The following is a 72089-nucleotide window of genomic DNA, read 5'->3' on the forward strand; positions in this document are numbered from 1 at the left end:
CTTGATTCCAAATTGCATTTCTAGGCTATTAGAAATGTTGGCTAGCACTGTTATTTTTCCACAGCAAGTATTTCATTGTCATCAACAAAGTTCATATTCCAAACTTTATTTAGCGCCACATATTTGTTCTATAGCATTTTTGTTCAATAAAAATTAATTTTAAACCCTAATTGGTACATATGAGTTATGGCATAGCTTATCATTTAACATTTTTATTGATCATCTAAAGTTATAAAAATGTTATCTAAACATTCCATCACATACATTATCACATAAACATAGTGCTCATGACATGATTTAGTAGTTTGTTTAGAGCGTAACACCGAGGGTGTTATAGCTCTGCCCCTTAAACCAAATCTCATCCTATGCCTAGTGTGGGAAAAAGATAAGAAATAAATTTTAGTTTACATAATTACCTTGGTGAACTAGAAAGGAGATGGGAATAATGCTCCAGAATATAACTCTCCTGTTTCCAAGTTGCTTCGTCCTCCGAATGATTTTGCCATTAGACTTTATAGAATTTTACCACTTTGTTCCTTGTGACTCTCTTTTTCATCCAAGATTTTGACTGGGTGCTCAATATAAGAAAGGTCAGGCTGGAGAGGGAGTCCTTGAATTTCCACCACTTCGTCTAGAACCCTCAAACACTTCTTTAACTGGGAAACATGGAATATATTATGGGCTGCTGACAAAATATCCGGGAGTTGGAGACGATAAGCAACAGAACCACACCGCTCCAAAATTTTATAAGGTCCAACATAACAAGGAGCTAACTTCCCACGGACTCCAAACCGATGCAAACCTCTCATCGGGGATACCTTTAGGTACACATGGTCAGCAACTTCAAACTACAAGGTCCTTCTCCTCTTGTCCGCATAAGCTTTCTGCCGATTCTGAGCCGCTTTCAAATGACTCTGAATAACACTGACCTGCTCTCTTGCTTCCTTTATGAAATCAGGTCCAAAGTAACCATAGTCACCCACTTCAACCCAGTTAAGAGGTGTCCTATATTTCTTGCCATACAAAGCCTCAAAAGGTGCCATTCGAATGCTTTCTTGATAACTATTGTTATAAGAAAACTCCGCTAAAGTCAAACATTCATCCCACTTTTCTAGAAAAGAAATAACACAAGCTCTCAGCATATCCTCAAGTACTTGGTTGACCCTTTTTGTCTGATCGTCAGTTTGCGGATGATAAGCTAAACTTCTAAGGAGACGAGTACCAAGACATTTCTAGAGTTGCTCCCAGAAACAAGAGACAATGACTAACCCTCTATCAGAAACGATGGTAAGAGGAACTCCATGTAGGGTCACAACCCAATCAAAATACAACTTGGCATACTTCTTGGCTGAATACCTTGTATCCACCGGGAGAAAATGAGCGGACTTGGTGAGGCGATCCACAATGACCCAAATAGAGTCATACCCCTTTGCCATACGAGGCAAACCCACAACAAAGTCCATGGAAATATCCTCCCATTTCCAAACAAGGATAGGCAAGGGCTGTAGAAATCCAGGCGTATGCATATGGTCCACCTTAACCCTTCCTTAAATGTCACATTCTAAGATGTATTTGGTAATATCCTGTTTCTTATTTGGCCACCAATACAAGTGACGCAAATCATGATACATCTTATTACTTCCCGGATGAATGGATAATTTGGAGTCATGGGCTTCATCCAAAAATTTTCTCCTAAGCTCATCACTTGAGGGAACCACCAATTGGTTCTTGAACTTCACCACACCTTGATCATCAATACTAAAATGAGGACCACACCCTTCGGCAATTAACTTCTTGATATGCAGAATTCCCGAAGCATCTTGCCTTTGCTCTATAATAATTTGCTCAAGTAAATCCGAGACTAGAGCAATATGGGCTAACACTTCAGAATGGGTGAGGGGCAAAGATTCCTCATCAACCTGATGCGACTTCCGACTCAAGGCATCAACTACCACATTAGCTTTTCCAGGATGATAATGAACTTCTAAATTGTAATCCTTGATTAACCCGAGCCACCTCCGTTGCCTCATATTCAACTCGGATTGAGTAAAAATATATTTGAGGCTCTTGTGATCCATATAGATATGCACTTTATTTCCCAACAGGTAATGTCTCCAAATTTTTAGAGCGTGCACAACTATAGCCAGCTCTAAATCATGGGTGGGATAATTCAACTCGTGCTTTTTCAGCTAAAGTGAAGCATAAGCGATCACACGTACACCTTGCATAAGCACACATCCTAGTCCAGTCCTAGAGGCATCACAATACATATCAAATGGCCTATCAATATCTAGTTAGGCAAGAACAGGAGGAGAGGTAAGAAACTTCTTCAGGGCTTGAAAAGCTTCATCACAAGCCGGACTCCATACAAACTTGACATCCTTCTGGAGCAACTTGGTCATTGGTTGAGCTATTTTGGAGAACTCAGGGATGAAGTGTTGATAATAACCAGCAAGACGAAGGAACTGACGAATCTAGTGCACTGACTTTGGAGATTTCCAATTTAACACATCCTACACCTTGCCAAGATCCATAGAGATGCCTTCAGGTGTCAGGACATGTCCCAAGAACTATACTCGATCCAACCAAAACTCACACTTGCTAAATTTGGCATACAGCTTGTGTTCCTGCAATTGAGTCAGGACTATGCGAAGATGTTGTTCATGCTCTTCAATGTTCTTAGAATATATCAATATGTCATCAATGAACACCACTACAAACTTGTCTAACTCCGGCATGAAGACTAAATTAATGAGATACATGAAGAATGCAGGAGCATTGGTGAGACCAAAAGATATGACTAGGTACTCATAGAGCCCATACCTAGTAGAGAAAGCTGCCTTTGGTATATCTTGTGGCCGGATCTTAATTTGGTGATACCCAGAATGAAGACCAATCTTTGAAAACACCTTGGCACCAGCCAATTGATTTCGAACAAAGTATCAATACGAGGTAAAAGATACTTATTCTTATTGGTTACCGCGTTGAGAGGGTGATAATCCACACACACCTGAAGAGTGTCATCCTTCTTCTTCACAAAAATAGCTGGACAACCCCATGGTGAAGAACTTGGATGGATGAATCCCTTCTCCAATAATTCTTCTAACTGTTTCTTCATCTCAGCCAATTCCTTTGGAGCCATGCGGTAGGGACGCCGTGAAATAGGAGCAGTACTAGGTTCTAACTCAATGGTAAACTCCACATCTTGATCTGATGGTAACCCAGGTAGATCCTTAGGAAAGACATCCAGAAACTCATAGACCATAGGAATAGAAGCAAGGTCAGGAGAAGCTTTAGCATGAGCAACAATTGGTAGGGTGGAAACTAAAGACATAAGGAGAGACATTCTATTCTTAGAAGATGGAAGCTTCAACTCAATAATTCTTTGCCTAAGGTTCAAGACTACCCCATAGTTTCTCAACCAGTTCATTCCTAGAATTGCATCTATGCCTTGACCAGGCAGCACCATGAACTGGAGACGATAAGAGTGAGTTGCTAACACTAGTCTCACTATGTCTGTGCGAGTTTTAACGCACAACTACACACCTGGGGTTCTGATTCTATAGGCAATAGGAATAGCCATAGTAGATATATTGTACCTTTGTACAAACCCCATACTCATGAATGAATGTGATGCACCAGAGTCAAATAATACATATGCTGGGTGGAAATCAATGGTGAACATACTAGCCATCATAGGCTCTCCCTGCGGTATCTCCTCAGCCTCAGTGAAGTTAACCTGTCTCGAGTGGCTCATGGGCACCTTCTTCCTGATGATAGTCCTCTTGACCAAATAAGAGTTGGCTAAAGGCTAAGAAGACTAGGGAGGCTGATTCTGAGGGCACTCTCAAGCATAGTGATCTTCCTTGCCACACTTGAAACATGCACCCAGCTTGTTCCCCTGTCCCTGATGAGGTAGAACCTGCTGTCCTTGAGGTTGCTGCACCTGCTAAGTAGGTGCACGGTACTAAGTGGGAGGTGCCTAGTGAGTCTGTTGAGTCTGGCAAGACGACTATCCACCTAGAGAGTGATAGGACACCCTCCTCACAACCTTACCTTTTAAGACTGTGGGTAACTAGAAGACCTAGTGATCACCCTCTTGCACTTCCACTCAGCCTGAGAGTCACGCTGAAGTCCCTCCATAGCAATGGTAGCATTCATCAAAGCACCAAAGGTCTGATAGCCCCATGTATATAGCTTCTCTTGCAAGATGCAAGAGAGACCATGATTGAAACGGTCCATCTTCTTCTCATCAGTATCCACATGAGTCCCAGCATACTGTGCAAGATGGTTGAACTTGTTCACATACTCCATCACTAGTCATGTTTCCTTGCTTCAGCTCTAGAAACTCGGACAGCTTCCTATTCAGCAAACCAGTAGGAATATAGTACTGACGGAAAGCAGTGGTAAACACCTGCCAAGTCACATGGTGGTTCATAGGCTGCATGGCATTGAAAGTGTCCCACCAAGCACTGGCAGATCCCAAAAGCTGCTGTGCGGTAAAGCGCACCTTCTGCTCGTTAGTCACCTTGAGCAGCTGAAACTTCTACTCCAGAATACGAAGCCAATGCTTCGCGTCTAGAGGCTCAGCAGTCGGTGTGAATGTGGGCGGGTGTGTCCCCAAGAAGTCCTGATAGGAACAGGGCTTCTTGGGACCGTGGGCACCATCCCCATTCCCGCCATTGCCACCAGGGCCTCCACGAGCGAAGCCACCAATAGCATGTGCCAGCATCTCCTGGGCATAGGCCGACTCACAATGAGCAGCCAACATCTCAACATCGGAGGCGGTGGTGGTGGCGAAAGAGGACCAAGGAGTGGGGCCTTGTGGCTTTCCCTATTGGCATTGCCATGATCATCGCCATGACCATTTTTGCCCTGGTCTTCACCAGGACCACGGCCCATCCTAGCACTAGTGCTCCCATGACCAGACGTTAGGTTCATCTGTAAACAGATAGGAACCCACCGTTAGGGACCAAGCCTCCATACTTAGAAACAAACGGCTAGAGAGATGATAAGGCCCAATGAATGGTTACAAGCGAGAATTTTGCCTTAAGAGTTAAATCATTTCTTTTTATTTATTATCCTATCAATTTACTACCCAAAATTATACGTGTAGGGGAGCTTAGTTTAAGCAAGATTCTCTTTTCATGATGCATGGATCGACCTATTCGTCCCCTCAAGCCAGAATATAGCGGCATTCGCATGTAATTTTTGGCACAGCGCACACTCACTTCCCGTATGCTAAACGATTCTTACGCAGCGTAAGTTAGTGTACCTACACAAGATTGATTAGATAAAACCAGTGCCACTATCCTAGATATACCATATTACTAGGGCTTATACTTGTTTACGTAATTTATCGCATCATACTTTTCGCAAAGCTTTTGTTGGTCAAATTTTAGGTTTTGAAAAGAGTTTTTAAACTCGTAGACTCATTATTGGCTCTGATACCACCTGTGGCAGAACCGCTCGAAATAACACGCTTTCGGTGGCGCTCGTCTTCCACTAGACACTAAGCACCTTGAAAGTGAGCTACATCGGACAGTTCCGTCGAGCACACCCCAAGGGAGAACTCAAAATAATCCATGTTTTACATCCATAATCTAATAATGAGTACGAGCTTACAATACTTAGTCTATTTCATACAACAAGAGTTCTTGGAATTTATTTATTACAATACTAGAGTTCACAGTGTGATAATTAAACAGCGGAATGAAAATAAACATCTAGCGGAAACGATACAAGGATCCGTCTGTGCCCACCAAAAGAATTCTCCACACAAGTGCTACTCCTCAAGCTGCACCTGCAACAGGGGTAAAATAAACCATGAGTACAGAATGTACTCGCAAGACTAACCGACTAGTGGGAATAGTTTCCCAACTCTCAAGGATATGATAGGCAATATGGGTTTGTTGTTTTCTTTTTGTTTGCGGAAAGCATTACTAATAGTTCATCCTTACAGTCAAGTTTTATTAGCAGTCATGATTACTTCATTAGCTAACCATTCTAGGTAAGCACATGTTCTACTTTCAAGCAAGGGTTAAGCAACCAGAACCATTTCACCATCTTTCATCTTCCAGTTCTTACTACGATGCTAGAACATAGCCAAGTCGTACCATCTCACGGAAATGGCGATTCGTGAACCAAAAAACACACGCCCCATTTGTACCCTAGGCACAAACAAGGCCAACCCATTCCACTCCTGTCATGGGGTCCAGGTCCCTGTCTAAACTTGGACTCCAAGCCCCCACACTTGAGACCTGGTCTCAACATGGTGTTTAGACCTCCACCTTTCCCCACCTCCAATCAGTCAGTCCGGAAAGAGCCAGAACCCATGACAAGAGTGTAATAAGCCTTCCCGCTCCCATAAGAAAGTATGTGCTTAGGATAATAAGTCTGTGACCTGACTACCATCCATAGCAATGGACGGTCCTTAATCGACACGAACAGGGAAAATAGTGTAACCAAGCTAAGCCCCGTTGGCCGTGGGACACAACCTGTAACACCCACCAATACCCATACCATATCCCTGCCCTGTCTCCATTTTTCTTTTCATTATTTTATTAGGAGAGTAATAATAATCCCCTATTGTGAGCAACGGCAGGTTACTCACGCTACCGATGACTTAAGCATAGCATCTACTCGAACCTGCACTAGTAAGACTCTTAGGACAGGTATATCTATGCATGTGGTTTCCATAAAATTTCTATAACGTAAATGCACAACACATATATATACGGTGAATTATAAAACAGAGGTTATGCACCAGGGCTTGCCTTGGGCACGCGCGGTGTCAGCTGAGTCAGTTAGTGGCGGCTCTGGGACCCCCTCCTGCATGAGAATCTCCTCCTCATACTCCTCAATGATCTCCTCAAACTCATGATTGCCGGTGGTCACGATCTCCGCCAACTCGTTCTCTACATGAATGCGATGATGATGCAACACTTAGAATTTAAGCAACAACAACTCTTAAAATAAGAATACGCATACTAAGCTACTAAGATAGCTCTAATGACTAAGATACTAAGCTAACTATCATTTTCATCAAGCAAAGTGTTGGGTTCAACTAACAAATCCTTAGCTTGGCAATTTAAGGATATATCTTTATTTCTACTAGTGATTTAATGTATATTGAAACAAAGAGCATTTAACTACCCTAATGCTTAGTCTATTCTAAAGCTACAAAAATTACTATGAGCACATAATAATATAATGAAACTGCTGTAAAAAGTTTAGGATCAAAACTATCATCAATTCACCACAAAAATTCCTATAATAATTAACTTAAAATTATTAAGCATTCTCAAATGATTTAATAGCTCCTAATGTCAACACATATAAACATCAATTAAATACACCAACAAATAGAGCACAATTTTAGGAACCTAAAAAAATTTGTTTCATAATTTTTGGACCCCTACATGATTTTATATTAATTACCAAAGATCAGCTCAGAAATTAAATTAGAAAACTATTTCTAATTCCTTAGGAAAACGAAAAGCGAATCTCCCCGCGGCCCACACGCATGGCCTGCGTGACCCAGCGCGCGCAGCGGCCCGCTGGTGCGGCCCACGCGAGGCCGGCCCGCTCGCGAGGCGGCCCACGGCGGGAGAGTCCCGCGTGCGTTGGTGTTTTTGCAAAAGAGGCCTCGTACTTCTCCCAAATCACAACTAAGTGCTAATACTATTTACCCTCTCTCAGAACTTCTCACTTAACCCCCCGTCCTTTCCCTAATTCACCCGCGCGCACTCCCGATGGCTCAATGCTCGGCAGCACGGCGGACGGCAACACAGCATGACCGCGCTGACCACCAGAGGCTCGCGCTGGCCCATCGGTAGGGCTGACCTTCGACTACGGTCCAACTGCCTACACCAAGCAGCAACGCGAGGTGGCAGGACACGCTGGAGCGAGCTGTAGCAACGCGCGGCCGTCCGTGACGGTGGCGCGGCTACCCCAGCGAAACCGAGCACCCAAGAACCTAACTGGCAAGCGAGGGAGCTTCAGTAGACTACGGTGGACCTAGCCGAGGTGACAGTTATGGTGGAGGATGGCAGAGGAGGTGTGGCCACATGCGGCCAAGCCATGCGGCGGCACACCATGGTGGCGTGGTCGCGTCAGTAGTGATGTGGAGGTGGTAGTAGTTCAAATGGCGTGCCCTAGGTGGAGAGGGAGGCAAGACAAAGCTAGTGGTGCAGGTGAATTGGCTCAGGAGGGACGGTAGGAGGGCTGCCCTCGTCCACGGTCAGATGAGGCCTTATTGGCATGGTGGCGGGAAAAGCGTCAAATCGGAGCTTGGTAGTGCCTTCTTCATGGCTGGGTGGGGTCGGGTAGCAAGAGAACTTAATGGAGAAGCCGTAGACGTGCTGAATTAAATGGAAGTGATCACTCGGTGGCCAATTGGATGGCGCGGCTCGACGGTGGCAACAGTGAGAGAGAGAGAGAGAGACGAGGCGGCAAGTGGGCTCATCTCGGTCTTGCCTTGGTGGGACATGGCCGGTGTGATCTAGGTGCGACACGCGTGTAGATGCAACAGACAAGCATATGGGTCCACGACCGGCATGGCCGTAGTGCCATAAATGACAAGGCGACGGCGAGCTCAACCACGTGCGCGCGGCAGTGGCGGCATCGAACTGGGTCGGCAGCGGCGTAGAGGTGCAGAGGGAGGCGCGGACATGATGGCGAGGCGATGGCACCGGCAGTAGCTGTGTCGTGGCGTGGGGCGGATCGGCGGTGCGGTAGCGCGACGAGGCAGGCTGCAGCATCGCTCGTCCGTGCGAGCAGCAGCAGCGGCTCCACGTGGCAGAGCCCGTGGTGGCCAGGCTAGGGCAGTCGTAGCCAGACACGCATGGCAGAGCTCGTGCGCACGTAGAGAGAGCAGGCGTGGCGACGTCGCGCCCCCGAGACGTGGTGACCGCGCTCACCCGGTGAACTAGCCCGAAATCACGTCTTGCACGAATTTTAAAGCGCCTATAAAAACTAAACGGTTGCTCTGGAACCTAAACCATCTTCACCATGCTCCAAAAGGGATATGAGGTTACCAACCCGAGCTAAAACACGACACCACCTCCTAACTCGATTTCGCAAAATAAATCGCCAAACATTGCATTGTCTAGCTATCAACATACTTAAAAATATTCCAAATTTTTTGGCTGAACTTGTTTCCAAATTGCATTTCTAGGATATTAGAAATGTTGGCTAGCACTGTTATTTTCCCACGGTAAGTATTTCATTGTCATCTACAAAGTTCATATTCCAAACTTTATTTAGCGCCACATATATGTTCTATAGCATTTTTGTTCAATAAAAATTAATTTTAAACCCTAATTGATACATATGAGTTATGGAATAGCTTATCATTTAACATTTTTATTGATCATGTGAAGTTACAAAAATGTTATCTATACATTCCATCACATACATAAACATGATGCTCATGACATGATTTAGTAGTTTGTTTAGGGCGTAACACCGAGGGTGTTACAGAATACAACTTACCACAATGCAGATACGTAAGTCGCTTGCTCCTGCTTTTATTACTTATTTCCTATATACTATTCTAAACGCTACCATGTTTGCAGTTTCTTTTGTCATGGCTACACGTTCGAAAATATATGCTTTAGGTTTTCGATCAGAAGGAGAATATGCTTATCATGATTGACCCTAGACCTATTGAAGATTGGTGTAAAGGCACACCAGTGCTGATGTATGTTAGGTACACTCTTGGATTTACCTTGCAATACACGGCCGCAGTGAATGTACATATTCCTGGATGGAAAGAGGATGTCTTCAAATGGAAATTCAGACAGAAAGAAAACATTGCAGAGGACATAGATGGGTAACTAACTCAGAGTCACTATAGCTTGCAATAATAATACCTACCATTTAACTATTTCAATATATTGCTGATCGTGAATCTTGCCAGAGACACTTCAGTGGATATCTTATTCTACAGTATATGTCTGCGTGGAATAGACCAAAAGCCACACATATTTATACGGTGAGTATAACACTTTGTTTTAAGTTTTTGTGGAAGTTTTTTTAAGAGACGCAATATTACCCATGCGACCTGAACTAATATTGACATATATACTCGAGCATGTGTACAGGATGGTATGGAGATGCGGCGGAATTTATTCGTGGATTTATTGGGGCACGAAAGAAATGGATATCGGAGATGTCTTCTTGCCGATATAAAATATTATCTTATGCGCATCACGGAAAGGTCTATAAAGTAGAGTTTGTGAGCCTGCGACGCCGCTCTCTCCGTGACTGTGTTAATTTCATAAACTTTGCTTTTTGGATTAAATATCACTTTAACGTTGATATTTAATTTTTATAGTATTATTATCTTATCATACAATATGTGTGTTTTTAGTACAAAATATTAGCTATCTCGTAGAAACGCATGGACTGGCTACCTAGTATAATTAAATTACAATACTATAATGCTCTAGTAGTCTTTCCATCGCGCTACGACTAATTCGATATTAATCATATGATGCATATATATATATGCAGAGGATGAGGCGAGCATTGGAGTGGACGCTGCTTGCAACAACCTTCAAGTGAACTGCTATATAAAGTGCCTGCGGCCGGGCGCTTGCAACAGCTGCTGCAAGCAACATCACTTCGTCCGTGGAGAGTGCATTGGCTGGGACTGCTGGTGCTGCAGCCCTCTTCTGATCTGACCATCATCATCAATGGGTACCAGCATCGATGGATGGATAGATAATCATCCTTCCTTTATTTCGATATATATAGTACTATTTTAGCGATGCCACACTAGTCACTAGCCCTGTCTCTCTCTCTCTCTCTATATCTGCTAATTCGATCGGCTAACACATAATTAAACGAGGCCCACATGGTAATCCCGTAGCAAAAATGGCAGTACACACGCCCTGGAAATGCTTTTTTTTTTGCGCGCAGGTAAAAAGGCATCCCAGAGTCAACTAGCTGGTGGCTCGACCCTGATTCACCCACGGTACAAATCACTACCGCACAATTTTAGGGGCGCTTCGTAGACCACCTTATAACAAATTGTCCCCACGGTAAATCACTACCGCACAAAATAATGTTTTAGGGGTGCTTCATAGACCACCTTAACAAATTGTCTCTGTAAAACGGTGCATTTATAATAACAAATGTGTCTTCATAGGATTTGAACTCGGAACCTCTACACTCACGCGAGCCTTACTTACCATCTTTCAAAAAGTCTGTTAGTAATTGGACTGAAGAACCTTTCCTTTTGTAGTGTCGGTGGGACTGATATCACTAGACACGACCTCTTAAGGGCCCACACCTCCAGAAATCATTTTTTCAGTTGGTCTCGTAAAGGTCTGTCTTTATCATGAAAGATGCTGTAAGCAACATCACTTCGTCCTTGGAGAGTGCATTGGCTGGGACTGCTGGTGCTGCAGAGGCTAGCTACCTACCTGCACTGGACCTCTTTGAGATCATCTGACCAAGGAGATATACTTGTATAATAATAATAATAAATGGGTACCATGCAGCATCGTTGGATGGATAGATAATGATCCTTCCTTTATTTCGATATATATTAGCATCTTAGCGATGCCACACTAGCTATATATATATCTGCTAATTCACCGGCTACCACATAAACGAGGCCACATAGTAATCTGGTGTAGCAAAAATGGCAGTGCACACGCCCTAGAAATGCCAGTTTTTTTTTTTCTTTAATGCGGGTAAAAAGGCATTCCAGAGTCAGCCTCTCACACAAAGCATATAGATATTTAACATCACTTCCTAAGAGATTATATGACTAAATTAAGTGTTCGGGTTGTGAGAGAAATTGGTTGATATCTTCACAAAAGCATTATTAGATGAGAAACGCTCCTCTAGGTTTAGAATTGAGCTTAATGTGACAGATGCTTCAAATGTCATGTGTACATGCCTATCATGTAGATGTGCACCACATGTGTGTATATATATGCTAGGTACTTATATCTAATAATGTAGGGAATCCATTACAAAATTTGAGAAGGTTGACTTTAATCACAATCTAGTGAATGGGACAACTCGTATGTGATTAAAACAAAATCTTGTTGGCTTTAATGTCTAGTGAGTTATGTATAAAGAACTTAATGTTGTCGTCTCCAACTAGTTCATTCAAACAACTCAATATTTGTAATGAGTAAAAGCGAATTTCAATATTGATTCAGTTATGTCAACATCATAGACCATGCCGGTGGAGCATGGATATTTTTTATATGTTGCACGAATCAACTTCTATAAAAAAATTTCATGCCACAAGTGCTTGTCCACTAATTACATAAACAATGTATAAATACAAATCTCATGACCTAAATCCTTGTTGGGTTTGTATTGTATTTAATCACCTGGTAAGGCTTAGCCAAATCTATCGATTTTGAAAGCATGAAAAAAAATTGTAGCGAATACCGTTACCTGAATAAAAAATATCAAACTATGATTTCCTACCAAATTACTTAAACAATTGGATGCATACATAATATGTACTCACAATGAGTAATACCTTACCTCACATTATTGTGGCGCGAGAAACACTACCCCAGATCTGGACATCACTGCTGGTTCAAAAATCCACTTCACTGCCAGATTTTGAACCGACAGTGGTATACCAGCAGTGATGTGGGATTGACATCACTGGCGGTCCTTAAAAACCGACACTGATCTACAGGAAATAGTGTCGGTTCCTGGCTCCCCCGACAGTGTCCTGCTAGTTTGTAGTGCTAACCGACAGTGACGGTTGCTTCAAGAGTGTCGGTTCTTGGCTCAAGCCAGCAGTGTTGTGCAAGCCTAGACTGTTGGTTCGTGGATCAAACCGGCAGTGTTGTCGTAACCATCAGTGTCGGTTGATGGATCAAATCGGCAGTGTTGTCATAACCATCAGTGTCGGTTCATGGTTCAAGCCAGCAGTGTTGACCAAACCTACACTGTCGGTTCATGGATCAAACCAGCAGTGTTGTTGTAACTATCAGTGTCGGTTGATGGATCAAACCGGCAGTGTTGTCGTAACCATCAGTGTCGGTTGATGGTTCAAGCCGGCAGTGTTGAGCAAGCCAACACTGTCGGTTTGTTGCTAACCGGCGGTGATGGCCCATTCGTATTTTATTGTTTTATAATTTATTTCAATTCGTATTTTTTTTGTGGAATCGGGTTTCGCTTTATATACGCTACGTAGACGACATGTCCATCAATATTAAACATTACAAATGTTACGGTTACAATTCAAATGTTCTTATCCAGGTCTCGATCCCTCAAAAAAAAATGTTCTCGGACTTCACAGATTGTGCAATGCTTCTTGGACTTCTTACAATAATCTGGTGAGCCGCTTTGGGCCATACTGGTCCTTGTACTTCATGGATTGTGCAATAGAAAATAGTCCATCTTTTTCCAATACCTCGGCTAAGATGAATTTTGCCAGCTCCGATTGTAGTGCGACGATCTCCATGTCTAGCCGCCTTTCGTGCTTAAATTTCTTACGCTGTCGTTCAAAAAAGATGATATCCAAAGGGGAACAGTAAATTATTTTGTTGAATTATTAACAGACATAAATGAAATAGGGATTATACACACCAACTTATCGGCTTCTTCTGATTTCCCGCTGATGTAGCGAAGCATTGCCCACATTACATAAAACCCGCATTCATTGTTTCCCGCCGGCTGTGATAGGTACTTCCCCTCCATATCGACAACCTTGAATAGGACCGGCTTCCCACCGATATGTCTTCTTCGGACACTGAGCAACATTAAAAGAAGAAACATTAGAAAATGGTATGTGTGATTAGAAAATAATATGTTATTAGGATCGCTTACTAATTCAGCACTGACACCAGTGCATCCAGATGATGAAATAATTTTTTCTTCGAGTCCCACACCTCGAGCAGATTTTTGGCAAGATTAACACAAATGAAGATGAAATGGTTGCTGCAATCACATAATCCTAATTATCGAATAATCTTAACGAAAAAAGAAGCATAAAATTAAAAGCCGAGAACACATACTCGCAGTTGTAGGCTAGAAGTATGTGGGTTTTCTTCTTCATCGTGAATTCGTCAAAACAGCAATCAATCTCTGTTTCAGGTCTTCCACATCACATCCATAGAGGCCTAGACATGTCCTCTCATTGATTCGCATGGGGTCCAAGAAGCCTATGTAATCCCATTTGCTTTTTAGAATGCAAAATTTTGCTATACGCCTATATAAAATCATGGGAAGTGCTCAAAAGTTAACAATTTGTGTCTCAAGAGAGTAGTTAATTGTAATATCGTGCATGTAGGGTACTTACATAGTCCACAGCATCAACAGTTGAACATCGAGATCGCGTTTCTGGTATAGCTGGAACAAGCACTCCCACTCGACATCGAACTTCTCTTCTTCAGGATAATTGAAAACATGTGGCGAACGGATAATAACCTCAAAACCAAAGCTGTCCGTCTCTGTTGCTTGAGCCATGTAATATTCATGTAAATGGCGCATATATGTTGTCAGATTTTTATACTAATAATCGGGAACCAAAATATTGCCCCTTACATACTTCATTGCTGGTGTTGCCGTCCCTTGTACATCATAATAGATGGTCGCGGCCTCTTCCATGGTTAATCCTGGGTTGTCTTCGACGTACTTCTGTATGTTCCTTAAATCTTTATTGTGTATTTCTTCATCTCTTGTTGTAGCGTATTTATTCTGCGTTTGCCTTTCAAATTCGGACTTCAATATAAACAAAGGTAGTGCGGTACAGAGATTGAAGAAACTAACACAATCTTCCTTCTTGACGTGTGCTGTAAATTTTTCTTCCATCAAGGAGGTAACGCTGCCACTGAACGGCCTTTTTTTTTTCTGTTGGTCCACTTTGAGAGCATTAGCGACCGAATCCAAGGACCTTTTCTGCCACTACGAGGATGTCCTTGATCTTGTTTTGGGCTGAGGTGGAGGAGGAAGAGGAGGACGATGAGAATTCTATTTTCCTAGCGCTGATGAAGATGGAGTCGGACGAGGAGGAGGAGGAGGAGGAGGAGGAGGAGGAGTCTTTTTTCTCAGGGCTGATGAAGATGGAGTCGGACGAGGAGGAATAGAAGGAGACCTCTGTCTTCTCGGGGGTGATGGCTCCGGATGAGGAGGGGAGTGATCTCTATTGGGAGATGGTGAGTTATCGTTGTGGGTGGGCAAAGACTCGCAGTCGTCCTCATCATCAGAGGACAATTGGTGGTCAAGCTTAATGAAGCGCTTGCGCCAGGCCACTTGAGAGCCCTTGTTATGACCAAGTTTTGGCCTGTCTTCCGCTACAGGGTACTCAATGGGTATCTTGTTATACTTCTTATCAAGTATTCTATCAATGGTGAGGCGAGCGCACCCCAGTGGAATTGGGCAGCCATTAATTGTCCTGTCTCCCATAGGCTAGGCCTAGCCGAGCGCCACCTTATCCTTTGTCCATTCCTGACAGATGTACAACCTGATATTGACGGGTTTAGTGATGTCGTCCACCGGATGAGGCACATTCGCCTCTTCTTTGTCGAGCGAGGTCGATCCGTAGCTGCTGCGACCCCTAAACTATGGGCTAAAGGCAGTAGGAGTAGGGTTTTGTGGTACTGCTGACCCCTTGGACAGCAAAATTTGCTCGACTCACGCTTCAACGGTCGCCTCAATCTATGCTTCAATTCTGTCTTCTATCTCTTTTAGTCTCCTCAAATACTCTGCCTCATGTTCCTCTCTACCCCTCGAGCGGCTCTGGTAAGTGTTAGATTCTTGGGGGAATGCTAGTTTCCAAGGAACAACACTGGTTCCTCTAGTGCGACCAGGGTGCTCCTTAGTTCCGAGTGCTTGGGTGAGCCCATCTTTCTCCCTATTAGAAGTGCGAGTCCCTTGCCTCACCTCCTGAGTTACCTGAGAGATCCTCTGGATGAGTTCACTCATGGGTTGATTTGAGGAGCTAAAGCTCCCATCCTCGGCATGCCGTACATTCCTCCCCATACAGTATATTACCAATCTGGGCTCCCAATTGGCGGTCTCAACCTGAACGCCTTCCTCAGCAAGGCGATCCATCTTTTGAAGTTCTACTTCAAATTCTGGCATCTTTTTGGCGTAGCCACGAGAGCCAAGATGATGAGGATTCATCGCTTTCTGTGAATTCTCCTTATTCTTCCTGCTCAGTTCTAAGTACTCCATGGATAACTTGTATTCCTTGAAAGCCTGCCAGAAGTCCTTTTGCTTGCTAAACTGTCCACCATCGAAATCTGGCTCTTTATTTTGGAGGACAAAATTCTTGTGCAATATCCCCTTGAAATTCTTGAAGCATGTCCCCTTGATTTCTTTTGCTTTTTTCTTGACTAACTCCCTGTCATACTCGGCTAGGAAAGTGAAATACTCTGGGATCTTGACATCCCATATGTGATCCTTCTCTCTTTCAGGAACCCTCCACCGGTCATCATCTTTCCTAATCCACTTCCTATACTTAGTCGGGATGAAGTCCCTAACAAGTAACCCAAGGATAGTCTTGTATTTGGTCAAAGCTATAGGTGGTGAGAGTAGATCCCCGAATTCATCGAACTCAGTAATGTGCCAGTGTGCATTCCTACCAATAGGAATCTTTGACACGCCTCGCTTGGATCTAGCCTTCCTGCTACCCGAACCCTCTGGCTCCTCGACTGATGGAGGCTCCTGCTAGAGACACTAAGTAAGCTATGACCCTCTCAATTGATTAGCGTGTGTGGCTACATAGTGACATGATACGAAAGTTACCTAGCCATCTTGGTCATTTTGACCTAGATCGAACAGGCCGGATGGGGTCCATGGCTGCTCGTTACCGACCTGATTGACACCGTCACTGTTTGTCGGATCATGCGGCTCTCCCGTCCTAGCGATATCAGCTGCTTCTTGTTGTCAATCAGTTCTTCGGTGATGGGGTAACAGGTGACGATGAGTCATGGCTGTGACACAATCGTGGTTAGTTTTGGTGGCGGACAACTACTAATAGCATATGTTCATATATATATATATATAATATGTTTAATGCAAAGTCTAATAATAAGTCCACATACAACAAAGTCAAATAATAGCATATGTTCACCTAGAGCAAATTCATTGTTTGATTGACCACATACAACAAAGTCCACCTACTCTTCTACGAAACAAAGCCTACATCAACTTCCAGATAAGAAAAGCAATGACCATAGCCACAAATAAAAGCATGACATCTTTCCAAGACCAAGGAGCAATTCTCCTAATCTTCACATCTCCGATGGGTGGCTTCTCTTCGATCTCCAGTGCCAGCGGATGGCCATGGTTTGCATTCAGTGGACCATAGTAGGCCAGTTGCCCATGGTTTGCAAGGTAGGCCGGATGACTATAGTAGGCCCTCAAAGCTTTAGCTTCTGTGTTGTATTTTTTGTGCAAATTACCATGGTAGAGATTGACTTGAGCATAGCAATCTTCCTAGGTTCGATAAATCCTAGGCATGTGACCAACATGCACTACATACCATGACATGGTTGCCTATACATTTAAGTAAATTAGGTTGTCATTCAAACATGATGTATTCTTATACAATATAGTATATTTATGAATAACACACGACCATTGCATAGATAGGAGTGTTTGGAAAATAGCTATTCACGTGCCTTAGTAATAGTTGTTAGATGTAGGAAAGATATAAAGAATATTTTTATTCGTTAAAAACCAAATGATGATTTAGAGAGCCAGTTTAAGACTTTTGGATATACTCCTAGAGATGTCTAAGAGTCTTCAGTCTCACTATAAATCCCCCAACCATCGGCACGAGGTTCTTTCACAAGTATCAGTGCAGGTAAGCATCTTTCCAAATTAGTGATACTTTGATCTGAAACTTACATGGTTGGTAGGGGCAAATATGCATCTCATACTATCCCAGGAAAGTGACATGCAAAAACTCATAATAAGATAGGATTGTTGGAAAATATTCCTAGTTTAATGCATAAGGCTACATAACTATGTATTACTTGTAATCTTGCATAAGTTAATAATTATGCATCTTTATGCTGATAGCATGGAGAATTCCATGACAAGTTTGGACATATATTAGTTCTATAGGTCTAAAGTATATATACTCCATCCTCACATCCAAAAACGTTGATTATCGGTGGCACAGTTCCGAAAACATTGAGTACCCGCCTAATGGGAGCGTAGTTGCAATTGCAAGCTATGAGGTGAGGCCCGCCATTGGTTTCACATATGTATCCGGCCAAGCTGCAATGATGCACAAGATGGTTTCACAGAGAAAACGTAAGTTTGTTTCACAGAGAAAATGCAAGTACTCCGAAAACAAACTACCATTAACATTCAGAGAGCAATTTCTATCAAGTATTACGAGTCCCTGCTATGTTTATCCTGGTAACCAAAAATAAAATTACGCTTTTGTTCTTATCAGTATACTGATGAACAGAGCTGAGCAATGTGCTACTAAGTAACAATGTACTACTTACTAGCAATGCGTCCAGAAACACAAAGAAATAGATAGCACACACTGTGTGGCAAACCTAGGTTCTAGCATTCACAGCTGCATGATCAAACTGTATAACAGCACACACTGCATGATCAAACTGATTCAAGTATGCAGTTGTGGGACATTTCATCAGACACGTAGCGGGCAGTGAGCCACGCACTCACCGTGGGGGTGGGAAAGCAGCTGTCTGCGCGCTCTTGAAGGCCTCGGCGGTGGGATGGACATCGCGGTGCTCTAGACGGTGCGGTGCTCCGGCTTGGCACAGACAGCGCGGTGCTCTGGCTTGGGGCAGTGGATGGCGTGGGGCGGTGCTCCGGCATGGGGAGATGCTCTAGCGTGGGGCGGTGCTCCGGCGTGGGGCGGTGCTCCGGCGTGGGGCGGTGCTCCGGCGTGGGGCGGTGGACGGCGTGGGGTGGTGCTCCGGTGGTGCGGGGGGAGGGGTTGGCGCGGGGTTGAAATGAATTGGGATAATTTCAACCCATGCCACTTTTATAGCAGTTGCTCATCACTGCCGGTTCTGCTTGTAAACTGATAGTGATGGGACACATCACTGCCGGGTCACTCCCCAAACCAACAGTGATGTGCTGTAGCAGTTAGGTGTTAAGTTAGGTGTTAAGTAGGATAAGTTTTTGTTTTCTTTCGAACTCCTCCTACTGGCGCAACGGTTAAGACCCCTCAACTTAACCCCTGAGACCCGTGTTTGAGTCCTAGGCAGCCCAAATTTTTTTGTTCTATTTTATAAATTATTAATTTATTTCAGAAAATAGCTCATCACTGCCGGTTTTGCTTGCAAACCGATAGTGACGGTATACATCACTGCCGGTTCATTCCCCAAACCGGCAGTGATGTTCTGTAGCAGTTAGGTTTAACTTAGGTGTTAAGTAGGATAAGTTTCCATTTTCTTTCGAACTCCTCCTACTGGCGCAACGGTTAAGACCCCTCAACTTAGCCCCCAAAACCCGTGTAGTCCCAGGCAGCCCAATTTTTTTGGTTTAATTTTATAATTTATTAAGCGGTCTAAAGGTAAAAAAGATAAAATAAATGTGTTGCATCCCTGAATCGAACCGAAGCCTACAAGTTCCACAGCAGTGGACAAACCATTGAGCTATCACCAGATTTCAGAATGATTGAAGGAATTTATTCCTTTGAGTGATTATCTGTCCCTGCTTTGCGCGTAGGCCCTTCAACTCCCCAGCCACGCTGGTCGCACGGTTCCCATAAGAAGAGCCGCTGTTTTAATTACCCGGTCAATGAACGTGGTTCCCATGAAGAGCCCTTCAGTTCCCCACGAAGAGACGCCGCGTTTATTACCCGTCCATTGGCTGCTCGCGCCGGTTCCCAATTAAATGCAGGCGCGCTCCGTCTTCCCAACGCAGGCACAATGGCGGTTCAACTACGGTTCCCAATGCAGAATCCGGCCAAGCTCCAATGATGCACAAGATGGTTTCACAGAGAAAACGTAAGTTTGTTTCACAGAGAAAATGCAAGTACTCCGAAAACAAACTACCATTAACATTCAGAGAGCAATTTCTGTCAAGTATTACGAGTCCCTGCTATGTTTATCCTGGTAACCAAAAATAAAATTACGCTTTTGTTCTTATCAGTATACTGATGAATAGAGCTGAGCAACGTGCTACTAAGTAACAATGTACTACTTACTAGCAATGCGTCCGGAAACACAAAGAAATAGATAGCACACACTGTGTGGCAAACCTAGGTTCTAGCATTCACAGCTGCATGATCAAACTGTATAACAGCACACACTGCATGATCAAACTGATTCAAGTAAGCAGTTGTGGGACATTTCATCAGACACGTAGCGGGCAGCGAGCCACGCACTCACCGAGGGGGTGGGAAAGCAGCTGTCTGCGCGCTCTTGAAGGCCTCGGCGGTGGGATGGACGACGCGGTGCTCTAGACGGTGCGGTGCTCCGGCTTGGCACAGACAGTGCGGTGCTCTGGCTTGGGGCAGTGGATGGCGTGGGGCAGTGCTCCGATGTGGGGAGATGCTCTAGCGTGGGGCGGTGCTCCGGCGTGGGGCGGTGGACGGCGTGGGGTGGTGCTTCGGCGTGGGGTGGTGCTCCGGCGGTGCGGGGGGAGGGGTTGGCGTGGGGTTGAAATGAATTGGGATAATTTCAACCCACGCCACTTTTATAGCAGTTGCTCATCACTGCCGGTTCTGCTTGTAAACTAATAGTGATGGGACACATCACTGCCGAGTCACTCCCCAAACCGATAGTGATGTGCTGTAGCAGTTAGGTGTTAAGTTAGGTGTTAAGTAGGATAAGTTTTTGTTTTCTTTCGAACTCCTCCTACTGGCGCAATGGTTAAGACCCCTCAACTTAACCCCTGAGACCCGTGTTTGAGTCCCAGGCAGCCCAAATTTTTTTGTTCTATTTTATAAATTATTAATTTATTTCAGAAAATAGCTCATCACTGCCGGTTTTGCTTGCAAACCGATAGTGATGGTATACATCACTGCCGGTTCATTCCCCAAACCGGCAGTGATGTTCTGTAGCAGTTAGGTTTAACTTAGGTGTTAAGTAGGATAAGTTTCCGTTTTCTTTCGAACTCCTCCTACTGGCGCAACGGTTGAGACCCCTCAACTTAGCCCCCAAGACCCATGTAGTCCCAGGCAGCCCAATTTTTTTGGTTTAATTTTATAATTTATTAAGCGGTCTAAAGGTAAAAAAGATAAAATAAATGTGTTGCATCCCTGAATCGAACCGAAGCCTACAAGTTCCACAGCAGCGGACAAACCATTGAGCTATCACCAGATTTCGGAATGATTGAAGGAATTTATTCCTTTGAGTGATTATCTGTCCCTGCTTTGCGCGTAGGCCCTTCAACTCCCCGGCCACGCTGGTCGCACGGTTCCCATATGAAGAGCCGCTGTTTTAATTACCCGGTCAATGAATGTGGTTCCCATGAAGAGCCCTTCAGTTCCCCACGAAGAGACGCCGCGTTTATTACCCGTCCATTGGCTGCTCGCGCTGGTTCCCAATTAAATGCAGGCGCGCTCCGTCTTCCCAACACAGGCGCAATGGCGGTTCAACTGCGGTTCCCAACGCAGAATCCGGCCAAGCTCCAATGATGCACAAGATGGTTTCACAGAGAAAACGTAAGTTTGTTTCACAGAGAAAATGCAAGTACTCCGAAAAAACTACCATTAACATTCAGAGAGCAATTTCTGTCAAGTATTACGAGTCCCTGCTATGTTTATCCTGGTAACCAAAAATAAAATTACGCTTTTGTTTTTATCAGTATATTGATGAATAGAGCTGAGCAACGTGCTACTAAGTAACAATGTACTACTTACTAGCAATGCGTCCGGAAACACAAAGAAATAGATAGCACACACTGTGTGGCAAACCTAGGTTCTAGCATTCACAGCTGCATGATCAAACTGTATAACAGCACACACTGCATGATCAAACTCATTCAAGTAAGCAGTTGTGGGACATTTCATCAGACACGTAGCGGGCAGCGAGCCACGCACTCACCGTGGGGGTGGGAAAGCAGCTGTCTGCGCGCTCTTGAAGGCCTCGGCGGTGGGATGGATGGCGCGGTGCTCTAGACGGTGCGGTGCTCCGGCTTGGCACAGACAGCGCGGTGCTCTAGCTTGGGGCAGTGGATGGCGTGGGGCGGTGCTCCGGCGTGGGGAGATGCTCTAGCGTGGAGCGGTGCTCCGGCATGGGGCGGTGCTCCGGTGTGGGGCGGTGCTCCGGTGTGGGGCGGTGCTCCGGCGTGGGGCGGTGGACGGCGTGGGGTGGTGCTTCGGCGTGGGGTGGTGCTCCGGCGGTGCGGGGGGAGGGGTTGGCGCGGGGTTGAAATGAATTGGGATAATTTCAACCCACGCCACTTTTATAGCAGTTGCTCATCACTGCCGGTTCTGCTTGTAAACTGATAGTGATGGGACACATCACTGCCGGGTCACTCCCCAAACCGACAGTGATGTGCTGTAGCAGTTAGGTGTTAAGTTAGGTGTTAAGTAGGATAAGTTTTTGTTTTCTTTCGAACTCCTCCTACTGGCGCAACGGTTAAGACCCCTCAACTTAACCCCTAGGACCCGTGTTTGAGTCCCAGGCAGCCCAAATTTTTTGTTCTATTTTATAAATTATTAATTTATTTCAGAAAATAGCTCATCACTGCCGGTTTTGCTTGCCAACCGATAGTGATGGTATACATCACTGCCAGTTCATTCCCCAAACCGGCAGTGATGTTCTGTAGCAGTTAGGTTTAACTTAGGTGTTAAGTAGGATAAGTTTCCGTTTTCTTTCGAACTTCTCCTACTGGCACAACGGTTAAGACCCCTCAACTTAGCCCCCAAGACCCGTGTAGTCCCAGGCAGCCCAATTTTTTGGGTTTAATTTTATAATTTATTAAGCGGTCTAAAGGTAAAAAAGATAAAATAAATGTGTTGCATCCCTGAATCGAACCGAAGCCTACAAGTTCCACAGCAGCGGACAAACCATTGAGCTATCACCAGATTTCGGAATGATTGAAGGAATTTATTCCTTTGAGTGATTATCTGTCCCTGCTTTGCGCGTAGGCCCTTCAACTCCCCGGCCACGCTGGTCGCACGGTTCCCATATGAAGAGCCGCTGTTTTAATTACTCGGTCAATGAACATGGTTCCCATGAAGAGCCCTTCAGTTCCCCACGAAGAGACGCCGCGTTTATTACCCGTCCATTGGCTGCTTGCGCCGGTTCCCAATTAAATGCAGGCGCGCTCCGTCTTCCCAACGCAGGCGCAATGGCGGTTGAACTGCGGTTCCCAACGCAGAGGCACGCTCCGTCTTCCGAGGGGTGTGAGTTATTGCACCATGATCAGTTCCACCACCGACACGCCTATATAAGCCAGGCTCGGCCCCCATGCACACAGTCAGCCGCCACACCACCGTGCGTGATGAAAGCGAAGCACCGCCCTTCCCACGCACACCTTGCCCTGGCCCTCGACCCGCCGCCACGCACAATGCCTCGCCGCTTGAAGACAACATGGGCGAAGCTGAACCCGTCATCCTCACCTCGCCCCCTGACGCCTCCACTGATGCCGTCGTCCGAATAGGACCTCGAGGTGAACCTCGAGGACGATACGGACCGTGAGACCGCATCGGAGGAGGAACCGGAACTCTTCCGGTGGAGGAGGTCATCTTCAACTTGTTGGAGACAGCTCGGAAGGAGGAGAAGGATCGGCACCTCTGCGCCATCACACAGAAGACCGTAGTATATGATATGCTACGTACCGGAGATCGAGGAGGCCAACAGGACTGTTGCTCTTCTAGATAATACCGTGTTGCAGCATGTCTATCATGTGTCACATCACTGCCGGGCCATTCTTTAAACCGACAGTGATTTCCGTATAGTGGTTACAGCATAAGTAACGTATCTTTTCCACATCTTTCGAACACCTCCTACTGGTTCAATGGTTAAGACCCCGCAACTTAGCCCCCGATACCCGTGTTCGAATCCCGAGCGGCCTAATTTTTTTGGTTTAATTTTATAATTTATTAAGCAGTCTAAAGGTCAAAACGATAAAATAAATAAACCATGGCACATATCCTATACTAGCGCAGCGGTTAAGTGTCTGGACTCTGTAGCTCGAGACCCGATGTCAACCCCGAGGGCTGGCACAAATTTTTTTATTTTTTTATATATCACTGCCGGTTTTCAAAATAAACCTACAGTTATAACAAGTATCACTGTCGGTTTCTTCTCATCACTGTCGGTTTCTTGAAAATGACAGTGATGTTTATATATATTAAAAAATTCTTTTATATACTGAATAAATAGAAGCATATGTATTACTATGTTGAAATTGCTTGAATTTTTTTTGACAAGCATGTACACCCAAATTAAGATCCCACACAGGATCTTAGGTTTTTCTAATTATTTTTTTATTAATTATATTTTTCTGTGTGCTGAATGAGACAAAAGAGGGTGAATTTGATCTTGGACCCAATAGATTTTTTCATCCACCTCCACAAAATTCTTATCCCTAGGGCACATTAGAGCCTATGTAAAGGTTTGGCACCATTCTGGATCTTTTCGTGGGTAGACTCAGTTCAACCTATAATTAAACGGTGTCGTCGCGCAAAAATTCAATTAAACCTCAGAAAGTAGCAAACCTTCTCCGGAAAATCCCAAACTTGGTGTTTCCTTCACATATGGCACGTGCAAGCCTAAGAAAAAGTTTGAGACCAATACAACACCGAAATACATATGAACCACAGAAACCTTGATAACCTATGTGTATAGTTATAGTTCGATGAAAGGACACATGTACCTCTGTGAAGCATGTATACTCTACCTATGTTGAAATGGCTTGAATTTTTTTGACAAGCATGTACACCCAAATTAAGACCCCATACAGGATCTTAGGTTTTTCTATTCATTTTTTTATTTATTATATTTTTCTCTGTGCCAAATGAGACAAAAGAGGGTGAATTTCATCTTGGACCCAATAGATTTTTTCATCCACCTCCATAAAATTCTTATCCCTAGGGCACATTCGAGCCTGTGTAAAAGTTTGGCACCATTCTGGATCTTTTCGTGGGTAGACTCGGTTCAACCTATAATTAAACGGTGTCGTCGTGCGGAAATTCAATTAAACCTCAGAAAGTAGCAAACCTTCTCTGGAAAATCCCAAACTTTGTGTTTCCTTCACACATGGAACGTGCAAGCCTAAGAAAACGTTTGAGACCAATACGACACCGGAATGCCTATGAACCACAGAAACCTTGATAACCTATGTGTATAGTCATGGTTCGATGAAAGGGCACATGTACCTATGTGAAGCATGTATACTCCGCCTATATCGGAATGGCTTGAAATTTTTTTGGCAAGCATGTACACCTAAATTAAGACCCCACACAGGATCTTAGGTTTTTCTGTTCATTCTTTTATTTATTATATTTTTCTCTGTGCCAAATGAGACAAAAGAGGGTGAATTTCATCTTGGACTCAATAGATTTTTTCATCCACCTCCATAAAATTCTTATTCCTAGGGCACATTAGAGCCTGTGTAAAAGTTTGGCACCATTCCAGATCTTTTCATGGGTAGACTCAGTTCAACCTATAATTAAATAGTGTTGTCGCGCGGAAATTCAATTAAACCTCAGAAAGTAGCAAACCATCTCTGGAAAATCCCAAACTTGGTGTTTCCTTCACATGTGGCACATGCAAGTCTGAGAATAATTTGGAGACAAATACGACACCGGAATGTTACACGAATTACATGCATGATAATAATTAAACACACAAAGCCGTAATTGATGTCACAGATTATGTATCCGCTTGTATCGATGAAGTCTAATGCCCCTATGAGTGTACTCTCTCGTGCCTCACAATACCGAAAGAATGGTCGGCCATAGATGTAACCTACTGAACGACCACTGCTCCTGTTAGTAATCCTTATGCCGTACTGGCGTCCTTCTATAGTCAGCTGGCCGAGGTTTCCATTGCAGAACTCCCAATCGTACCCGAGTTGCTCTGTAGCTTCGTCTAGAACGGCCCACCAGCCACATGCAGCATACGTAAGGTCCTGTAGCGCAATCTGCATGTGGAGAAAAAGAAAAAAATTAGAGAATGTTATTACAATAATAAACAACAAATAACCACGACTCAGGTATAAGTGATCATTTTACCACATCGGCATGGTTGTAGCTCGCAAACCATTCGCTTACTTGCGGGACGGGGATATCACCAGCATTCAAAGCAAGTGCCTTGAAGTGCGAGAAATCAGACACATAATAGCAAATACGTCGAAGTGCCTCTAAACAAATGCGCATGACAGTTAATTGGGCGCTTATCACGTCCGGGATCTGTATTCCCGTCCTGTGGATATGGTTCCGATGATTTGAACCCCTCATAGGGATGAAAAAACTAAGTTCACTCGTCCATAGCCGACCACTTGCATTAGATACCGTGTTCTCGACGATGTTCGAGGTAAAGAACCAGCTAAGTGCTGTTCGCAGCCAATCTATTGGGGATATAGTCTACAACATATATGCATGCGACAATAATATTAAACTAATTACAGTTATTTGTTAGCATAAAAAATAAAAGATGTTGGAAAATATTTCATACAATAGCTGGAACAGGGAACTGTGGAACGGCCACATTAGGAGCGAATGGCTCATCGCCAGGGTGGAAACCTGGTTCTTGTGGTGGGGGAGGTCCGTTGTTCATACCACCTGATCGATAAAATGGAAAAAAATATGAACATAAAATATATGCACAAAAAATTCTTTCAAGTAAAATGTGGCAACATAATTAAATATAGATCGAATGCAAGGAATAAGAATATATATAAATGTAGAATGCAAAGAAACATGAATATAAATATAGATCAAATGAATATAGATAGAATATTGGAGAAGACAACATATCAATACCATTGAAAAATGCAGGAGCCATGACCAAATCACGTAGAGAGAGAGAGTGGATGTCTTGAGAAGTGAGAGTGAAATGTGAGAAATGACACTGAGAGAGTTCGTGGGTGGGTGGGATCGATGTATGTGGCCGGCAATTTGTTTTATATAGGGGGGCATGGACATCACTGTCGGTTTTTAAATAGAACCGACAGTGAAGTGACTATCACTGTAGGTTTCTAAATAGAATCAACAGTGAAGGTGCATATATGTGAAGGATATATTTATTTAGATACTACAGTGGGAAAGTTTTAACAACAATGATATATTTATTTAGATAGTAATGAAATACATTAAAAAATTATAAAAAATTAGAAATAAGTTACATATACGATAACAAAGACCTTACACTAAAATTACATATACGATAACAAAGACCTATTTACATACAGGTCAATGTTACCATCAATGTGTATCAACACATTATAATTTAACCACCTCAGTAGCATTCTTCTAGCACCAACTAGGGTCAAACAACAGCACCGAGGTGGTCTACGAGCTATACTGGTTGAAGATGATAAGGTGGCATCGATGAATCCATGCCTCTGCTGTATAGTCTAGAGCACATTGGATTCAGCTCGGCACCACAGCGGATGGCTCTGTGAACCTCGTGGCATCTCCAATCTTCGGCGTTGCTCTATCTTCAGTAGCATTCTTCTAGTACCTCATGTGTGCACCATTTTGGTGGACTACGATGCATAACGATATCTGTGGTTTGTTGTGAGAGGAAAACATTGTATCATGACTGATAAGGCCTGACTGAAACCAACATGCATAGAGAGGCTAGCTCCTGGCCGAGGGCCATTTTATAGGGGCTAGCAGTCGTGGTACATTTTTATTTCTGAACTAAAGTTGTCAGAGTAGGTGGAAGCAGTGTTCGAACGGTTGTGGTCATGGGAGTACTGTTGGCATGTGAGAAGCATCTACACATCACTGTTGGTTTTAGTTTAAAAACCAACAGTGAATTGGGCCTCCTGTGTCGGTTTGAGCAACCGATTGTGATAGAAGCTATCACTGCCGGTTTTTAAACCAAAGCCGGCAGTGAAGGACCCTGCAGCCAACTTTAGGTAAAAAATATAAAAAATAGTGTCGGTTTGGAGCCTGCCATCGCAGCCTTTTGTAAAAAATATAAAAATGTTTGGCCCGCCTGAGATTCGAGCACAGGTCACGGGGTCGACAGTGCGCGGCCTTAACCGCTGAGTTAGGATAGGGAGTTCGGTTAGAATGGTTTTATTTTTTCTTTTATCCCATTATAATGCACTACTAAATAATAAATGCAAAATCAAAAAGTGTGGCCCGCCTGGGATTCGAGCGAGGGTCTCAAAGTACAGAGTGTGCGGCCTTAACCGCTGAGCTAGAATAGGGAGTTCACTTATTTTGCTTTTCTTTCTTTATTTATTAATAGAAATAATGTAGTTAGTTTATATTCTAAAATAATACAAAAATTTGTGTCTTGATTATTTAATTCTATGATAATGAATTAATGGTCTATAATTATCAAATAATAGTGTTTGTGAACATCATCTTAATATTTGATTACATAGTCAATAATTAAATTATAGAGATGCGCCCAAAATATAAATTAAATATTCAGTGTGAATTACTGATACAACGTCTGCATAATGATTACATAGTTAACAATAATCTAACTATCTTTAGGTCCATCAACAATGAGGGCCTCATTGTGATCAATTCATACGTAAGTAGGTTCGTCACCCTCTTGAAGGATAGGTAGGGGTACGTTCATCAAGTGTTGCAGGTCCATTAACAATAATGATTACATAGTTCATTGAAGAAAGAAATAAGCGCACGTTTTTCTTCCTTCTTCAATGTCTATGACACAACCGGAAGTTCAAACTGGCCATTCTCTAGCTCCACGGGATGCAGCTCCTTCCTGATTCCCAAGTGTTGCATGTCCAAGCGTGTGGCTAGTGAATCCTTTGATGTCCCCCTGGTGTCCATCAAGGTGTTAAGAGTGTTAGCGCACATGTTTTTAGTGATGTGCATGGGATCAAGACAGTGGCGTACACTCAGAAATGGCCAGTAAGGTAGTTTCCAGAAAACTGATTTTTTCTTCCAAACACTCCCATCAGGCGCTGCTACTGCATTGTCCCCCTTCCCAAGGATAACCTCTAGTTTGTTGAGTTCTCGGTATCGCAGGCCCGTCTCGATATTTTGGAGCTAAGCGTTTCTCAATAGTACCGTTGAAATCTTTTTTGTTCCTACGGTAAGCGTGATCCTTAGGTAGGAACCTACGGTGTCCCATATAAACTATCTTTGAGTTATTTGGCAGATTTACCGCATCGGTGTCGTCCAAGCACTCGACACATCCAGTATAGCCTTTTGTCTTCTCTCCAGACAATGAACCTCGACCTGGCAGGTCGACGATTGTAGCGATAAGTACTTCCTTGATCGTGACATGTTCCTTTTTGTACTCGTCCCAAACATCCGGCATACCCTTTTCAAACATCTCCACTAGTTCATCGATCACTGGTTCCAAAAACACATCGATGTCATTCCCAGGCTGTCTTGGCCCTTGGATCAGTAGTGGCATCTGGATGTACGACCGCTTCATACAGACCCAAGGTGGAAGGTTGTATATACAAAGCGTCACTGGCCAGGTGCTATGATTGCTTCTAACCTGGTCGAAAGGATTCATCCCATCTGTGCTCAAAGCAAACCAAAGGTGCCTTACCTCTCCACCGATGTCCTTATAGAACATAGTATTAACAGTCCTCTAGTCATGCCCATCGGCGGGGTGCCTCGTCATTGTATCTTTCTTACACTCTTCGCCATGCCAGCGCAACAGCTTGGCTGACTTTGCACATGCAAACAACCTATGCACCCGGGGAGCTATAGGGAAATACCAAATGACCTTATAGGACCTTCTCTGGTATTGGTACCCTCATCTAACGGCCCTTCCTTGTACCATGGAGCTTCATACTTGGGGCACTTGTCCAAGTCTTTGTATTTTTCTCCACGGTACAATATGCAATCATTGGAACACGTGTGGATTTTTTCAACCTCGAGGCCGATGGGGCAGATCATTTGCTTAGCCAAGTATGTCTTTTCTAGCAACTCATTTTTTTCTGGGAGCATTTTCCTTATTATACCTAACAATTGATCGAAGCCTTTATTGCTCAATCCGTTTGTCGACTTGAACTCTAATAGCATGATGTCGGCTTCCAGTTTGCTCATTGGACAATTCCTATACAATGGTGTTTTGCCATCTTGTCTCATTTTCTCTAGCTTTCTCAGCTGTCTTTCACTAAGACATCCGGTCTCTACATTACATAGTAGCTGAGAAATGCCATTGTTATCCTCGATGTCGTTAGCTAGCGTGTTCCTAAACACATTATTAACTGTGGCCATAGGTTCCGTGTTGACACCGGGTTCCTCGTCAGCATCGTGGATGGCTACGTTAGGCATGTCCACGTCATCATCGTTTTCCCGCAAAACATTCACACCAACCTCGCCATGCATAGTCTATATCGTATAGTTTGGCATGAACCCCCTGGTAATCAAGTGCGATCGTATAGACTCAATTTGACAAAAGTTCCTATGATTCTTGCAATCTTTGCATGGGCTGAAGACAGGGTTCCCATTCCTAGCATGGGCTTTGGCATCGATGATAAACTGGCTGACGCCATGCATGTACCGCTTGTCCGTTCAGGACAGATGCATCCACTCTCGATCCATCTCTGCACAAAAAAATACTAAGACGGTAATTACAAAGAATTAATAAGAAATCGAGCTTCATGAACAACAATTGTAGCTCGAAAGTACCATTTTTGGAAAACATTATTGTACACTAATTATTAAAAAATTGAAATTGGTAGCCCCGGCCCTGTAAATTGAAAATCGTAGTAAAAAACAATTATTACACAATATTGAAGAATAACTATTCTACTCTACTTCTAAGAATTAATTATAGCATCACATACTAACAATGATGATCTTGACCACCATGGAATAATTAGCTAGGAATTTAAATGTGTTCATAGACACCGACCTTTTGGATGATGGATTCACCACAATTTGAGCCTTGCACAAATGTCCAACTAGAAAAGTGCTCTCTAGAATGGAGAAAGAACTAGAATGAGAATCAAGCAATGTAGCCATCAAAACGAAGCTAATTAAGCAACAAAATCAAAGGAGTGGATGTTTGTTACTAACCTTAAAGAAAAAAGATCAAGCCATTCTTCAAAATCCAAGCACTAGCTTCATGGTGAAGAGCAGCCGCAGCAATGGAGGGAAGGGTCCAAACGCGCCCCTCTGTTCTCGGGATGGAAGAGAGGAGGAAGGAGAGGACGGCTATAGCCTTTTTGTGTTGTAGGCTTATCACCATCGGTTCTTGGCTAGAACCGACAGTGATAGTGCCCAATCACTGTCGGCTCTTGGCTTAAACCGGCAGTGATGAGTGCCCGCCAAAACACTGCCGGTTCAAGCCACAAACCGACAGTGATGTTGTCCTTCAGTGCCGGTTTTAGCCCAGGCTCAATCATTTTTTTCATTTTCAAGCTCATAACCGGCAGTGAAAGTACATCACTGTCGGTTCTCACAAATTCGGCAGTGATGATGCCGGCAGTGATGTGCAAATCTGGTGTAGTGAAAGAAAAGAATAATCCAATAATATCATATCTCTAATTTCTAAGCACTAATCTATATCTAATATTAAATAACCAAATTTCATCCTATTTTTTCGTCCATCTCCCCTAACTACCCGGACAGAGAGTTTCTTTTATGTCCCTTTTTTTACTTGACATAGACTTATGGCCTATACTCATTTGAGTTATATATAACTCGTGTCTAGCGATGATAGACAGGGTCGACGCTAGGTTCATTTTGCCTGGTGCCTTAGCAATAGGGTAAAAAGTATTTTGACCTTTGAAGAGCCCAATATCTTCCACATATTGTAACAGATTTATGTATACTTCATGAGTGGTAGTGCACCAGGGTGCTTCGCCCCTTATGATAGATACAGGGTCTGATTCCAATACTTATCGGGTCACGTCTTTCATATCTCATATGTGAGCCATACTCATTATCCGCTATCATATAGGTTAGAACAACTCGTATCTAGCGATGATATGGAGTCTGATTTGTATATGTATTGCTTTCTGTTATAACGTACTGGCACATTTGTTAGTAATATTAAAGAGCAAAGCATTTCTTCCCCTCTATTTTTTCGTTCGTTTTTTCTTACTTTCCAAATTGTCCTCATGCTCACCGTATCCCGCATGTGACCCGGATTTGTTAGCTATGCTTATAAAAGTTAGAATAACTTACGTCTAGCGATGATATGGAGTCCAATTTCAATACATATATTGGGTTCTGTGCAACGCAGGGCATATTTACTAGTATAATATTAAAGATCAAAGCATTTCTTCCAACCCACTCTTTTTGTCCCTATTTTGCTTCCCAAACTGCCATCGCACACACCATATCTTGTATATGACTTGGATTCGTGACCTGTGCTCATACAAGTTAGAACAACTCGTATCTAGTGATGATACAGAGTTTAGTTCCAACTTAAATTGGGTTCTGTGCAATGCATAGGCAAGTTTGCTATAATTATATAATCTAACCATGGATAGTTTATTTGTTCCATCATTTTTTGTATTTTCCGTTCATTTTTTCTCTTTATCCTGTCTGTTTTTTTTGTGTTCGTGTTGTTTTATCTGTTTTTTGGTTTGTTTTTTGTTTGTCATTTTTTGCAAGGCAAGAGGCCGACAATGCCGTGTGCCCTGGTCGGTCATCATACTCAGAGTCGGCTCATTGGACTCTTGAAATTGAAATTATGTTACCTCTTCAAATTAATAGTCATCTATGATCTGTCCTAGTTATGTGAGCATCTGCGTCTGTAACTGGGTCTCGCAAAAAAAAGCTAGCGCACAGACATGAGCTTGGTCAGACGAAAGTTGAGTCTATCCCTATCCATATCCTCATCCCTAATCGCTATCCCTATCCCTAATCTCTATCTCCTCTCGATCTCTACCAATATTAAAGAGTGAAACATTTCTTCCAACCTGATTTTTTATTTCACATAATACCCTCATGGTCCTATCTATCTTTTTCTATCCCTAGCCCCTATAATACAATATATATTCTTTTTTAATATGTTTCTTTGTATATGGTCTTGCGTCCGCCGTTTTCTTTGGCCTCGCTACGACGTACGTGGCTGATACGCATGTGCACTCATTGATTAGAGGAGGAGAGTTCCGGTGTTCAGGGGTAGGCAAGGACGGTAGAGCACCAAGCAATAGCGAGGCATGGCCTAACACTACTGGAGGCGCATGCTTTGCCGAGGGCCTCTAGCCCTCGGCAAAGGCCCAGAAACCCTCGGCAAAGGCTTTGCCGAGGGCTGCCCTCGGCAAAGACCCCTCGGGGAATTTTTAGACGGCGAAGGAGTCTTTGCCGAGGGCCTTTTATCGGGCACTCGGCAAAGCCTTTGCCGAGGGCCAGGACGGCCCTCGGCAAAGAAAAGAAGCCGTCAGGCGCCGGCGCCGTTGGCAGTTTCTTTGCCGAGGGCCGACCCTCGGCAAAGAAATGGTTTTTTTTTTGTTTGCCGAGGGCCGACCCTCGGCAAATAATTTTTTTTATTTTTTTTAAAAAACCTTTGCCGAGGGCCGACCCTCGGCAAAGTCGGCAAATAATTTTTTTTATTTTTTTTAAAAACCTTTGCCGAGGGCCTCCTCCCTGGCCCTCGGCAAAGAAATTTTTAGGATTTTTTAAAAATTCTTTGCCGAGGGCCGGCCCTCGGCAAAGAAATGGTTTTTTTGAATTTTTTTTAACCCTTTGCCGAGGGCCTCCTCCCTGGCCCTCGGCAAAGAAATTTTCAGGATTTTTTAAAAATTCTTTGCCGAGGGCCGGCCCTCGGCAAAGAAATGTTTTTTTTAATTTTTTTAACCCTTTGCCGAGGGCCTGCTCCCTGGCCCTCGGCAAAGAAATTGTCAGGATTTTTTTCCAAAAAATCTTTGCCGAGGGCTATTGCTTGGGCCCTCGGCAAAGGACCCTTCTTTGCCGAGGGCCTTGGTCATTGCCCTCGGCAAAGAGGCAGAAATTTAAATTTCTTTTTTGTTTTTTGCATTCCATCGACACAAGCATTTCATATATATACATATATATATATCACACAGAACCCATTTTCTCACAATATATCACAACCATAATTGTGAACCACAAATCACAATATATTACAACGACAAATCACATGTTCATCATCATTCACATGTTTATTACGACAAGTTAATGAAATCCAAGCACAAGTCACAACCATAAATCACAAATCACGCTAAAGTCCAACCACATCACCTAGCACGAGTCCTCATCAAGCTAGCCTATGAGACGATGGTGAAGGAAAAGCAGGATCAACCGGTGACGCACTAGCGGGTTCATTGGAACCCGCGGACGGAAGCTGCACAAAGGAGCAGAGATTGCATGTGTGAGTAATCCGGGAAAACAGTTTTGGAACTTAGAGATTGCATCTAGTATTGTAGGAATACAAAAAGATTAGACTCAATTGAAAATTTCGGCAGCACCTCCCCTGTACGGGGAGGTTTCCAAAACCTGCAAGAAACGACGGCACGAACGCCGACATCCACAACGGCACGAACGCCGACATCCACAACAGCACGAAGGCCGACATACATGCAAAGCACAAGCGAAAAGTGAACTTTCATACTTACAGGAGTAGCTGCAGGAGTAGGAGGTGGAGGAGCTGAAAACTTCATAGGTACACCCGATGCTTGCCCAAGACTTTGCATGATCACTATCATCTGCGCAATCTGCTTCTGCGCGGCCTCGAACGCGACCTTCTGGGCCTGCAGCTGTGCGGTCAGCTCTGCGTTCTGCTCTTGACTTTGCCTTTTTGTTTCTTGCAGCTCGGCCTGCAATATTTCACTCCAATGTATCAGTAATGCAAATCTAATTTAGGTGTGTAAATATCTACGTACGATGAGTAAAACAGGAATTACCTGGAGTGCTTGGACCTGCTGCAGTGCTGGAGAAGGCCATGGACGTATGGACTGGCTGGAGCTCGTGCTCCATGCTCGGATAGCGTCGAGGGAGGGAACAATGGTGGAGTCGATGGCGCCGTCTGCAATCCATAGCCGCCCGTGCTTCTTGCCTCCTCCAAGCCTCATGATCGCCTCTGCATCAATGGGCTCAGTGCGCACATTGTAATCTTCCCCATAGATCTGCCTTACCGTTGACGTGTACTCTTGGACTTTAGTGTACATGTTCAGGTCGGAGTACACCTGGGGTGGGGCAGCCGGGTCGAAGGAGACAAAGGACGACGCCCTGCCCATGTGGGACATAGCCCACGCAGAGAACTTCGAGACCTCCTCGCTCGGGTGCGCAGCCTCCTGCGAGAAAGACGGAAAGATGGTGAGAAATCAAGCAGAATTGAGCGTCAAAATAAATGAAAAAAACCACTTACGTATGCTTGTTTGTATCCGGGGAGGCTACGGCTGCCTTGATGGTGAGTTGGACCTTGCCTCATCAGACGCTGTTCCCGCTGCCTCTCGTGCGTGTCAACAAAGTCCTATGATAACCACTTGTCCATGATCATGGCCCAGCACTCGGGATACGATCGGCACCACTAGGGAATCACCTACAAGTCATCGAGTATTTGACATATAAGAAGATGAAATTGAACCTACTTAATATCAAAACGAATCATTATGAATGTTATTTGCCTACCTCAAGGTACTGGTCCTGGGTCAGCGTAATCCGTCTTGCTTGAGGCATGGGGAGGGACTGCCTAAGTACCGACCTGTAGTAGTCTATGTGAGCCTGGACGCGCCCATGGTGGTACATCTCGGTGACGTACTTCCTACAAGCTGCGGCAGCCGCCCGATCTGCCTGGGCCTCAAGTCCTCCTTCGGTCTTGAAATATTTCTGCATACAAAACCGATGTATCTATTCATTATTTCGATAAAAGATTTAACCAATGAATGCCATATATTAAGCAATGTTGTGCGAGAGAGACTTACCCAAAACTCCGCCAATACTCGCTCTTGCTTGTTGCGGTAAGTGTCATCCGTGACCAGCGCGTACCTGTCCCAGTTGGAGGCCGGCTCCCGCACCACCGGCTCTTCGGACAGTTGCACAATGCTAGGGTACCATTTCCTGCACAAAACACCAAGGATGCTCACGGGGGTGCATGCTGAAGTACCCGACAAAACCAACCAGGCCCTGCACAAGTGATTAAGAAAATTTATCAGTTTCTCTTAAGATTTCCAACATATCTTATGAAGTAGTTATGATAACATCCATAGTTACTTACCTCTTTGCCATAGGCCGAATCACTGAGCGGTTGTGAGGAAGCGGAACCGGAGGGAGGCTCGCGGGACCTCGCTCGTAGAGAGTCCGGGTAGCGGTACCCTCTCCCTCGCCCTCGAGCGCCTCGCCTCCCTCGCCCTCGAGCGCCTCGCCTCCCTCGCCCTCGAGCGCCTCGTCTCCCTCGCTCGTCTACTGACCCCTCTCATCCTCCGATGAGGACGAGGCCGTGGCCGTCACGTGCTCCTCCTCCAGCACCTCGTCACGTGTCAAGGGAGGAGACCGCTGCCTCCTGCGGTGGCTGCCCCTGGTCCTCCTCTCGTCACCTCCTACAGACGCTACCCCGGACGATGACCCCTCACCTCGAAGGAGAGGGCGATCTCTCCCGTAAACCGAGGGCATGTCATGGCATGGACGTCTACTCGCCATCTTTGTCCAATCACCTGTAATCACAAAGAATGAACAAGACTAATTAGTACATATATTAGAAATAGATTCAAAATATATAAACAAAACACAAATTAAAAAACCATAGTATTACATGTATTAGGAATAATCTTCATGATTGGGATCATAGGTCTCATCATCACTGTCAAAATTGTCCAAATGGGCAACACTATCCGAAGGTTCTATGTTGTCATCGTCGTCATTGCCTAGAAGTAATTACTCAAGCATTGCTATGTCCTTGGCATTTACCACCACATCCCCATCGACCTCGTCATCAACCATTTCGTTGTCTACTTCCATTTCAATTGTTTCGGGTAAGACTATCTCAAACGTGCCTGGTAGCCCATCTTCTTGATAGAACTGACCATCATATGTGTTTGCGTTGAAGTTGTAATCATCATCGTTTGGGGCAGGTAGTTTACCATGTGGAGATACCTGGTGCACAATAGCCCAACCCTTAAGATCCTCTTTGTCTTGGTTGGCGTATCGAGTATAATACACCTGCACGGCCTGTTGAGCCACAATGTAGACATCTTTTCCAGGATAGATGGAATCTTCTCGAATCTCCACTAGCCCAAGATGAGCGGTTCGTCTCGTTGATCGAGGATTAAACCAGTGACATTTGAACATGACAGGTTTAAGAGGTTCGTCTCCATGAAATGAGAGTTCATAGATTTCCTCAACTCTACCATGATAGTCGAGGCCATCAGTGCCGGGCGTACAAACTCCGCTATTTGTGGTTTTTCGTTTGGGCCGAATCTGCTCGTAACTTGTTGTGTGGAAGCGATATCCGTTCACGTCATAGCCGGTAAATGACTTCACCCTAACATCACAGCCGTTTGCAACCTGTGATCACATGTGGAGATGTCTGGGTTTCAGGCATCCGACGTCGCAACTCGTTCGAAGCCTTCTCAATTTTTTACCACAGCCTACACATGCGATAACATGACATCTCGCCAAGTTTCGTGATTTTCGGACTTCGTATGGATTTTATATAATTTTAAAACACTTTTCCGGCAAGTCGGTCGTCATGTTACGCGAACAAGATGCGTGAAAATTTGATGCGAGTTCATGGATAGGGACTCAACATGCACCAATTAACATGAATAACATTTTTTGAAACACTACATTGCAATATTCCATGCACCTGCAGTTCAAATTTGACATATTCGAAAAAAAATCAAAGAATCGAAATAAATTAAGGAAATATACAAAACAAAATCAAAATTGGCCTAAATTTTAAAATTGAGTTCAAAACAATGTATTGTAGCACCACAAAAAAACTGGGCTAAAAAAACCAAAAAAAAAATTGCCGAGGGCCTGGCCCGTGGCCCTCGGCAAAGAATTTAAAAAATAAAAATAAAAAATCTTTGCCGAGGGCCTAGCCTCGGGCCCTCGGCAAAGGCGATTTATAAAAAAAATTTTGGCCGAAAAACTGGTTTAAAAAAAATCTTTGCCGAGGGCCTGGTCTAGGGCCCTCGGCAAAGACTTAAAAAAAATTTGCCGAATAACCTGGTTGCACAGAAAAAAAACCTTTGCCGAGGGCCTAACGGGTGGCCCTCGGCAAAGATTGACGGGAAATGGCCGCTGTGACCCAACGGGCCTAATTTGCCGAGGGCATCTTTGCCGAGGGCCGCGGCCCTCGGCAAAGATTTGATTTGCCGTGGGCCTGTCTTTGCCGAGGGCCATACCCTCGGCAAAGGCCTCTTTGCCGAGGGCCGTTCTTTGCGAGGGCTCCTGTGGCTGGCCCTCGGCAAAGAGTGTCTTTGCCGAGTGCCCGAGATTTGGCCCTCGGCAAATCCTCAGGCCCTCGGCAAAGCACGTGTTTCCAGTAGTGTAAGCGAATGTGGCATCACTCCACATGGGAAGACGTGACACGGAGGCTGCCATTTGTTGTGCTTGAACTCTGAAATGATACTAAGGTGACAAAGTTTGTATGGCTCACAACAGCGTCGCACGGGACTGAAGATTGATCTTGCAGAAATAGCCAGGGGCCTATCTTTGCTCTTTCGTTTCCGTATTATTAAAACCGGAGTTCCTTTGCTATGGTGCTATGTCCGATATTCTAATATGAGTTAGAACAACTAGCATCCAACGATAATCTAATAAAAAGACTCGTGTACTATTGCGTCCTGAAGGGGTAACTTAAAAATAATCAGAATATAAGAAGTTTTACATTTAATTGAATTGTGTAAGAAAAATCAAAAGCCTATAATATTGAAACTAAATGGTAGATGACAGATTGTTTGCTTTTTTATCATTTATTAGGGAAACACTTTCAGAAACTGAAATGGAAAATTTTCTTTCAACCTATCAACTTTCACGATCCTTTGATACCTCAACTTTCAGTGAAAAAATGGTTTTTAGGCTCCTCCAATAATATCAAAATCTTCGGATTTTTTTCCACCTGCGTGGTGCCGACACGGTTTAGTGGCATGTCATTTGTGCGTGACGTACGTCATGCCGGCTGTTCTATGTGATGCCGCGCCAGTTCAAGTGACTTCGATGGCAACATATTTTTCACTTAACCCGCCCATACTTGAACAAATTTGATACGAACACATGTATCACCCATGCACACCAATATATCTATGAAGGCAAGAACACACGCACACCTATTCCCTATGCGCACTGATCTTGAGATTGACAAATTAAGTCAACGTGAATGTCTCGATGTTGATAGGCACCTGGTCTACCGCACTGATTTTGTTAACTTATTTCAACATCATTATCATGTGTGAATTTTGTGCTAAAGTTAAAATCTCATCAAGAATCATTTGAATGCTTTGTAAATAAAAAACAGAAAATATTATGTGCGCAAATGCCCGGAGTGGACAACCAGCCCACAGCCCCCACATTGCATACCGCCTCCTTTCGTAGTCCCGTGTGCCTCGCGCTCCTGCTGGATCTTGAGCACTTTGTTCCTTTTTCGCTCCTGTGTCCCAAGAACACTGGCCAAGTGGGCCAGTATTTGCGTAAGGTGCTCTAGCTTGAGAACTAGATCTGCCAAGGATCGATCCCTTGGTTTGGGTACTCGGAGATGGATCCATTCCTTGCGTGAAGCCTCCCAGAATGGTACATATCCTTATTTGGGGAAACAAAATAATTTACCCAACCAAGAGAACTTCAACAGAAAAAAGGAGCTAAAAGTTCAACTAATATAACAACTAAACAAACATGATCTAGTACAAAATTTTCATCGCCGACACGTGTGGACGGTGATGCTCATCTTCATCGCCGCCAGCTTCAAACCGGCAGTGAAAACCGATTAACATATTAAAAAAAATACACTACCACACCCGCTAGTTGTGCCCATTGGTCGTGCCCACGGCCATGTGCGTGTGCCGCCGCACCCTTGCCCATACCCTCGGTCATCCGTGTCCTAGGGCTGCCCGTGCCGTCAAACGACGGGAGAGGGTGAGGACACCATCCCGCCCCTCACGACGTGCTGCCTTGCTCATCTGACGCTGGTAGAACCGCTGCTGTACACTGAGTCCACCTCGCCGATGATGCTCAAATCTGCTTCTTCGTCGCCACTGCTTTCTCCGTGTTGGTGGTGGTGGAAAGAGTGGCGATCAAGAGGGAGTGCGGGTGAGGGGGAGAGAGTGATCTAGGATTTGTGATCACTTATATACTTGTGGCTACTTTTCACCGCTAGTGTGTGTGTTTTTCACTGCCGGTTTAAGATACAAACTGATGTGTGATAATGATTTTCACCGCTGGTATGTAACGAATTGACGAGGATAATGTATTTCCACCACTAGTGTGCGTCTTGAACTGGCAGTGAAAATCAGACCTATTTTCACCATTGGTTCCAGACACAAACCGGCGGTGAAATCTCTCGCCGTTGGATTAATAGCACCGGCAGTTTCGGTTTTAATCGAATCAATGGTAGAAACAACGTTGGCAAAACGATTTATTTAGTAGTGTAGGTTTCTAGTATATTTTGGACCACAGTTAAATGCAAGGTCATATAACATTATTTTCAAAAGGAGTTTGTGACTGGCAAGCGGGTACATGCAAGTTCTGGCATCTCCATCATGCCTAAACAAGCCCCATACTCTATATCTGAGTAGTGGAGTAAAAAAATTGCCTCCACTTTTTCATTGGCTACGCAAATCCTTCCTTCACCGCTCATTTCCTTGGGTCAAGCAGGGTGCCTCTACCTTTTATTACATCGGTTTTCCATTTGAAAGAATCAAGATGTCTTTAGTGAGTTATCGTTTTAATGTACTATAGTTGATTGTGTAATAGATTGTTGCTTGAAAATTTCTAAAATTGATGACACCTGAAATATAGCAACTATGTTTTTAGGTAATTTTAGTTATATGAATCTAATCCTACAATTTTAGTTATTTGATATATAGGTTGGTGTTATAGTTATTATATTTGATAGTTTGGTGTTACAGTTTATCCAATGAAAGCGAGAGAGGTAGCATATATCTGACAAACTAAAGTGTAATAAAAACTTAAAGAACTGAGGAAACACACAATCTTTGTACCACGCAAAGAATAAAATGATGGGAAGCATGAGTGCAGAGGAATCGTTGAGATGGTAGTCACACGCCACAATAAAACGGCTACTATACTATCCCTACTGGACAAGCAAACCTTCCCCTTGTACATCTGGGTTGAGGTCCAAGACACATATCACACTATATCAGCCCAAAGCCTCCAAAGCGTTGGCATTTCGCGAAGCACGCACGACACCAGCAAAACTTAGCACTGTTAATACCGAAAAAAAAGACTTCTTGCCGATGGAGAGCGCGGCCCAGAGCATCGTCGGCGAGGTCGGGCAGCTGCTGAGTTCAGAGTACCGGCAGCTCCGCGGCGTCGGCGAGAAGGTGGCCGAGCTGCGGGACGATCTGGACGCCATGAATGCCCTCCTCGTCATGCAGTCCGAGGCAGAGGACGGGGCTGTGGACCGCTTCGTCCAGGTGTGCATGAAGCAGTGGCGCGAGGTCGCCTATGACACGGAGGACTGCATCGACCTGTACAGGCTCCGCATCAAGTCCAGGACCAGCGACGCTGTGTGCGCATGGCTGGGACGCCTGCTCTGGACAGCCGTGCCTCGCCGTCGCCTCGCCGAGGAAATCAGCGCCCTACGCGCCCGCGCTCTCGCCATCAGCGAGCGCCAGGCGAGGTTCGGCATCAACCGCGACGCGCTGCGCCGCTCCACTCCTCTGCTACCTGCTGCTGCCCCCGTGCCGGCAGCGGCAGCATCCACTCCTGCTCACGACGCTGGACGGCGCCACCGATACCGGCCGATCGGCATTGAAGACCAGGCTAGTACCCTGGCTGCGCGGCTGAAGGCTCCGGTTGTCAAGGAGGGCGATCGAAATGCGGTCTTCTCTATCGTGGGGTTCGGAGGCCTCGGCAAGACGACGCTGGCCATGGAGGTGTGCCGGCTGCTGGAAGCGGAGTTCCCGTGGCAGGCAATGGTGTCCGTGTCTCAGGCGTTCGAGCCGAGCAGGGACCTCAAGGCGCTGCTTAAGGGCCTTCTTCGGCAGGTTGTCAACCCCAAAACGGCTGACGACAGGGGCATCAAGGAAGAGGGTGCCCTGGGTGCAATCGACGCCCTGGATGACAATTCGCTAGCCAAGAAACTAGATGACATTCTCGCGGACAAGAGGTACATGGCCTATAATTTGAGGTTACATGATTATTAGAAGTTTTGAGGATAAATTCAATACTTATAAATAATCTATACCCATAATAATATTAAAAACCAATTCTCAAAAAAAAATATTAAAAACCTATAATTTCTCTCTATTTTTTGTCTAGCAGTTCCCTAGCTAACTTCGTTAATATGGTAACTGTTTGTCTGTCTATGGCCCTATTATTTTATATTATGTAGAGATTCTAGATAGCTAGGAAGCAGGAATCCTAACGTAAATAGATCTCTTCGATCCTGAATAATATAAATTGGAATTCTAATCTTAATCCAAGTAAAAAAGAAGATAAGGTAAATTGTATCCGTATATATGTACTTATCTTACCCTAATAATAATATAGGAGTGTCTAGTTATTTGTGGACATATTTTGTGTAACCAAATCTGTTAGATTTTTAAGATGACTAATTTCGTATAAAAAATCTGTCGACAAATAAATTGTAAAAGTCTAATAATATTAAACCATGAAGAGTTTTTTTTAGTTTTTGTCATTTTTTAATCTTTTGTCTTTTATTTGGTTTTTTCCTGGTTCTTTTTCTTTCCTCCGACTCCCGTCCGGATTCGTGTGGCAAAATCCCGTTCTTTATAATGTCCACAAACTCTCGTCCTCGTGAGACAAAATCCAGTCGGGATCCGTGCCATGCTCCTCTCCTCCATAAAGATAGAGGCAAAACTCCCGTCCGTCGGATTTTTTCCCCTCGGCTCTTTGGGTCAAATGGACTTTACGTTTTATTAAAATAGATTCTATGTACTAAACTCCACTCTTAGTTTTTACTCCATCCATTCTAAGTTATAGGATATTTTGACTTTTTTTTAGATATATTGCTTTAACTATCTATCTAGATATATTGTATATCTAAGTGCACAACGAGAGATATGTACTTAGAAAAGCCAAAATATCTTATAATTTAAAATGAAGGGAGTATAATTATAATCTATACCTAATAATAAAGAGACAAAATTTCTGGGCTAACAAGTTTTCGTCCAGCCTAATCCTTCCGCTTGGTAATACGCGGCAATTTTTTCATATGTCCGTATTTTTTCCGTGTGTGTTCGGGCCTTTATTTTTCTTCTCCGGTTTCCGTGTCCATCTGGTGGCGTTCATATGTGTGCTCGGACTTTTTTTATTCTTTTCCAGTTTCCATTGGTCGACCAGTGCCCATTTTCTTTTTTTATTTCCCATTTTTTTAGTACCTTCGGTCCTTTTTTTTCTTAACTGTTATGTGACTTTTACATTATATTTCTGTTTTTTCTTGTATAAAGATAAAAAAATATATACACGATCTATCTATAATGATTTCTACAACTTCGCTTAGATTGATCTCCATATATTAAAGAGTGAAGGGATTATTCCATTCATCTATTTTACTTTTCAAAAAAGAGATCTCACGCCTTTTCTGCTACGCATGTGACAAGGAGTCAGTACAATTTAGAATAACTCGCATCCAGCGGTAATACACAGTTTGGTTCCAAGATGTTTGAGTTCGAATATAAAATACGGACTCCACATGTATACTCTCTCAGTCTCTTTTTAAGTTCTCTATGGTGTACGTGCTGATCAGACTTTCTTAAGTTTGAATTTGTTTGTAGCAACATTTGTATCTCTAAATAAGTTTATTGTAAAAATAGATTCAACAATCTATCTAATGATACTTAATGTACCATAAATCACTTAGCCTTTTAATATTAAAAATATATGTTAGCGGTCAAAGTTTGTAAGCTTTGACCAATAATTCAACAAACATTTTTAACTATTGTAATACATAATCAATACTATCCAATAATCATAAGTTTATAATCATAAACTAAAGAATATAATATAAATGAATGGTCAAAGTATGTTTTAGAAGACTATGCCATATCAGATTACGCCTTATATAAACCGGACCGGACAGAGTATTTCCCAAAGTGTGATCGCACTCTCCTAAATTATATTTGATTGAAGCTCACAATATGTGTCCATATAAGTTTGAAACATGTGCGTTTATGTGTGCAGTGATGGTACCGAGTCCAACTCTAATAATACATATTGGATAGATGACTTGACCTTACATAAATCTCTGAGCCATACATAAATTGTTCATCACATGACTACGCAACAAAATATATGTTCCGTTGCAACGAACGGGCTTTGCTAGTATAGTATAATCAGTCATTACGCCCTGGACCACGGCACTCAAGATTTTGAACCTTCGCTAGCAAAAACTTTTGTGTAGTAGTAGTATTTGTTTTATACAAAATAAATTAAGTGTAAACAATTAAACTACAAGTGCTAATATGTCAAAATGTTTCAACAAATATGGATAATAAGCTTGTCTTAAGTACCAACTACCAAATTTTATTGTTATTAATGTATTTTAAAAGAATTGTTGGTGTCACATGGTTCATTAAGGGGATATATTTATACTTATTGCTATTGTATACATGTATAACTGGTACACATTTTGACACATAGCATTTATGTGAATTTTAAATTCAACCATGGTAGAACCTGTTAAGTTGAAAGCAACTTAATTCTTTTCCATAATAGCTTATAGTGGTAATTCATATGTTGATTTAAGTGCCATTTTAGCTTATGTTAACATAAGCTAAAATTTAGGGTTATTTTAAATTATCTTTTGTAATGGATTGGTAGTTTAGATATAGGGGTTTATTTATGTTTATCATAAACGAAGATGTGGGTAATTTTTTTGGAAAATATAATAGATTCAATGACTAATATTCTCTGTGATAATTAAATTTGAATAGATTAGATGTTTTAGGTTAATAATATTAAGATATTTGTGTTGTCATCCTTTGCATTGCAGCATTGTTGCTCTTTAATTAAAACCTAAGATTAAGTTATAACATCATTTGTTGCATCCCTTTATTTGACATCATGAATCTATATTTGGTCTTTCACTTTTGATTGTATTATCTTGTTAATTGTTGCAATTTTTTATCCACGTTCACAATTCAAAATCTAGTGTTTATTATATGTTTTATTCGAAACTTTTCTTTTTGAAGTCATGAAAAAATATATTTAGGTCCTAGAGTGTAATCTTAGTTACTCCAATGGCATAAGCAATTGTTTCAACATGCACCATAGTATTCATGATGCTAAATTTCCTAGATCAAAGAATTATATTTGTAGTAGTATTGTTTTAGAAGGATCATATAAAGTGCTGAAAATTGAAGTGCATGTATTCATATGTTATAATATTTCAGTCAAAAAGTACAAAGTTATCTAAAGTAATAACTTACAAAATTTATTGTTATGGAATATTCATATAACTTAAAGCTAATTTTTTATGTCATTGCCATGTGTTTTTGCTGGGATATTTTTCTAGAATTGATAAACTACTAAAATAAATACTTATCCTAATGTGTAAGGTAACTTTAGGTTATTTTTTGTATATATTGAATATTGATAGATAATTTAGAAATATGTTAGATCCAATGGCAATTGAAGTACATGATGATTTGAGTCCATTGGTTGTCAGAATTTCTCAGGATTGTGTTTATAGTACTCTCATGGATTAAATGTGGGCAGCAAGCTAAAGGCGAGTCACACGCTAGTAAATGAAAATTATAATTTGTTTCTCATGGCAATTCAAACAACGATATATTTACACTATCTTATTATTACTAATTAGGGACTCCTTCTAAAGCCACCAAATTAATCCTCATTAGAAGCATTAGAACAAAACTTTCAAAGTTCACGTAAAAATTAAAAACATTTGGCCTAGGATTTGATACACCGTAACAATCATCATTATTGGATCTATTTTGTTTCTCCAAAATTTACCACCTCAGTTTTTTATAAAAAGATTTGAAAGTAACACCTTAATACTAAAGCTAAATTACCAACCTCGTACATTATAGAAATAACCTACAGCAACCCCTAATCTTCACATTAATTGTCATTGCATCTATGCAATTACGAAAGTATACTCCTAAAAATTTGGATTTAAAATACTATCCTGTCCCTATTGAAAAAGAACTAAAATTAACCTACACATGCCATTAAAAATAAACATAAAATAATCATTAAAATTTGCATCGAAATTACATATACTGATCATTTAAAAAAATAGCAAAGTATATATGCTTCTAAATTATCCAGCATGGATATTATTAGTATGGAAATAAACTAACTCAAGTTATATAATCATAATGTAAGTCAACATTCACAAAAAGTATATATATTTATATGGGAAACAGCACAAATCATAAATTGGGCCCAAAAACTAGCTAGCAAAAGAACAAGTTTAATCCGGGGAGGCGTCCCACTAGGCAGATTGCAAGTCACAAAATTTTCGCGTGAAATGCATGCGTGTGGCCTTCCACAAATAATAAATTGGGACAAAAAACTAGCAATAGAACAATTTTAATCCGGGGAGGCACCCCATTAGGCAGCCTCACACGGTTGCAACTTGCAAGTCACACAATTTTCACATGAAATGCACGTGTGTGCCCTCCCACAAATCATAAATTGGGCCCAAAAACTAGCAAAAGAACAAATTTAACCTAGGGAGGCGCCCCATTAGGCAGCCTCACACAGTTGCAAGTAACACAATTTTTCGCGCAAAATGCACGCGTGCGGCCATGAGGGTTCAAACTGCGACCTCAGACCTTGTGTATACCTACCCTGACCACTACACCGCCAAAGGCACTTGTGATTAGAGAGTAGAAACATTCTCCCCTATTCACTTTACTCGATTTCAAAATGAGTATTTGAGACCTTAAATGAATTCAAATAAAAAAGATTTCAACTACAAAGTTGAAGATATCGTTGAGTACTTCAGCTTTGGTTTTAGTTGTTTCTCCATCTAAGATCATCATTTGAAAAAAATAAATTTCAAAATGTGAGAAATTCAAATAGAATTTTACTTAGATAAATGATTTCAAATAAAAAAGTTGGTAACTACAAAGTTTTAGATCTCTTCGAGATATTCAACTGCTTTGACATAAACTTTATCTTAATCCAACTTTGTTTGACAAAGTTATAAATTTTACTGTGTTGTACCTATTTTTAGAGACGGCTCTACATCCCGCCATCTCTAGGAAAAACCATTTTTAGAGGATGGCTAGATCTAGAGCCGCTTCTAAACACAGTGGCATTTTTAGATGCAGCTGAAAATAACAGCTGCCCCTGCAAATACATTTCTAGAGACACTCGTTTTGCAAATAATTTTCAGAGGCGGTTTTAGTCTGAGCTACCACTATTTAAAAAAGGAGGCGCCTATACAAATTGTTTTGTTGTAGTGAGAGGTGTGTGGCAAAAATGAGGGAAACAGTGAATGGGTATGCAAAGTATATAGAGTAATTTTTAATTGAAGTCTATCACAACTAGATAAAGATAAGAAAATATCTATAGGAGTACTATGTTAGAGCACGGAGAAAATTGGAGAGGGCAAAGGTAAGCAATTTTAATTAGATATGCAAGCCTAAGATTATCTATGAATTTCTAACACTTATCACTTATATATGTAGTGTTTGTACAAACATGGGTTGACAGACTAGTATAACAAATAGTATTAATTTATATATTTAATAATTGTTGCAACCTTTTTCTAAGAGAGTAAAGAGACTCCGCCTAATAAACATTCTCATTCATTTTGCACGGATGGTGTAATTAATTACCTTCTAGATATCTGACTAAACTAACTTTACTACACATGCTTAACTAGGTACCTCATTGTGATTGATGATGTCTGGACCGTACGAGCATGGGAGGCAATCCAATCTAAGCTGCCAGAGAATAATGAGGGCAATAGAGTCATCGTGACCACTCGAATAGAAACAGTGGCCAATGCATGCAGTCATGATTGTGCTAGTGGCCATTGCATTCATAAAATGCAACCGCTCAAGCTTGAAGACTCCAAGAAGTTGTTCCTCAGCAGAGTGTTTGGCTCCATGGATGCCTCCTACCCCAAGGAGTTTGAAGGTGTAATCGGCGACATCTTGAAAAAATGTGGTGGGCTGCCATTGGCCATTGTCACCATTGCTAGTGTTTTCGTTGGGTACAAATCACTGGGAAGCAAAGATAAGTGGGATATAATATGCAAATCAATTGGTTCTCAGATGGAGAGACACCCTACCCTTCAAGGGATGAAGCATATAGTCACACTTAGCTACAATCACCTCCCACATGAGCTCAAGGGTTGCATGATGTACTTTAGCATTTTTCCAGAGGACTATATGATCAGAAAGGGGCGACTATTGAACAGATGGATGGCTGAAGGATTGGTTCCTCAAAAGCGGGGATTGACTATGTGGGAGGTTGCAGAGTCTTACTTGGACGAACTCTTGAGTAGGAACATGATTGAAGAAGCAGGCCATTTTGGTGGTTATGCCTAGGGGGAGCAAACATACAGGGTGCATGACATGCTTCTTGAGGTCATGGTGTCCAAGTCCTTGGAAGCTAACTTTCTTAGCCTGCATGGAGGGCAATATAAGGGGATGTTGTATGACAAGATCCGTCGCCTCTCCATCCATGCTGACATAGAAAGTGTAGATTCTGTAGCAAAGAGAAATGTTGAAGGCCGCCGAGGCGAGGATAATTTGAACATACAACATGTTCGATCACTGAGCATGTTCCAGCTCCATGGGCAACACAAGTTCCTAAAAAAGCTAGGCAACTTCGTCCTCTTGAGGGTTCTTGACCTAGAAGACTGTGAGGGAGTAACAAACAAGCATGTAAGGTACGCCTGCAATCTGTACCTACTTAGGTTCCTAAGCTTGAGGGCCACAAACATAAGCAAGGTGCCTAGGCAGATCGGGAATCTAGAGCATTTACAGACGCTTGATCTAGCTGACACGCTTCTTACTGAGCTGCCAGAAACAATCACAAAGCTGGAGAAACTCGAGGACATATGGTTCTCCAACAAGGATCATTATTAGGAAACTTATTGGACTATGCCCCGAGGAATAAACAAAATGAAGGCTCTACATGTGCTGCATAGGGTATCTCTTGGGAATGACTCTAAAGTTGCCCAAGAGGTAGGTGAACTTGAGGAACTAGAAGAGTTAGAAATATCCATCGACATCAACAAGGCCATTGATGAGGAGGTTCTCAAAGAACTTGCTCTGTCCATAAGGAAGATGCACTCGCTCCGGTCGCTCAGTATCGGACAACATGGAAGGAGTGATGGTGGTGGTGTCAAGATACTGAACTTTCTCCATGACCTACCAACACCACCGCGACTCCTTCGACACCTTTACATCATAGGTGACATCGTCAATGGATTGCCCAGCTGGATCGGGTCACTCACACATCTTGTTAGTTTTTCTACTGTGATTACAACCCTTACTGATGATAAGCTCTTTGGCGTCCTGTGTATGCTGCCCAACCTGAAGACATTGTACATGGATTGGAACTGCTACAGCGGGGATGAGCTGGCTGCATGCACCATCCACAAATTTCCGGTGCTCAGGGACCTGATACTTGGAGGTTATCTACCCAAAGTTATCCGGTTTGAGGAAGGATCCATGGCAATGCTTGAGATGCTTGAACTTCGCTTTGACTATAGGTCCAGACACGTGGTGGAGAGGAGCATCGTTGGCATTGAACACTTGACCAACCTGAAAAAGGTTATGCTCGATTGTCGAGGTGACTATCATGCACTAGTCGACACAGTACTTGAGCAGATGAAGGCTGAGAATGATAGGCGCTCGAGGTCCAACCAATTCCAAATTGCAGTTAAATATTGGTGATTGTTGTATCGTCTTAATTACTACTGTTGAGAACATCAAAGCTGGTTCTCTGGCCGTGTCTCTTTTGTACCCTTTATAGTACTGCTGCTTTTCCTCCTAATGTTATGTAGTCTTCCCAAAAAAAAAGAGTTCCCTTGTCTTTATGGAAAACGTACTAGTTTGTGTGTACACTGTTGTGCACTTGTGATTTCAGGTGAGCCTTCCACAGACTTGTGTTTGTGTTGGACATTACACGCGCTACTTGATGTCTGTAGGTACCTCCCGCAGTTGTAACACCCTAAAATTTGCTTTCTTGAAAAATAAAGTTAAATTGCTTGAATTTTATATTTTTGCTCATGAAAACATAGGGAAATAATAAGTTTTTATTTAATTACAAAATTTGCCATAGCCCGTAGCAACATTTTTGTGCACACATGCTGCTGCACATATTTTATTGTGATGTATGAGTGTTGTGTGACTTTATGCTGAGAGGGAACAAAGTTTTCAAAACATGTTTGGTAAATCGACCTTCCTTCTCTGGTATGTCTGCGTTTTTTTTCTGTCATCGAAAATTGTCTCGGCTCGCTAATCCATCTCCTATCAATTCTATTTTTATGCTCCTTGCATTTCTTTCCTTAACGTGATGGTATAATATAATATAAAAAATGATCTTTTAAGGAAACATCCATCCTTTTGTCTTTCTTAGCTGGATGATGGTTTTTCTTGTAGTCGACTAGTTCTCTTTCCTTGGAATCATCCGATGACTAAGTTGTAAGTCGTGTACATCAAGGACTCTCACGACGTTTCTCATATGCCATCTTTATTCTATATAAATAGCAGGCCTGTGTCATCGTTTCTTTTCTAAAATCCCTAACCTAAGCCAATCAATCCTGATCTAGCTGCCGCCCATCATCTTCATCTGCCGCCGCCGCTTCGTCGTCGCCCCGGGCTATCTACCGAGCTTCGCGTCGTGCCTCACCGAGCCGCTGCTGGAGCTGGACGCTTCCTTGTCGTCGAGTTCTTCGTTTTGCTTTTCATCTGGAGAACCCATGCAAGAAGCCGCCGTCATCCCTCCAAGCACCACGCCATCGTTGTTCGTTCCAGATTGTCAAAATTCCTTGTGGTGAGTTCGCCGAAATGCCTGTGCCTGCTCCATCCCTGTGTTTTTTTAACGCAGCAATCCGAGGCTTGTATCATCGAGGCTCCATCACCGGCCATGGCGCATGGCAGCACCGTGCATGCTCGGCATGTTCGTAGCTGATCCGATTAGCTTGATGACATCAATCGATGACATCATGTATGTTTTGTGGCCGTTTTTCATTACGAAAATAAATCTAGAAATACTATAGAAATACACATAAATATAAACACTCATCGTGAGACGTCCATTCTAGTAGCTTAGCTTTGAGCCGACGTGGTCTACGTGTCGATGTTTATGTGCCACATGCTTTTGTAATATATTTATTTAAATATTAAATTGGTTAATGATTATGCAAACATGTTTCTAAATAAAAGCAATTTAGGGCGAGGTCGATCATTTTATATTTAACTGTTAACTTGATTAAAGTTAAATTCAATGTGTTTCAGTATATTATGCCTATGCTAAACATGGACATATCATATTCGTTTGGATATTTTTCACGTGCACTCGTCTTTCGCTAAGTTAAAGTTTAATAATTTGATCGTGTGCTTATAATTAAAATATAATCAATTATACTTTAGTTTTCTTTATTCAAATATAAATTTGACTTATCGAATATGTACTTTCACTCGCTGAAAATTCTTCTAAAGTTAGCATGTTCACGCCGTAGCTTTTCGACTTGTTCTTCCATATATAGTTAAATACCAAATTGATTAAATGTTATTAGTTATATAATTAAAAACAATATAGGTTATTATATGACGTTTCTTTTACAAATAAATATTGATTAGATTAATGGCAACTTCAATATATTTTATAATCCTAAATTTCTTAAAGCTAAACGTGGTCAGATAAAACTAATTTAGATGTCCTCACGTATTTGTTTTACAAAGATAAAGTTTAACTTGCTCAATAGATTATGTGATAAAATATATAAGGTAAGATATGATTAGATAACTCGTCTTTGAGAATTATAAGACATAATTGGACTAATCTGGATTATTAGGTTCCTCATGTTTTTTTTGTAATTAAAATAAATCAAGCATGTAGAGGTTTTTCTTTTCTTTTGACGATAAAATAAAACTCTGGTAGTCGTTTCTTTTGACGATAGTTGTGTAGCCGGTGTTTCTTGTGATCTAGTGACCGTAGCATCTAGTTATCTTTTAGTACGATGTTTTCTCTCATGTGATGTATTGTTCTTAGTTGTCTGTATTTGTTTGCTTGTATGTTTGTCTATGCATGGTGCTTGCTTCGAGTAGAACAAGAGCGCTGGAGATCAGAATCTGAAGTGCCGAAGCTGTAGAATGGAAGATGAAGTTGATGCTTCTCTAAGCAAGTTGCTATGGGAGTAAAGCAAGTTTAAGGCAAGTATAGCTTGGGTTTTCTTTCTGTGACCATGATCTTGGGCTTGTTTAATGAAATATGATATAAACATAAATGATGAATGTTATCCTTTGGCAAAAGCTGGGACTTACAGTACAGCTGTGAGGGCTATATGGCTCTGGCTCTAGTTGCTTAAGAAACCCTTTTCTAGCTGGTTAGAGGTCTGCGAGTTGGGTATAGGACAGCCTCTATCCTGTTGAGCCTAGCTTTGGAAGCGGCCTTTTACTTTATTTTTGGAAGGAGGGTTCCTATATCTAATGACCCTGCGGCCCTGGCCGGTTAGACGAGCTCTTGGGTGGCTTTATATGGTTCTCTGTGTTTTGGGCCTAGCTAACCCGGGCATATGAGAATCATGACTCACAGTGAAAGTGTACACCTCTGCGCAGAGTTTGATAAACTGGTATACTAGCCGTGCCCACGGATACGGGCGACCCGGAAAACTGAGGGAATTGTTGTATGTTCATTTAAATTGTTTACGTGCAATTCATTATTCAATTACACTTGATCATGTGGTTATGGATTACACTACCTTGTTGCTATATTTGCGGAGTTCGACATGGACTCACTCTTGCAATTTCCCCCACACCTCAGGCTGGATAACAGTCTGTCAGAGACTTGAGAAGTTGGGCTTGTGGTCAACCAGTCAGTTGGATCCAGTGGAGTGGTGTCTACACCCGGAGATCGGAGTTGTCTATCCGTTGATTGTTTCTAAGGTTATATCTTTTATACTGTGAACGTTATGTAATTAAGCATTGTTGTTTGATATCACCCCTCATTTGTAGCTATATGTGAGATTTGTTTCTAAAGACTCACATATGGTGTGCATCAGGTTTTATCCTTAAAACCGGGTGTTACAAGTGGTATCAGAACAATGCTGACTGTAGGATGCAAGCCTAGTTAGCACTGGTCGATTTGCAAAGCTTACTTTACTATAAAAGTATTTTTCTATCTCCTTGGCTCCTTGGTCTGCTATTTCTTATCCTTGTCTTATTATCTCCTTCTTGATAGCTTCCTTTGAGCTACGGAATTCTTATCTTCTTGATGCTCGTTTTAAAGCATTTGTTTCTATATACTCCTTGCTTTGATATGCTTTTAGAATCTTCTCTTACCATATCCTTACGTCATCGGAGGAAGAGCTTTAGGATCTTTAATTTGCCCTTAATATGAAGAAAACGATAGCTTTGCAAGTCGAGTCATTGAGTGAGTCGTGCTCCTTAATTGCTTGTTGACTTGTCATTATGCATTTTCTTGCTTTGGATCTTTGTAGTGATTTTAATGATATTGTGGGTTTGTCCACAATTTCATTTAGTTAATAGACCTAAGGTATAAGGATTAATGAAATAGATAGTTGGGTTTTGGTTTCTTCTGTTTTCATATCCAGTCTTTCCGGAGCAACCTATCATCTTTGGTTTATATCTCTATTCTTGGGTAATTAAAAATCATGACAAAATTCTGGAGAACAGTAGACTTCAACATGTTTCTTTGACCGCAAGAATCACCCTGATATCTAATTTGGTTATGGAGTTATCAAAATCTCAAGAGGATATAGCTGTGCTGACTGAGATCTGGAGCAGTATGTGGTTTTCTGGTTATATCACAATACCTGTTCGAGAAAATGTTACGAAATTTCTATGGGATCAACTGGACTTCTGTACCTATCATATGCCTCTGGATTCACCCTCATAGCTATTTTAGTTTGGGAAATATAGTCATCACAAGTTGAAGTTTCTGTGCAGTCTGAAACCTGGAACAGTTTCTGTTATGCACTATTTTCGACCAACTTAGCTGTAGAATCTGGAGAAGTCTTCTACATGAAAGTTATAAAGGATTTGATAAGCTTTCCAACGGTATAAGGTATGACATTATTGGATTAACAGAACTCGAGTTATGGTCATTTTACTGTACTGCTGTTTTTCTGCTCGCGGATAAATTGAGGTTACTTGTTCCTACTCATACACCTGAGTTTCTCTTGGATTTCAAAGGTCATCATGATAAATTATCTCACTAAGAAGAAGAGTGCAAGCGATCCTTTGGTTCCCCTAGCTAATCTTTTCTTAAGGGGGTAGCCACGATGAAGAAGTTGAAACGAAAGGTTTTATGCGTTCAAAGATTTTAGTTGGAATGAGCAGTTGTCTCTATGGTTGGGAGGCCTATCCATGTGCGAGAGTCCTTTGCTTGGATCAGTGACTTGATGGAACACCTACAAGAAGCATGTATATTCTTAGGATTGAGTTTTTCTTTGAACTACTAAAGCTATCATCACTTGGGAGTGTAACTATCAACTTGAGACAAATTGGTGTTGATGACATAGACATGTGATGATTGGACTTCTCTATAGTTGGATCTATGACAACTTAAGTGAGTGAGTTTAGTTTGGATGTAGTCATCTTCTTGGTTATGGTATGTATCTAATGATGGAATTATACGGAGGAGAACTCAAGGGAGATGTGTTGAGTTGGAACCGCCTAAGTATGCAAGAGTGACTCGAATTTTCTTGGAATGGTAAGGTTCTACCAGAGGATCATTGGAGGCATTACAATATTGGACACAAGAGTTTCTTTTATAACGTGTCTCGGCAATATTGTGGATGTAGTCTATGCTTGAAGATTTGGGGTTTATATGTCAATTCAATTAAGAAAGTGTGTGTTGGACAATCCGACACATGATGAGGAGTTATCCATTGTGGAGTATGGAAGTATTGTTATCTTGGATGTAAGAATGATATATAAACGGATCATAAGAGTCTAAAGAACCACTAAGTTAGTTTTTAGCTTGTGACATTATCATTGGAGTTGGGAGAGTGCTATCACGCGAAAGAAGTATGTCGTTGCCAATGCCTCTAGCAAAGGAGAGTGATGTTAAGAAGATTCAGACGACACCAAGAACTAAGGAATTGTGTTCGAGGATTGAGCAACTTAACCAGAACGTGGTCATTTATTTTGAAGTTGGTGGTAGGATCTACTTTGGACTAAGAGAATAATAAGGATCATTTGGAATGAGGGAATTATTGTATGTTCATTTAAATTGTTTATGTGCAATTCATTATTCAGTTACACTTGATCATGTGGTTATGGATTACACTACCTTGTTGCTATATTTGCGGAGTTCGACATGGACTCACTCTTGCAATTTCCCCCACACCTCAGGCTGGATAACAGTCTGTTAGAGACTTGAGAAGTTGGGCTTGTGATCAACCAGTCAGTTGGATCCAGTGGAGTGAAGTCTGCACCCGGAGATCAGAGTTGTCTATCCGTTGATTGCTTTATAAGGTTATCTCTTTTGCTAAGTTCGCTATATACTAAGCATTGTGAATTGATACTGCCCCTTTATTTGTAGCTATATGTGAGGTTTGTTTATCAGGGCTCACATATGGTGTGCATTCGGCATTGTCCTTGAAACCGAGTGTTGGTGTGAAGAGTAAGCTTGCATTCCCCGCAATGGTTCATTTGAGTTTACTAAAAGGAAAAAGGGGAGTCACCTAACTGTTGGAAGTTACCCGAGAATTGGTTTGGAGTTGCCTGAGAGTTGATTGGAGTAGTACCCATCCAAAATTTTGGAGTTAGTTGAGCAAGTTTCTTGGAGTAAGGATATCAGGGTATGTAAAGTAAAGTGGAATCTTTATCAAGATGAAGGAACTACTCAAGGAAGTGAAGAAGATTCAATGGCGGAATATCCCCATCTCTTTGATCACCATCTTCTGAATCTCGAGGACGAGATTCATCTTAAGGGAGGTAGAATTGTAACACCCTAAAATTTGCTTTCTTGAAAAATAGAGTTAAATTGCTTGAATTTTATATTTTTGCTCATGAAAACATAGGGAAATAATAAGTTTTTATTTAATTATAAAATTTGCCATAGCCCGTAGCAACATTTTTGTGCACACATGCTGCTGCATATATTTTATTGTGATGTATGAGTGTTGTGTGACTTTATGTTGAGAGTGAACAAAGTTTTCAAAACGTGTTTGGTAAATCGACCTTCCTTCTCTGGTATGTCTGTGTTTTTTTTCTGTCATCGAAAATTGTCTCGGCTCGCTAATCCATCTCCTATCAATTCTATTTTTATGCTCCTTGCATTTCTTTCCTTAACGTGATGGTATAATATAATATAAAAAATGATCTTTTAAGGAAACATCCATCCTTTTGTCTTTCTTAGCTGGATGATGGTTTTTCTTGTAGCCGACTAGTTCTCTTTCCTTGGAATCATCCGATGACTAAGTTGTAAGTCGTGTACATCAAGGACTCTCACGACGTTTTTCATATGCCATCTTTATTCTATATAAATAGCAGGCCTGTGTCATCGTTTCTTTTCTAAAATCCCTAACCTAAGCCAATCAATCCTGATCTAGCTGCCGCCCATCATCTTCATCTGCCGCCGCCGCTTCGTCGTCGCCCCGGGCTATCTACCGAGCTTCGCGTCGTGCCTCACCGAGCCGCTGCTGGAGCTGGACGCTTCCTTGTCGTCGAGTTCTTCGTTTTGCTTTTCATCTGGAGAACCCATGCAAGAAGCCGCCGTCATCCCTCCAAGCACCACGCCATCGTTGTTCGTTCCAGATCGTCAAAATTCCTTGTGGTGAGTTCGCCGAAATGCCTGTGCCTGCTCCATCCCTGTGTTTTTTTAACGCAGCAATCCGAGGCTTGTATCATCGAGGCTCCATCACCGGCCATGGCGCATGGCAGCACCGTGCATGCTCGGCATGTTCGTAGCTGATCCGATTAGCTTGATGACATCACTCGATGACATCATGTATGTTTTGTGGCCGTTTTTCATTACGAGAATAAATCTAGAAATACTATAGAAATACACATAAATATAAACACTCATCGTGAGACGTCCATTCTAGTAGCTTAGCTTTGAGCCGACGTGGTCTACGTGTCGATGTTTATGTGCCACATGCTTTTGTAATATATTTATTTAAATATTAAATTGGTTAATGATTATGCAAACATGTTTCTAAATAAAAGCAATTTAGGGCGAGGTCGATCATTTTATATTTAACTGTTAACTTGATTAAAGTCAAATTAAATGTGTTTCAGTATATTATGCCTATGCTAAACATGGACATCATATTCGTTTGGATATTTTCACGTGCACTCGTCTTTCGCTAAGTTAAAGTTTAATAATTTGATCGCGTGCTTATAATTAAAATATAATCAATTATACTTTAGTTTTCTTTATTCAAATATAAATTTGACTTATCGAATATGTACTTTCACTCGCTGAAAATTCTTCTAAAGTTAGAATGTTCACGCCGTAGCTTTTCGGCTTGTTCTTCCATATATAGTTAAATACCAAATTGATTAAATGTTATTAGTTATATAATTAAAAACAATATAGGTTATTATATGACGTTTCTTTTACAAATAAATATTGATTAGATTAATGGCAACTTCAATATATTTTATAATCCTAAATTTCTTAAAGCTAAACGTGGTCAGATAAAACTAATTTAGATGTCCTCATGTATTTGTTTTACAAAGATAAAGTTTAACTTGCTCAATAGATTATGTGATAAAATATATAAGGTAAGATATGATGAGATAACTCGTCTTTGAGAATTATAAGACATAATTGGACTAATCTGGATTATTAGGTTCCTCATGTTTTTCTTTTGTAATTAAAATAAATCAAGCATGTAGAGGTTTTTCTTTTCTTTTGACGATAAAATAAAACTCTGGTAGTCATTTCTTTTGACGATAGTTGTGTAGCCGGTGTTTCTTGTGATCTAGTGACCGTAGCATCTAGTTATCTTTTAGTACGATGTTTTCTCTCATGTGATGTATTGTTCTTAGTTGTCTGTATTTGTTTGCTTGTATGTTTGTCTATGCATGGTGTTTGCTTCGAGTAGAACAAGAGCGCTGGAGATCAGAATCTGAAGTGCCGAAGCTGTAGAATGGAAGATGAAGTTGATGCTTCTCTAAGCAAGTTGCTATGGGAGTAAAGCAAGTTTAAGGCAAGTATAGCTTGGGTTTTCTTTCTGTGACCATGATCTTGGGCTTGTTTAATGAAATGTGATATAAACATAAATGATGAATGTTATCCTTTGGCAAAAGCTGGAACTTACAGTACAGCTGTGAGGGCTATATGGCTCTAGCTCTAGTTGCTTAAGAAACTCTTTTCTAGCTGGTTAGAGGTCTGCGAGTTGGGCATAGGACAGCCTCTATCCTGTTGAGCCTAGCTTTGGAAGCGGCCTTTTACTTTATTTTTGGAAGGGGGGTTCCTATATCTAATGACCCTGCGGCCCTTGCCGGTTAGACGAGCTCTTGAGTGGCTTTATATGGTTCTCTGTGTTTTGGGCCTAGCTAACCCGGGCATATGAGAATCATGACTCACAGTGAAAGTGTACACCTCTGCGCAGAGTTTGATAAACTGGTATACTAGCCGTGCCCACAGATATGGGCGACCCAGAAAACTGAGGGAATTGTTGTATGTTCATTTAAATTGTTTACGTGCAATTCATTATTCAATTACACTTGATCATGTGGTTATGGATTACACTACCTTGTTGCTATATTTGTGGAGTTCGACATGGACTCACTCTTGCAATTTCCCCCACACCTCAGGCTGGATAACAGTCTGTCAGAGACTTGAGAAGTTGGGCTTGTGGTCAACCAGTCAGTTGGATCCAGTGGAGTGGAGTCTACACCCGGAGATCGGAGTTGTCTATCTGTTGATTGTTTCTAAGGTTATATCTTTTATACTGTGTACGTTATGTAATTAAGCATTGTTGTTTGATATCACCCCTCATTTATAGCTATATGTGAGATTTGTTTCTAAAGACTCACATATGGTGTGCATCAGGTTTTATCCTAAAAACCAGGTGTTACAGCAGTGCGAATTAAGGGACCCGACTACCAGAGCCCTGTTTCCCAAATCTCAGTTCCCCTTCCTGCTGACGCCTGCCGCGCCCACGGTAGTGCCTACCCCGCCTAATTCGGCAGTTGGCACTTGGCTTGGCGGCTTCGCGTCGGAACGAACGACTACCAGGCTGCAGCACAAGGGACTGTCCCCCTATGGTTATGTCTCTCTATGTCTCTGCCCTCATCCCGCGCACCGCCAAGCCAAAGGTCCAGAACGAGGGGCCTCCTCTGTCCTCTGCTTGACGACCAAAGGATGGCAGAAGGTTGTTTTTTCTAGTCTCATAATTCATTTTGGGACAGCGCTCTACTTTCGCTTGCTGTGAAGGCGGCTGTACTTTCTGGTGTTTTGCTACCAATGCCGGAAGCGCATGCAGGGCAGGTCGCAGCCCAATCAACAACTACTACAAGCCACAAAGTCGCCTAACAGGAGTGCGACATCTCCATGGACTGTAGTCCCGAGAGCGCAGGAGCTGATGTGCAGCTGCAGCCTTGTTCTCCCTAGCATCGGTAGCAAAGCACCGTTGCTCCTACACGATGAGGAGGGTCTCCTAGCATCGAAGACGAGGGCCTGCCCAATGCGCGTGCAGGGGAGTATCGCAACGGCTACGGCAGCATGAGGTTGCTGCTCTGCTTCGACGACTTTATGGTGAGCTGTGTTAGCATTGCTCAAAAGGATGATCCTAATCCTGTATCACAGAGTTAAGCAATGAACGCGAAACTGGGCCACGGTGAGGAAGTCGCACTAGGTGGCCCAGCCCAACTCACGCACTACCGGGCTAGGGTCGTGTCTGGCTAGCGTGGATCAACTCATGCATCAAGGCTTATTCGGATACACTCGTTATCTCAATCCACCTCTGTTGGAGTGCATTGAGATGAAGATGAAAATTAAAATAAGTTTCATCTCAATTCACTCAAAATACGAGTGTATCCAAACAAGACCTTGGATTGTGTCGCATGGCCTGGATCAAGCCTAAATAGGAGGTTGAGTCGTGTATGCCTGACGGACTGCCATCAGTTGCTAGTACTTATTCAAGAGAGTGATGAACACTACTAGTGCCTACGTTAAAGGAGGCAGTCAAAATGGCTTGACGGAGGCGGACAGGGCATCCGCCTCCGATTAAGTGTATGCGTTAATGGCCCTTTACGGAGGCGGGTGCCTTGGCCGCCTCCATCAACCATATTAACGTAGATGACTGCCTTAAGGAGACCGCCTATGTTAATATGCTTTAACGAAGGCGGTCATTAGAAGGTACCCGCCTCTGTTAAAGGATTAACGAGATGGCCCTGTTTAAAAAATATTTTTTTGCCATTTTATTTGAATTCTGTTTTCATAGTATAAACACAGACAAAGATATATAATATTGTGGAGATCCCTTTTATGCTCCTTTTTAATATTGTCGCAGATATGTTAAGAGTCATCATAAAGAGGGTGAAAGATGATTGGTGGATCAATGGTATAGTACCACATCTAGTTGATGACGGCTTATCTATTCAATAATATGCAGACGAACAGTTCGAAAAAAATATGGATATGACACCATTCTTTTTATCAACATCATCTTGAAGAAAGCTCATAATATGAAGCTCTTGCTTTGTGTGCATTCGAGGAGGTGTTAGGTCTCAAAATAAATTTCCATAAAAGCGGGGTTGTATTGCTTTGGAGATGTCCAATATATTCCGCTACAGAGCGGGTAATCTTCCAATCAATTATTTAGTTTTTTCCATTATAAGAAATAAAGAAAAGAAATTGGAAGAAAGTGGAGGAGTGGTTTGAGAATATACTCAGTAGTTGGAAAGATAAACACCGAGTTCCTAATATTTTCTTCCTAAAAATATGAAGTTTTACAACTCCTAAAAAGTATTGGAAGGAATAAAGAAGGTCATCTCCAAGAGTTTTTAATAATCCACTCCTAAAACATATAAGACAATTTTACATCAGGAATCCTATACTATTTCTAAATTATCCTAACCACTTTTATATATTCTTTCTCTCTTGTACATTTGCATCAGGAACTCTTTCCTACTCTTTATCCTTTCCACGCCCTTCCAATTTTAGATTGGCCGATAAACACACGTGGGAGAGATAAGATACGCGCGACTCGGAAGCGCGTAACTTTACGCAGAACATGGTGACTTTTCTCAAGTTCTAAAAGATTAGGAGTTGTTGGAGAGGGGTTTTTTCTCATCTTGATAAAAACCAAGGATTAGGAAGGGATTTAGGGAACTGTTGGAGATGCTCTATGAAGATTAAGCATGATTTCCTTCATTTTGGATCATTCATTCACTACAAGGATTTCCCCCTAATGCCACGCCACATGATTGCAACACTACTAATTTGGTTGCCATAGGGGGTCGTATTGCAACCTTTCCGTGAAATGGTTGCAATATATGCATATAATGCAACGGACTAAATATGTTGTAATATGTGTGATTTGTCGTTGCAAGAGTCTGCTACTGCAACCATTTTAGAATTGTGTTGCGATTAGTTGGCGTCATTGCCCTGGCGCTTTGGAAATGCATTAGTATTGATTTTTCGTTGCAATTACTTGGTGTTATTGCAACTATATTGGATTTGGTTGCTTTTGCTTAGCTATTGCCATGGTTATTCTGGGTTGCAATAGTCTTCAGTAGTATTACAATTGCTAGGTGGTTATTGCAACAAGAATTCTGAAATGGTTGCATTAGCATGTTTCTATTGCCATGGTGTTGCTATAGACTAAAGTATTTGGTGGGCCTTTCTTTATCTAGAACCCAACAGCATATGTGAACGTTATGTTGGTTTGAGATGCATACGACTCTCCCATCGATCGATCATCGTCATCTGGATCGGGCACACCTGGCCAGCAGCCTTCGGCTGGCTCCCTAGATGTGCCGTCTCCTAGAACGCCAGTCATGCCCGGTCCTTGGGGGGGGGGGGGGGGGGGGGGGGGGAGCTCTGCGACCACATTGGGCCCTCGAGGTCAAGGGACCAACCCCATATATATCATATATTAGATATGTTCCCATGTGTTGCAGGTTGTCACGAATTTTTCCCACGCCTAATATTTTACTTTGTTTATTTAATTAATACTCATAAGCTGTTTTAATCATTTTAGAAAAATAATAGAAAGCTAATAAATAATAGAAAACAATAGTAAGCAAAGGGTCTAATCCTATACATGTATACTCCGTATTCTAAAAAAAACGCCCAACCAATCTCATAACAGCTATGTCTTCAAAAAAATCTCGTAACAGGAACCTACGAGACCCGGTCAAAAAAAAAAAGAAACCTACGACATGTTTCCTCCTAAGTTACGCACGCCAAAAAAAAGGCCTAACGAATCGTAACAGCTACGAGACCCGGTCAAGAAAAACCTACGAGAGGTTTGCCTTCTGAGTTCCGCACGCCGCTGCCGCTCCTCTCCATCGATCGTTCGGTGATTTTGGTGGTTCAATTGTTTCTCGCCGAGTCGCTCCATTGCGGTGATCCGATCGCCGCTCCATTGCGCGGTTGTCGGCCGTTGCGACGTCGCCGGCGGCCGGCAGCCCAACTCACGTAGCCACTACGTGACTCCTACGCAAGCGACGAGTCCTCGTCAGGTGCTCCAGGTACGGTTCGTTTGCCCAGTTGCTCCTACTTCCCTTTGTTGATCTACGAAAAATAATCAATGTTTAATTTACCTCCAAATTTTTTCTCTCCTTTGGCGCTGCTTGCTGCCTTTGTATATAGGTAGTTCCCTAGCTTCCTGCCTTCCTTGATCAATCGGCTATTGGGCATTGGCCATCGCCAATCGTTGCCGGCGTGCTGTGTACTGCGCTGCGCTCAGGCCTCCGCCGTCCTGGCCTCCGGCGCTGCGCGCCCTGCTGCTTGCCTGCTCGTGCCAACTGCCAAGAACCAGGGACGTGCTGCTTGCCTGATTGGCTGATTGCCTCTCTCTGTCCAATTCCATCAGGCATCATCCGATCCAGGTAATTTAATTTATTCTATATTTATATTTTGTCTGTTTGTATATTTCATGCTTTAGAGGACAATGCTCTGTATTTTGGTCCCTTCAGTTTTAATAAAATAGCTGGGGAGCAACGCTCCACAGTTTTCAGTTCAAAGAGAATTTACCTCCAATCATATATTTATTTACCTCCAATTTGTATTCTTCAGAGGACAAGATTTGGCAATCCCATAAGACATACGGTTCAAAGTGCATACGTGCAGTTAGGGCATTCTGATCTAAGAGTTGAGACTATTTAGTGGATAATCATTATCTCAAGTTGTCAACTAGGTAATTTACTAACTTTTGATACCTTTGTGTGTGTATACATATATTGAAAGGATCAAGATGCCCAAGAGGAGGTGAATTGGGCTAATTCTAAATTTCTTTGCAATAATTAAATTCTACGGTTAGCTCAATTAACCCCTTGTGCCTAAAAAGTGTTTCTAATTGTTCTACCGCACAAAAGACTTGCAACCTATGTTTTAATCCTACTCTATCATGGCAATTCTAAGAATGTAAATGACAAGAATTGAATTACTCAAAGTAAATGCTCAAAGTAAAGAGAGGAGGAAGAACGCAACAATGTTTCGCCGAGGTATCGGAGAGTCGCCACTCCCCACTAGTCCTCGTTGGAGCACCTGCGCAAGGGTGTAGCTCTCCCTTGATCCGCGCAAGGATTAAGTGCTTTCTACGGGTTGATTCTTCGACACTCCGTCGCGGTGAATCACCCACAACCGCTCACAACTTGAGTTGGGTCATCCACGATCTCTCCAGATGATCACCAAGCTCCCAATCACCACCAAGCCGTCTAGGTGATGGCGATCACCAAGAGTAACAAGCACGAACTCTCACTTGACCACGACAAGCCTAATGAGAAGGGTGGATGCACACTTTGCTACTCTTGATCTCACTAATGAGGGCTCTCTTTGGGATTCTCAAATCTCAATCACCTCACTAGGACCTTGCTCTTCTTGGCACTCTCTAAGGTCTTTCTTGGCTATTGGAATGAGCAAAAGTACCTCCACACACGAGTAGAGGTGGTATTTATAACATGGGCTGAAAAACAAACTGTTATGTGCCTCTACGGGGTGACCGGACGCTCCAGTCATATTGACCGGACGCTCCGGTCAGTACACCTCGAACTCCAGTGTTTACAGTATGACCGGACGCCTCCGGTCATGATTTTCCCTCTCTAGAACCTTACTGGAGTCGACCGGACGCTGGCTCTCAGCGTCCGGTCACTTCACCTCTCAGCGTCTGGTCGCGCCAGACGATTTCACCTTGGTCAAATGAACTGACCGGACTCTGCGCCAGCGTCCGGTCAGTATTTGACCCTCCATTCACTTCCAACTCACGATCATATGTGAATGAAGTTTGCTCCATTGGATCTAAGGGCTATTTTGGAGCTACCTAGTGCTAGTTTTAACAAGTGTGCACCACACCTAACTCACTAGACTCACCTAGGTCAAGCTACCCGTCCATACCCCCCTTAATAGTACAGCCAAAGGAAAAACAAAGTCATAAACTACTCTAAGTGTCACTCCAACTCCAATTGACACTTAGAACTAGTCCATCCTTAACCTTGCCGTCCATCCTTTGAAAACCGAAACGATTTCCATCGTAGGGGCATGACCACCATGATTGCCCAATTGATCTCCATTACCATGACCCAACTTAACTGCCTCTACAAAACACACATTAGTCATAGTAATCTTGTATTGTCATTAATCACCGAAACCCAACTAGGGGCCTAGATGCTTTCATATATATATTAGAGTGGATTTTCTGAAACAGATGGTAACTGCCCACCGGGGGGTGGTAGCTGCCGTCGCTGCTGGATGTTGGACGCTGCCTGGAGGGAGCAAACATATAGGGTGCATGACATGTGAAAGCATCTAGGCCCCTAGTTGGGTTTTGGTGATTAATGATAATACAAGATTACTATGACTAACCTATGTTTGCAGATGTAATTAAGTTAGGTCATGGTAATAGAGATTGATTGGGCAATCAAGGTTTGTCATGCCCCTATGATGAAAATCATTTCGGTTTTCAAAGGATGGACGACAAGGTTAAGGATGGACTAGTTCTAAGTGTCGTTTGGTGTTAAAGAGACACTTAGAGTAGTTTAGGACTTTGTTTTCAAATATTGACCTGACGCTGAGAGGTGAAGTGATCAGACGCTGAGAGCCAGCGTCCAGTCGACTCCAGTAAGGTTCTAGAGAGGGAAAATCACGACCGAACGTGTCCGGTCAGTGCTGACCGGACGTTGGCCAGTGTCCGGTCACACTGTAAACACTGGAGTTCAGGGTGTACTAACCAGAGCATCCAGTCAACATGACCGGAGCATCCGGTCACCCCGCAGAGGCACATAACGGTTCGTTTTCAGCCCATGTTATAAATAGAACCTCCACTCATGTGTGGGGGTACTTTTGCTCATTCCAATAGCTGAAAAACACCTTAGAGAGTGCCAAGAAGAGCAAGGTCCTAGTGAGGTGATTGAGATTTGAGAATCCCAAAGAGAGCCCTCATTAGTGAGATCAAGAGTAGCAAAGTGTGCATCCACCCTTCTCATTAGGCTTGTCATGGTCAAGTGAGAGTTCGTGCTCGTTACTCTTAGTGATCGCCATCACCTAGACAGCTTGGTGGTGATTGGGAGCTTGGTGATCATCCGGAGAGCTTGTGGATGACCCAACTCAAGTTGTGAGCGGTTGTGGGTGATTTACCGCGACGGAGTGTCGAAGAATCAACCCATAGAGAGCACTTGATCCTTGCGCAGATCAAGGGGGAGCTACACCCTTGCGCGGGTGCTCCAACGAGGACTAGTGGGGAGTGGCGACTCTCCGATACCTCAGCAAAACATCGCCGCGTTCCTCCTTCTCTATTTACTTTGAGCACTTTGAGCATTTACTTTGAGCAATTAAATTCTTGTTTTTACATTCATAGAATTGCCATGCTAGAGTAGGATTGAAACTTAGGTTGCAAGTCTTTTGTGCGGTGGAACGATTAGATACACTTTCTAGGCACAAGGGGTTAATTGGGCTAACCATAGGATTTAATTATTGCAAAGAAATTTAGAATTATCCCAATTCACCCCCCCTCTTGGGCTTCTTGATCCTTTTAATTGGTATCGGAGCCTCATGCTCACATATTTAGGCTTAACCGCCTAGTGAAAGATGTCTCACGGGGATGGACCTCCTCCTATCTTTGAGGGGGATGATTTTCCTTATTAGAAAATTCGTATGGAGGCGTACTTAGAAGCTCTAGATGTTGGAATACTTAGAGCCGCCTCTCAAGGCTTCCCAACACCTAAGGATGCCGCACACCCACAAGGCGATGAGTTGAATTACGAAAAATGGAATGCAAAGGCTAGAAACACCATATTTAGAGGCCTTTGTAAAGATGTGTTCAACCGGGTGAGGAACCACAAAGACTCTCGTGCACTATGGTCGGATGTTTGTGTGCTCCATGAGGGAACAAAGAGTGAGCATGAGGAACGCTATCATCTTGTCATGAAAAAGCTCAACTCTTTTGAAATGCTTCCTAAAGAATGTGCTAATACGATGTATTCACGTTTGAATGTTCTTGTAGAGGAAGTTAATGGGCTTGAACACACTCAAATGCAACCATCCAATGTTGTAAGAAAGATCTCGAGTGTCCTCCCTATTGACAAATATGGTCATATTGTGACCGTGCTACATCAAGGTGATCTTTCCACCGCTACACCGACACAAATCTTGGGAAAGATCAATGCTCATGAGATGTACATGCACATCACACCTCAAGATGGCTCATCCTCTACAAAGAAGAAAGAAAAAGACTTAGCATTCAAAGCTAGCCAAGAGAAGGGCAAAGCAAGGCTTGAGTATGAGAGCTCAAGTGATGATGAAAGCCTTGCTCTCATGGTGAAGAAAACCACCAAGATGCTAAAGAAGCTCAACAAGAGTGGCATCAAGTTCGATGGCAAGAAGAAGAAGTTCTTCACTAGCTCTAGAAGGAAGCCAATCTCCAAGATGGATTGCTACAATTGTGGAGAACTTTGTCATCTAGCTCACCAATGCACAAAACCCAAGAAAGACAAGTTCAAGAACAAGAACAAGGGCAAGAAAGATGACTCAAGCAGTGATGATGAAGATGAGAAGAAAAAGAACAAGCCATACAAGAAGAGAGATGGCAAGAAGGACTTCCACACAAAGAAGAAGAGTGGAAAGGCTTACATCGTCGGTGATTGGCTCATGGACATTGATTCATCTAGTGGATCATCCGATGATGATAGTAACAACGAGAAGGTGGCCGCCATTGTTATTGACTCATCATCTTCACCACCACCACTGCCATCATCCTCTACACACCTATGCCTTATGGCCAAGGGTGAACGCAAGGTATCAAATGATGATGATAGTAGTGGTGATGAACATGCTAGTAATGATGATAGCGATAGTGATGATGAAGAATATGAGTCACCTACTTATGATGATCTTGCAAGATTGCTAAAACAATACACTAAGATCATTATAAAGACTAGAGCTAAGAATGAAAAGCTAGAGGCTAAAAATGATGCACTTTTAGCAAAATGTGATATAGCGGAAAAGGCTAGTGTTGAGCTTAGAGAAGCAAATGATGCTATGTCATCCAAACTCAAGGAGCTCAAATCTTCTAAGAAAGAGCTTAAAGATAAACATGATAAACTTGAGTGGGTGCACAAAGAGCTCATCACTAGCCACAACATGCTAAAAGAAGAATATACAACTCTTAAGATTAATCATGATAGTCTTGTCATTTCTCAAGAATTTTTATCCAATGAGCCACATGATGCTACTAACGATGTTGTTAAGATTGATATAGCTACATCATGTGATGATTTGATCATTGAGAGCATTGAGCAAGGTTCTAGTAGCAAGGGCAAGCAAGTGGTTGAGGCCGATGATTATGATGAGTTTGTCAAGCTCAAGAATGACAATGCAAAGCTCAAGAAAGATCTTGAAGAAATCAAAAGCCACAACACTATTGTGCTAGAAACTCTTGATCATGATGGTGACTTGATCCTTAAGAATGAGAAGCTCAAAGAAGAAAACAAGAAGCTCAAGGAAGAGAAGAACAATGATGCTCTTAAGGAAGAGAACAAGAAGCTCAAGTTGGAAAAAGAGCATCTCAAGATTGGTTTGAGCAAGTTCACTAGAGGCAAGTATCTTCAAAGTGAGCTTCTAATGAACACCGTTATGAAGATGGATAGAAGTGGCATTAGGTACATGGCAAACAAAGAGAAGAAGGCTCAAGCTCAACATCAACAAAAGCCAAAGCCAAAGAAGTATTTTGAGTGTGCACAAGAAGGCCACTTTGCTCATGAGTGCCAAACTCCACCACCACAACCCTTGCCCAAGCATGCTAGACCTTTTGCCTTCAATGCTCACTACATGCTTAGAAAGGATTCTAGTGGGAAAATGAAAGTGATGTTCTTAGGACCTCCCAACAAGAATAGGCCTAAGAAAATTTGGGTTGCAAAGTCACTTGTTGAGAAGGTGAAGGGCCCTCAATAAGTTTGGGTTCTTAATGCTTGATCTCTTGTGTGTAGGTGAACTACAAGACCGGTGGAAGTCATTGGGTTATTGATAGTGGTTGCACACAACATATGACCGGTGATCCTTGTATGTTCACCTCACTAGATGAAGAAGTAGATGGACAAGAAAGAATCACATTTGGAGATAATTCAAAGGGCAAGGTTAAAGGATTGGGCAAAGTGGCAATATCAAATGATCATTCAATCTCCAATGTGCTATATGTTGCTTCATTGAGCTTCAACTTGCTATCCGTTGGGCAATTGTGTGACCTTGGCTTCCAATGCTTGTTTACCGAGAAGGAAGTTGTTGTATCCAAGAAGGATGATGATCAAGTTATATTCAAAGGATTTAGATACAACAACTTATATCTAGTGGACTTCACCTCCGAAGATGCAAACTTGAAGACTTGCCTATTCACCAAAACAACACTTGGGTGGCTATGGCATAGAAGACTTGCTCATGTTGGGATGAGCTCACTCAAGAAGCTAACGAAGAATGATTTGGTGAGAGGGTTGAAGGATATGAAGTTTGAGAAGGACAAGCTTTGTAGTGCATGTCAAGCAAGCAAGCAAGTTGCAAATACTCATCCAACCTTATGAGTTACTCAATGGGAAGAAGCCGGACGTCTCCTTCTTTAGGGTGTTTGGTTGCAAATGCTACATCTACAAGAAGCGTCAACACCTAGGGAAGTTCCAAAGACGTTGTGATATTGGTTTTCTTGTTGGTTACTCATCAAAGTCCAAAGCATATAGAGTATTTAATCATGCCACCGACTTGGTTGAAGAAATATATAATGTGGAATTTGATGAATATAACGGCTCCCAAGGAGCACATGAGAATCTTGATGATGTAGGTGATGAACCATTGAGGGAGGCTATGAAGAACATTCCGGTTGGAGACATCAAGCCTAAAGATGATGAACATGATGTACAAGTGATTGATCCACCTTCTTCATCAAATGTGCCACAAGATGATGAAAAAGATAGGAGAGTAGAAAATGAAGATACTCATGTCTCCCATGAGCAAATGGTGGTACAAGCATAAGATGTTGATGCTCCACAACCTCCCCCTCAAGTGGTCAATAGAAGAAATACACCTCTACTACAAGATCATCCACAAGATCTCATCATAGGGAGTCCATCAAAGGGTGTAATGACTCGCTCACAAAAACTTGCTTCATTTATTGCTCATCACTCTTTTGTCTCTTGCTTTGAGCCTACTAAGGTAGAAGAAGCTCTTCAAGATCCGGATTGGATAAATGCTATGCATGAAGAGTTGAACAACATCACCCGCAATGAAGTGTGGACTCTTGAAGAGCGGCCTAAAGGTGCAAGAGTCATTGGAACAAAGTGGGTGTTCCGAAACAAGCAAGATGATCATGGTGTTGTTGTGAGGAACAAGGCAAGACTAGTTGCAAAGTGGTTCTCTCAAGTTGAAGGTTTGGATTTTGTAGAGACCTTTGCACCGGTTGCAAGACTAGAAGCCATCCGTATCCTCCTTGCATATGCATCACATCATGAAATGAAATTATATCAAATGAATGTGAAAAGTGCATTTTTAAATGGCTTTATTAATGAACTAGTCTATGTTGATCAACCTCCCGGGTTTGAAGACCCTAGATATCCTAATCATGTTTATAGGTTGTCCAAGGCATTATATGGGCTTAAGCAAGCCCCAAGAGCTTGGTATGAGCGCCTTTGGGACTTCCTCATTGAGAAGGGCTTCACCATTGGGAAGGTCGACACCACACTATTCACCAAGAAGCTTGATGGGCATATCTTCATTTGTCAAGTGTATGTTGATGATATCATCTTTGGATCATCAAATGAAGATTCTTGCAAAGAATTTGGTGAATTGATGTCAAAAGAGTTCGAGATGTCAATGATTGGAGAGCTTACATTCTTTCTTGGTTTTTAAGTCAAGCAAATGAGAGAAGGGATCTTCATCTCTCAAGAGAAATATACAAAAGATCTTCTCAAGAGATTTAAGATGGATGAATGTAAGCCAATCAAGACACCAATGCCAACTAATGGACATCTCGACCTAGATAAGGGAGGTAACAAGGTTGATCAAACTCTCTACCGTTCTATGATTGGTAGCTTGTTATATTTAACTGCATCTAGGCCCGACATCATGTTTAGTGTGTGCATGTGTGCTAGATTTCAAGCTAATCCTAAGGAAACATATTTAATTGCCGTAAAAAGAACCCTTAGGTATCTGAAGCACACACCAAGCATTGGCCTTTGGTATCCCAAAGGAGCTATATTTGAATTAGTTGGCTATTCCGATTCGGATTATGCCAGTTGCAAAGTTGATAGAAAAAGCACATCCGGAGGGTGCCATTTGCTTGGTATATCACTTGTGTCTTGGTCCTCCAAGAAACAAAATAGTGTGGCCTTGTCCACCGCCGAAGCGGAATACATTGCCGCGGGTGCTTGTTGTGGACAAATACTTTATATGAAACAAACTTTGCTAGACTATGGTGTAGTTCTAGAAAAAGTACCTCTTTTGTGCGACAATGAAAGTGCGGTAAAACTTGCAAACAATCCGGTTCAACACTCTCGCACAAAGCATATAGATATCCGCCATTGCTTTCTTAGAGATCATGTTGCTAAAAATGATATATCATTAGAAGGTGTAAGGACCGATGATCAATTGGCGGATATCTTCACTAAACTACTAGATGAGGCAACATTTTGTAGATTGCGGAATGAGCTCAATGTTCTTGATTTTAGTAACTTCACTAAAAGATGAGCTTGTGTTGTCCCTTGCATTGCATTGTAATATACATCACGTTTAATGTTTTGTAATGCATATAGGGCTTGTCTAACATGGTTAAGATAACCGCCAAAAAGCGTGTGAAGAAGCTTAACCTTGGATCAAAACTTGACAAGCAACTAGATTTACTTACAAGTATTGCATATGCATGAATGTTGTTTTGTCGTTTATCTTAATTTGCCCTCCTATTTGCCTATTTTCTTAAAAAGAATTATAGCCTAGGCAAAATATTTTGAAAAACTTGAGGGTTTGAGAGAGGTCACTCACATCGGTCCCAATTGGTGTTTATTTGGATCTTATTGGAATTGGGACTTGATTGGGAATAGGCAGCACAAAGAACTTTGAAGATTTGCTGGAAAAGGAGTGACCGAACGCTGCACCGGACTCTGATGTCCAGCGTTCGGTCAGTTCACAGAAG

The 72089-nt window shown here is 42.4% G+C and overlaps 1 pseudogene; it reads left to right on the forward strand.

Annotated features, from left to right (window-relative positions):
* The first annotated feature begins 41871 nt into the window (after nucleotides 1-41871).
* On the forward strand, nucleotides 41872-50175 carry LOC136550989 (disease resistance protein Pik-2-like; annotated as a pseudogene).
* The last annotated feature ends 21914 nt before the right edge of the window (nucleotides 50176-72089 follow it).

Source organism: Miscanthus floridulus, chromosome 4 (assembly GCF_019320115.1).
Source record: "Miscanthus floridulus cultivar M001 chromosome 4, ASM1932011v1, whole genome shotgun sequence".
In the NCBI taxonomy this organism is placed as follows: Eukaryota; Viridiplantae; Streptophyta; class Magnoliopsida; order Poales; family Poaceae; genus Miscanthus; species Miscanthus floridulus.